The following is a 72,089-nucleotide window of genomic DNA, read 5'->3' on the forward strand; positions in this document are numbered from 1 at the left end:
ACCATATAATAATATCAGAGATTCAGGTAAGGGGGAGGGTGAACATGTGGAGCACAGGGGATTTATAGGCCAGTGAAACTATTCTATGTGATACTGTAATGGTGGATACATGATATTATACATTTGTCAAAATCTATAGTACTGTGTGTAGAACACAAAGAGAGAATCCTACTGTAAACTATGGACTTTAGTTAAAAATAATATATCAATATTAATAATATATCAATACCGGTTTATCAGTTGCAACAACTGTGCTTCACTAATGTAAGATATTAATAACAGGGAAAACTGAATGGTGAAGAAGTGGTATTATAAGAATTCTCTGTACCATCTGCTTATTTTTCTGTAAACCTAAAACTGCTAAGAAAATAAATTCTATTACATTTTTAAAGCTGATGTTAGGTACAGAATAAAAAATAATTTCATTCCATCTTTTCTATTTGGTATTAGATAATGAAATCTAGTGTTGAAAATTATTGTCACCAGTCACTGTGTAGAAATACTAACATGCCTTGTGAATTTGTATAAAATAATTAATTGGGATAAGGGTTGACTGCAGTGGCCCTTAAGTGGCTAGAAGGTATTTTAAGTAGTTCAGAGGAAGAGAGCAATCAGTGATTCCAGGAGGGAAAACTGCGTGTGTTGAGTCATGGAGATGGTAGTAACTATGTCGTGGGACAATTATACTGGAGGCAGCAGCATATGTTAGAGGTAAAAAGTAGTTTAAGTCAGGATTATGGAGAACTTTTACTGTCAAGGGGAGCTATTTACCCAATCAAGTGGGCTCAGCAGTTATCTGAACAAAGTAGTGTTAAGGATTAAATAAACACTATTATGGGAATGCTCATAGCCCAGCGCTCAGCATATGCCATAGTGTATGGACTCTATAAATATTAAATTTCCTTTCCTTTCATATAATTATTATCATGGTTAAATTTACTCTCAATCAACTTTCAACTTATTAACTAATAGGATTTAGCTAAGGTTAGTTAATAACTCATAATCACCAACCATTGGGGATCAAAACACATTTAGTACCCTCAAGTAAATTATTTAAAAACATATTTTTCCCTCCTTCAGTTATAATGCTAATTTATCAATGCATATGATATATTTTTGTTTGAATTACAAGCTTCTAAAGGGCATACCTTTGTAGTTTTATCATTTAAAGTAAACCTATTTATATACTTAGTGATCATTAACTGAATAGTGATTATGTATTAAATAAATCATTGAGACACAATTGATAAGATATGATTAGAACCCAAATTTATGAACTAAAATGTTCTGTAAGTTGGAAGTTCCATGCTGCCTTTCACTTTTTGGTCACATAATAACTAAATTCTTTTCTTTTTCCAAGAGGGTGAGGGTATGACTATTTTTAGAAATATCTATTACTTGAAAAAAAAACATTTAGCAGGCATATGTAGAGAATTTTCTTGTATAAATCAAAATTTACTCAGTTGGTCCTTTTTAAAAATACAATTTAATTTTCATATATCCTCGTGACATTCAAATGTTATTTGAATGTTTAATGAATATTAGTAGAGATTCATCTAAAAAAACTAGCCCAACTGATTTACAATGATGCAGAGCCCCAGAGATGAGGAAATGAGGAGGCCTCATGTAATGAGGCAAGGGTGCTATGATGACTGCACAGTTGCACGATCAGGAAAATGTAATTAATGGAAGAACAACACTTCTGTGGGTGCCTAGTTGCTAATTAACCTATTCACAGTTAAATCAAGAAGAAACAAAACTTTGGGGGAAAGAGGCTTGCCTATATTCAAAGGAAATTTTAAGACTGCCATTTCTATTTTTCATTTCTGTGAGATTTCATTGTTTAGCGTAAAATCTGAAATTACTACTTTCAGTGTACAAAATTCACTATTCAAACTTTGAACTTCCAAACTTCTTCAAGATTGTCCCAAGTTAATTTCAGCATGGTGTTTGTTTTTCAGTATATTAATGGATTTTTTGCCTAAAAAATAACTTCAGGATATTCTACTCACCATCCCTCCACAGCCTTCACTATTAGTATGAGATTTAATTACTTAATAGAACTCATTAGAGATTTAATATTTAATTCTAAAACTCAATGAAAGTATAACACACAGTTATCATTTATTAATATATTTGTCTTATGCAAGTTATGAATATATGTTAAGAAATTAGCTTATATTTTATACCTTCACTAAACACTTGACTGTGTAATCTTGGTAATCTCCCTTCTTGATTCTCTCTCTGTCAGTGTAGTGTTGTCAGTGTAGTGGTAGCCCTGCCATCATATCTATTATTCAGCCTATGTTATGTAGCACAAAAGGGAAAATAACTTCAAACAGACTGCCTGACTCAAAGTACTGAAATAGTTTTAGTCCAATCTCCCTGACACAGACTATAGAAGCGTTGGCGAAAGCAAGAATTCACTACAAAGTTCCGATTTTCCCTCATAACATTACATCCATACCATTACAATCTAAAAAAAGCTAAATCCCCACATCACCATTATTTACCATCAGCATTGCCCAAGAGATGTGAAAGGGGTTGTGTGTTAACCTAACAAATCTTCTCATAAAAATGTAATATCTCATAAAATAAAAGGAGAGGGACTTCCCTGGTGGCACAGTGGTTAAGAATCCGCCTGCCAATGCAGGGAATATGGGTTCGAGACCTGGTCCGGGAAGATCCCACATGCCTCAGAGGCACTAAGCCCGTGTACCACAACTACTGAAGCCCACATGCCTAGAGCCCATGCTGCGCAACAAGAGAAACCACCGCAGTGAGAAGCCTGTGCACAGCAGCAAAGAGTAGCCCCCATTCGCTGCAACTAGAGAAAGCCCATGTGCAGCAGTGAAGACCCAAGGCAGCCGAAAATAAATAAGTAAATAAATTCATTAATAAAATAAAAGGAGAAAGATTTCAATCAATTATTGCTTGATTTGAACATTATATTTTACACAGCACTGGGTCTCATTTTATTGAATGGGTAACTGATAGAAATTGAAAAGTAAGGTTCTGAAATGCCATTCTAATATTGCATAATTCAGAGAAAGAGGTTGTGTCACATTTCCCCCCAAAATATGTCACTGAATGTCTTATTAAATTTTTGTATCTCCTCAACCACCCCCTCCCCCATCAAACTTGGAGGTATGTGTATGAAAGAGCTTACAATGTTCAAGCCTACCTTTAAGGTCTTGATTGTATTATGGAAGATAGGGAAAAAAGAGTGAGTTAACCAATTTTCCAGGAAATGTTTGTAATTGAATAGCAAGGTGAATATGGAGTTGATTGAGACATGAGATATTATGGGGATTTAGAGATGGTCTGACATATTTTTCAGAATGATTTGAATCAATTTAGAGACTTCTGAGGGAGTTGTTTCTTCAAGAGATTTTTTGTGTGTGTTCCTAAAATGAGCTGCAGTCCATAGTCTGTTGTAGAGCAGTTCTCAAATGTAAGGATGCATTAGCATTGCTTTGAGGGCTTGTAAAAACACAGATTGCTGGCCTCAGCCTCTCAGAGTTGTAGGTTCATTGGTTCTAGGATGGGGCCTAATTGCATTTCTAATAAGTCCCCAAGTGATGCTAATGTTGCTGGTCTGGGGACTGCACTTGAGGAACATTAACTGCTCTAGAGAAAGTACAGTCATTGAATAGCCACAGAATTGATCAAATAATTTGGAAGTCAAAAGAGTTACATCTTCTAAATACCTTTTTAGCAATACCTTTCTGAGAAGTTCTGGAATTTTAAATCAGCTCTCTGGCTTCTGTCTGTATCCCTTTGGAATACAAACCCAAATAACATGGTTGCTAAATTTCGTTCCTTTTTTATCATGTCCTATTCCACCCCCCCAAACCCCGTCCCCCAAGCCCTGTGTTGTTACGCCTTTGAAATTGTTCAGAAATATTCAGTGATTCAGTTCAGTGCTCTTGGGAACAACAGAAATGGAATATTATTAAAAATTACAGTTTTTAAAAAGTCAGAAATAAAGGCAATATTTTTCAGACTAAATTTTAGATAATTACTACTTCCACACCTTAAATTAATAATACTTCATGCTTATGTATGAAACGTATTCCAAATGAAAGATCTCATCTCTGTATTTGTGCTTGTTTCATATACAAACTTTCTTTTAAAATCTTAAGAATCTAACTAGATTATGTTAACATTTTTGAAAAATAACAGCAATTTACCTCCTCCAAAAAACTGATGAAATAGAGCAAAAATGCTGATGTTTCTCCTACTGATTCAAAACCATTTTAAATGTTTACTTTATTCAAATGAAAGACAGTGATGCATGGGCTGAGCTGAGTATTTAATTTGAGATATACAGTGTTGTTGTGCACATAGATTGACTTGTTTTTAAATAGGTTTTTGTTATCTCTACTTGAATTACTATCCCTTCCCATTTCCCAAATGTGTTTACCAAGTATACACCCAACATTCTTCCTTTATCTGTCCTTCTCTTTTTCATTATCCTACTTCCAGCCATTTAATCTTTGCAAAATAACAAGATACTTGAGTGTATTTTTGTTGAATATATATATATGCTTATGTTATCTTTCTCATGTAGTTCCAGAAGGTAAAAATCTCCGATGGTAAAAATATTGTCTTTCAATGCAACATGTACCACGTGACTCCTAGAACACTTTGGGCACTTAATGACCTTTAGAACACCATCCTTGATATCATTATCATCAATCATGGAACCTGTTCTCAGTTCTGATTCAATTAGACATAGCTTAAATAAGGATCTTCTCTTATGTTTCAAGTTGCCATTCAACCCTGACAGCTTCTCTCTTTCAAATACATCTGCTCTCTTTCAAATAAGTTTTGTGTGCATTTTATACCTCTAATGCGGTACCTCCAGATTAGTGACAGAGAAGTTAATTGAAATGAGCAAGCACTTAGTGATGAAAGTGTGTTGGGTTCAGAATGAGAATACTAACCTGTTTCCACATGACTAACCAGGATTGCACAAAAGTAAATCATCATTGAAATGTAGTCATTCTCTCAATCACCTAATGATTCTATTATTTATATGCAGACAGATGCACACAGGGCACTCCATTATCTTTAGAAACACCATAAACTTAGCTGCTTATATACATCCTATAATTATAGAGCAGAAATATAAGATACAAAATGAGTTTCATGGATAAATCATCTATAGTAGTGTATAACCTGAAACACCATTTGTCCCTTTGAAAAGCTGAAATGTTTTAGAACCTGAAAAATCTATTGAATTTATTTTCATGTATGGTGTGCTTTGTTCAGATGGAATTTTATGTGGCAACATTTTATGTAAAAGATAAAAGCAAATGTTGTAAATTAAACCAGGTTGGGGAGGTTGGCTGACTGAATTGCCTTTCACTCCAGCAGTTCCAAAAGGATCTCCATGCTAAGTCCAAAGATCTCAAAGCAGCATGAAAACCACTGTATTTGAAGGTTAATTCATGGACTGTTTTTCTTCAGAGCATTTTTACCATAGAACATATTATATACAATATTTTATTTTCTTACTAATTAATGAGGTAATTAATTAACTTACATTGGGATTTAAGTTGTATGAAGGGAGGGACTTTTTTTTTTTTTTGTGGTACGCGGGCCTCTCACTGTTGTGGCCTCTCCCGTTGTGGAGCACAGGCTCAGGATGCCCAGGCTCAGCGGCCATGGCTCACGGGCCCAGCCGCTCTGCGGCATGTGGGATCTTCCCGGACCGGGGCATGAACCCGTGTCCCCTGCATCGGCAGGCGGACTCTCAACCACTGTGCCACCAGGGAAGCCCAGGGAGGGACTTTTTTATTGGCTTGATACATAGTGAGTACTCAGTAAATACTTTTGTTGAATGAGTGAGTAAGTGTATCCATGAATGAATACGTTTACTAAATTACTAATACATGAAGATGATAGGTCCCCAGGATTTAAAAAAAAAAAAAGGTAAGACACAATCACTGACCCAAAAGAACACATAAAGTAGTTGAAGTAGATAACATGTCTACAAGAAAACATCTAATAACATAAGCCAGTACATAATGGATACCTCTCCAATGGTACAGGAACTGTGTTCTAATGTAATTTGGACAAGGGGAAACTGAATTAAGTAGATCAGGAGAAGATTCACTGGGGAAATGACTAGATGTGTGACCTTACATAATTTGCTTAAACTTTCTGGGCCTCAGCTTCCTCATATAAAATCAGGTTTTTCTAGCCAAGTGAACACTTAGATCCCTTGGATTTTTAGGCAAAAAAATAGATTTTGAATGCATAGTAAAAATCTGAACTAGAGAGGCAACAATCTCTCTGCAAATATGCCTTGAGAACTTAATCAAAAGATAAGCTGTTTTGAGCTCTATACTACACTATACTCTGACATGGCTGCAGTTTGAATTTGATGAAGTTAAACTGAAGTTTAAAGAAAATTTAATAGAAGTAGAAGTAATTTTTAAAATGTTTTTTTCTGACTCAGTGTGCATAGAAATTCATAAGTGGCGTACTGAAGCAATACCTCAGGTGACATCACACAACTTTGTCCTACACAGAGGTACAGCTGTGGGCAAGTCTTAGATGCAGTAAACCAAGTAACAGTTACCTTCTATTTTCTTTAAATGAACTATTTTATGTATGAATAATAAAGATACAGAAAAGTAAATACAACTAATTTCGTAGCTTAATGCAATTTTACACAATGAACATACCTATATAAACCACCACCAGGAATAAGGAAATTGAATATCACCAGCATTATAGACACTCCATATAGCTCTCTGCTAGTTGTTACCCACCCCAAAGGCAGTAGCTATTCTGACTTCCACACAGTATATTTGTTGTTTTTATTTCCCTAAGTGGAATCATACACTAGATACTGTTTTCTTCTTTCACTTAAACTTACATTTATGGGATTTATAACACTTACACTGTAATGACTAACATATTTAGAATTAAAGAATCTTACTATTCTCTACACATTTTTTTGTTCTTTTTTTCTGTTTTCCTTCTCATTGAGTGATCACGTATTTTTAAACTTATTGTTATTCCTTTTTATGATCTTTTGTTATTTTTCTTTTATGTTCATTTAGTGATTTAAGTCTAAATCTTAGTCTTAAACACGTTTCAGGAACCCTTTACATTCTTAAAAATTACTGAGGATCCCAAAGATCTTTTGATAATGTGGGCTATATATATATATATATATATATATATATATATATATATTTTGTTGTGGTACGCGGGCCTCTCACTGTTGTGGCCTCTCCCGTTGCGGAGCACAGGCTCCGGATGCGCAGGCTCCACGGCCATGGCTCATGGGCCCAGCTGCTCCACGGCATGTGGGATCTTCCTGGACCGGGGCACGAACCTGTGTCCCCTGCATCGGCAGGCGGACTCTCAACCACTGCGCCACCAGGGAAGCCCGGGCTATATATTTGATTATTACCATATTATAAGTTAAAATTGAGAAAGTTTTAAACACCAGAATACGCACATATACATTAGTCATCAGGGCGAGGATGATATCACATATCATGTCACCTTGGAAAAGTCCACTATATACTTGTGTAAAAATGAGAGCAAAAAGTCAAATAATATGTTAGTGTTTGTTTGAAAATAATTGTCACTGAATGGACCCCTGAAAGGTTCTCCTTTGAGAACTGCTGCTTTAGAGATTCAACATGAATACATATCTTCCTCAATTTACGACGGGGTTTTATCCTGATAAACCCTCATAAGCTGAAAACATCATAAGTTGAAAGCGCATTTCAAACATCTAATCTACCGAACATCTGAGTTTAGCCTAGCCTACTTAAATGTGCTTGGAGAACTTACGTTAGACTACAGTTGGGCAAAATCATCTAACACAAAGCCTACATTTTAAATAAAGTGTTGAAAATCTCATGTAATTTATGAAATGCTATACTGAAAGTGGAAAACAGAATGGTTGTGTGGGTACAGGATGGTTGTAAGTGGCTCAGTTGTTTACCCTCATGAATGCATAGCCATTTGCCTTTTCTCACAAGTTAAATTGTTTTTATTGTATCTGGATATTGTGTATGAAAGAACTGTAGAGGTTTCAGATGATGAAATCTTCCACTGGAGACAATTGACTTTCTCCTCCACTAAAAATACAGAGTTGTGACCTTGGGTGGAGTCTGAGAGGACACCACTTCAATCCAGGAGGAACTGAGTTAGGTAAAGCTGGTTTAAATTTTAATGACTGAATTGATTTGTGATTTTCACTTGTCCCTAGGTTGATTTATACTCAAATTTAGAAGACTTTAGAAAACGTAATTCTGCCCTTCAGAAGATTTTGGATTATCTGTTTAGCCTCCTGTCTTTCACAATTTCAAAACCTGGCACTGTATAGAGGGGGAGATAGGCCACATGTTTGAGGACCCTCACATTCCAGTTTTGTCACTCCAGTCCAATGAAATGACTAAAATCTCCTATTATTTGCCCTTTGCCTTAGCTAAGATTCCGTCCTCAGACCCCAGCCTGTGTCTATCATCAGTAAATGTCCCTAGGGGAAGAGATTAACTGTTCCACAGCCTACTTCTAGATTTTTCTCTACTCTCTGAAACTTTAATCAATTTAGTCTTCATTGTTTCCAAGTTCTTTAAGGCCTTGAGTTGTTTGTAGGAATAACAGCTGTTGCAATGATTACATTCTACCAGGAGAAGCTGCCAATATCCATTCAAATATTGATTCTGTTCATTCCCTATTTTGTCCTCTCTTTCCAGGACGCCAGTATAATATAGTTCTGAATTTCTCACTACACGTCCAAGTATTGTATGTTTTTCTCTGTGTTTTCTTTCTTCTCTTCTCTCTGATCTTTAGTCTAGTTATGTGATATACTGTTGTACTCTGAAGTTCTCCAGACTATGAATCCACTTTTCTGCTGTTTAATTTAGTGTTAAATTTTAACATGTATTAAATGTTTATTTCAGTTATTATTAGAAATTGGAAGGAAGGGGTAAAGCTTATGGGCTATGATACTTTCACTCCTTTACTGGGGGAATACCTATGAAGAAAGGAAGAAAAGCAGATAAGGTAACATAGTTTAACCTTGGAGACTAGATATGCATGTAAAATGACTAATGATGTTTACTAGATAGAAGAGACTTTGTCTCTATCTGCCTCTCTCTAGCTAAGGATAACCCATATAAAATGGAATCCAAATATGAAAAATGGCTTCCTGGAGAATGTCACATAAGTTATACAACTCCCTGGGGATACTAAATGAAAATGTGTCTGATTTGAAATGCTCTCTATTGTATGAGGAAGCCCATGAACATCATTTAGAGGCTCCATCTATTCTGAGCTGGAGGTTCATGTTTGATAAAGGAATAAAGGACCTGTGAGAGTCATCACTGATGTCCCAGAAGCTTCTTTCTCTTTTGCCTTTTGATTGCTTGTATCCTTGACACTATTTAGTAAAGTTTGATACTGGGTAAGATCTCTGATTCACATGATTCTCAGTTAATAATCTGATTCTGTGTATTATAGATCTGGGTTTCCATTTGCTTATTTTTGGTGAAGTTATCTACTTTATCATATATTTCTTGGTCATATTAATCACAATTATTTTATTTTAAAGCAATATCTTTAACCATCCACTAAGGGGTGGTTTCTATTATCTATTTCTTTGTACTCTTTGAATTTTGGTAATTATTTTGTCCCTGGCATGCCTGGTAGTTCAGGATTGTATGGTAGACATTACGTATAAAAATTGCAGAGGCTGTGGATGATGTTATATTCTTAAATTTGCTTCCAAATGAAGTTATAGTAGGACAGATGACCTTGTTCCATTCAGAAATTGAGCTGATTTATGGCTAAGGCTGTTTTTAGTGTTTGTGAACACTGAAATTTGCCCTTATCCCACAGCATGGCCTTACAAGAGTCTCAACTGAAAGCCTAGGGCATTTCTGAGACCATTTCTCCTTGGGACCATACTATAATTTCTAGCCCGTAAGCTTGTGAGACTGCCATGAGCTCTACTTTGTTTTTGAGCCTGATTTCTTGATCTTTTACCCAGCTCAGGTGGGAAATCAACCAATGCCTTGTGGGAAAAATCAACAGAAATGTTGGTCTTGCCTCAGTGCATTTCCCTCTTTTCAGGACATTGACCTCATAAGTTTTGGGTTGGTTGTTTCCTGATGCCTCTAAATAGTAGATATTAAAAGTTTAACACATATTAATAGTTGTTCCAAGATGAAGAGTTTTTCCATTACTGGCTGTGCAATTGTAGCCACAAGTAGACGTATAGATGGTCTCTTTTGAGTAAGGATTGACTCTCCAACTATGTTAGACATATTACTTAACACAAAGAAATGGAGGTAAAAAGCTTGTCTTTTTATAGAACAGAAGAAAAACTTGTTGCAGGCTTTTCATAATTTGAGCATATTTTCCTTGTGGTTGAACAATAAAATTGCCTTTGAAAATGTTTTTCCTGTACTTTTGATAGTAAGAACATTAAAGTCAAAGATGTTTAAGCATAAGCAGGTAGGCCCATTATGCTTTGGGGTTGTCATATAGAATATGTCTGTCCGGGGTAGAATGAGAGGTAGAGTTGCTAGGAAATATAAGTTGATGTGTATTTGTAGGAATTAACGACTGTCCTTCCAAGTAGTTGGGATTTTATTCCACATGAAATGAGGAGTTATGTGAGTCATATAAATTACATTAAGATCACAAACCATAAGCATATTGTAGTTTAGAAAGAAACAACTTTTATAAAATACAAATAAAGGAAGAGTGATATTAAAATTAAAGGAATTATTGAAGAGACCATTGAAGGAGTGCAAGTGAGTGAAATTTGACATGGACCTGAGCGAAAGCAGTGTCACTAGGAATAGAAAAGATGAAATGGACTTACATGATATTTCAGGAGACTAGGCACTTGGACTTGATTATGTATTGGATTTGGAGAGGAAAGATATGAAAGATGAGTAAGACACTAACATTAAGCTATTTAGTAAGATCTTTTAATTTGTATGTTTTTAGAAATTTACTTATCAAGGAAGGTTGTGATCAATGCTACAGCCTCAAGTTCTCTTTGCCTTCCTGAAAGTAGCAAGTCACTCTTGAAGAAGACTGGATTCCTTATATGAAGTTAGAGGAGGGGTGGGAGTTCTTTTATAGAAGAAACATATTTGAATAAAAGACCAGAGTTTTTGTACTGAATCATGGATAGCACAGGAGAACCAGAGAAGCGCTACTAGCACAGTGAAAACCTCAAGTACTTAGAGAGTGGACTCTGATGAAAGTTATTCATCACTTCTCTCCCTACTTAATGACTCAGCCCCTAGTACAAAGCCAGCTAGCACTGGAGATTTACCAGCTAGCAACTATGGCTGAAGAAAAAGACAGATAAAAACTAAGAAAAGGGCAATGATAAAAATTTGTGCACTCTCAGGTGCACTCGGATGTCTATTTAATGTGCTGATTCTGACAAAGCAGCTAACATATCAAACTTGACCTGAGGATTAGAGTGACTTTAACTGCTTTATGTTTTATGAAGAAACATAATAATTGCTAAGGAGTCCTAAAAACTTAGAGTTTATGGGGAAATACTTTAAAAATATTTTTGTTGGTATTAAAAGTAATATGTTGTTGGAGAAAATTTGGAAAATACACAAGAAAAAGAAAGCAAAAAATTATCCATAATCTTGCCATACAGAGATAAGATTTTGGATGTAATCTTCCAAATTTTTTCCAAAATTATCCAGAACAGGCTCAAATTTATTTAGGATTAGAAATATAATCTCTGGAACAATATACAACTTTTATAAAATGAGAGAGTAGTTATGTATTTAGTCATTGAAATGAATGCACTAAAAATATGTCTAATTAGAAGTACCTTCTTGTTGCTACCTTAAGTAAAAAAAAAAAAGTATCCTTGTAATATAAAAACATGTACTGCTCTTTGAAATTTGGAAGCATACATTCCTTACTGTAAGGGGAAAAATTGACTGAAACTCTTTCATATACCATTAACTCTATACAGAATTTTAAGGAACTGTTTTCTGCACAATATAAACTATAGCAATCATTTCAACTATCTATACTGTCTGTAGTCCAATTCTAAATTAGAAAAGTTTATAAAACTAATGAGTAAATATGGTTGAAAATGATAAACATCACAAGCTGCAATCTGACACAAGTTCATGGCAAATCACTAGACATTACAGGGAAAATATATTTAAAAAAATTTTATACTTCTATAACTGCATTAAAAGCTAGGAAAATCAGGAGCCACTGTGCTTGGAAGAGTAGAGCCTTTCCTGGAATCATTTCCATGCTCTCCCACAATCACAAGACACCTGTACCATTCACAGAGCAGTTACAGGTCATCTCACATATAAAGGTAAATACTCAATCAAGATTCACCTAAAATTTGAATAATGCTAACACCATAATACAGAGGCAGCAAGCTCAACAAGCAGAAGAACACAAATCCAAAGAGTGATTTAACAGACCAAGAAAAATATGATTAAAATAAATATAAACTATCTTCTCAGATTTTAAATATTTCAGCATTCAAAATAAGGAATCAGTGGGGAATCATAAAGATAAAAATGTGATTTTTGAAATACAAATTTCAATCACTTGGCTGAATAACAAAATGATCACAGATGAAAAGAAAATTGGTAAATTAAAAGATGAAGCTAAGAGAATCTCTCAGAGTATAGCTGAAAAAGACAAAAAGAAAGTTAAATAAGAAATTCTGATCTTTCAATTTCCACTTAGCAAATGACCAAGAAGAAAAAAAAATGATTGATAGGTTAAAAAAATATACAAAACAGTCATAGAAGTAGAAAATTCAGACCTGAACTAAATTTCTTTCCCATACTGAAAAGATAATTTGTTGAACAGAATGAATGAAAAAGACTACATCCAGATACATATGATGAAATATTAACATTCATTGATTAAAAGGAAATTATAAATGGTTCTAGACAAGAAAAAATAAACAGAAAAAAATGAGAATTCAATTCATATCATACTTTTCTTTTGCTTAAAAGGGGGTACAAGAAGACAATACAGTAAAATTTGTAAAGATGGAAGGAAAATAATTTTTATCTTAAAATTATTCATAGAATTATACAGTCATATGTAATAGTGAAATATTGATAATTATATTTGCAAAGGCTCAGAAATTTTATTACCCACAAACTCACTTGGAATGAATTACAGAAGGATACAATTTAGCAAAACATAAACAAACAAACAAAAAACCGTGGAACCCAAGAAGCAATGGCAATCTACAAAACCAGTAAATCTTTCGGTTATAATAACTGTTTACTGTTTAAGAAAAGTGTGTGTGCATAATAAAACAATGGAATCAAAATAATACTGGTTGAGATCAGCATAAGAGGAAATATAACTATAAAACTGTAGCTGGTAGGACTATGGTACTGGGTGGGATATAAACATTCAGACCATAGAGGTCTTCATAAGTAACAATAACGAGAAAATATTTGCATCATCTTCACTTCACCAAGTGATTAAACCCATCACTTTGACTCTCTACCTTCTCTTTCCTCAAACTCATATATGCTTACTTGCTAAAATGTGTATATTAACTGACATCTCAGCTGTAGACACTAATAAATATTTTAGCAAATAACATGAAAGAGAAATTTAAAGAGTAAAATAGTTTTATTAGTAAAATCTTGTTATTCTCCAAAATCACCATTTTACTTGAGACACAATGTATATTTTAGGTATGCCACAACTCAATATATGTTCTGGGTTGTCATAGTATGACTTGATTTTTTTTGTTTTTTTTCCAAGTGGTAAAAGTTTATCTGAGCAGAGATGTCCTCATGAATACCTTGGGATTAAACACAATGTAAGCATACCTTTTAATGATGATTCTGTGTGAGAGTATATCCAAAGGAGATTATTTTAATGGGTGCTGTGAGCACAATGCTGGTCACGAAGCCAATTTTTAAATATGACTTGATTAAAAAATATTTTTCCTTTTCTCTGCTTTTATATTTACATTTTGGAAAATTAAACCAGTTTTTATAGTTTATAAGATATATTTTTTCATGCATCTTAAAAAAATGACTACATCTGATTTTAGCTGATTCTAAGAAGTAAGTTTCCAACCACTAAAACCAGGTAGAGAGTCAAAGGAATGATCCATGTGAATGACTAACCCAAGTTGAGGTTTTGCCACTAGAATTAGGTTTATTTTCTAGATCCTCAGAAAGTCTTATGTATTTAGTTGATTTATTAAGGAATTACAGCAGTAAACACAACAGAACCACTATTATCCATCTCAAGGACATAGTGTATGGGTAAAACCATGTAAATGGATTGGATATTGTACCTGTCCAGGCTATTGTTGAATTACTATTTCTCTTGCATACTCACCTGTAACCTCCCTGAGAGCAGGAAACAAGCCTTATTTTGCTTTCTACTGTGTCTCTAGTGATGGGCACAGACAGGCTAGGCTCTCAATAAGTATTTGCTGAATTAATGAAATAAAGTGCGTGCTGAATTAGTGAACTGAATTTTTGTTCAAAATTGTGAAATCAATTATTTGGTGATCATTATGATGACAAAAAATAATATTCTGGCCAAACCCTAGGATGCTATATCTCTCATATTCTCCTTTATTTCTATTAGTATTTAACACTTATCATATATTCACCTGCTTATAGTCTGTTTCCCCAATCGGAATTGTAATTGTTAGGGACAGTCTTATGAAGACAAACGTTATGAAGCCAGAGACTTTGCCTTTCTATTCTCTATTGCATCCAGCTACAACATTCTGACATGAAAAAAATATTATGAATGGATGAATACATGAGGAGTTGAAGGTACCATCAGCCACAGTATGGCAAATAACTCTGATCTATATAAAAATTTCTTCATCTCTAGCTTGTTTGTTTACTAACCAAAAGTTCATGGCTAGATGTAATTGAAAGGGATAATTAATTATTCCATATTGATAGATAGATGGATGGATAGATAGATAGATGGATAAATAGACAGATAGATTGACTGATTGACTATTCATTCAGCACAGGACCTGGCAGTAGAATAGCAAATATTTTGGACATGGTTCCTGATCTCCTAGAATTGTTCTGTTAAACATTCATGTTTCAGAATCAGGTTTTTAGAAATTGGAACCACTGAATAAACCAAAATATTTAAGCTGCCAAATAAACCAGTCAAGTGGATTAATGGTTTAATATTTTTCTCTCTGGAGTAACAGAACATTTTGACTACAGTTTGTATTTGGACCAACTAAATACTGCAGAGAAATATGATAAAAATTAATCATATTTAATTTCCCTCTACTCATTCTACCTCATGTAAAACCACAAGTGATCAATTATGGTTCAAACCGTTCAGGGATGGGTTTTGCTGTCAATGTGTTCCTGAGAAACTGTATATACACACAAATATACAGTTTCTTTAGGGAAGTGATCCATCATATAGGCTACTGTAAGCTGGACCTTATGGTATTTTTTTCTTTTTGTATTTTTTTCCTGATATGGAAAAGAGATAAAAACTAAACTTTTCAGACATTAATAAAATTGGAAATGTATCAAAACTTGATATTGTCTCCATTTTGACCACAGATTTCATTTGAACCAACTAGATACCACTAACATGATAAGAATGAATGATACTTAGTTTTGCTTCTGTCTGTGCAACCACATATAGAACCAACATTTTACCAAGTGCAGTGCCATTTAAGCAGCAGTATATGAAGATTTGAAAGCATAGTTTGAAAAGATTTTGAAAAAAGATTTTAAGACATGTACCAAAACACGTAGAAGTAAACAGCTGTAAATTACTGTGAATGAAATCTGAGAGTTAAAAAATTACACTAATTTTGGTATTTTAGTATAACAGCAGAACAAAATGAAAATGTCATTTGAGGACTGGATGTCACAATGTAAGAGGATGTTGAGGAAGATTTTCCTTTTTTCCAGAATTGGTGACTAGTACGCCAGTCTGAGGACAAAGCATTGAGTAGCTTCTTTACTAAAGAGAAATTAATGCAATTGAAGGCCTGTCTGGCTCTGCTTCCCCATCCCCAGCATCACTCTTTACCTCCTATGGCCACTGTCTATGTAACAGAAGATAAAGGAGTAGGGAAGGAGCTCTCCAAGGCAAAATGGTTGCTCCCCTCTCCAAGAAATTACACATAGAGTTCAGTCATGACACTGTCTTCTCATTCTGCATTTATAGATTTGTTTATGTGTGGAATTTCTGAGCAGCTCTCCATGCCTATTGGAGAAGAATGGAAAGAGTCAGTCAAAGATGGCAGGTGGAGAGAAAGTATCAGTGGAAAAGCCTGCATTCCTACATTCAACATGACATAACAAATGGGTTTCATCTAAATCACATGGTCACCAAAGAAGGTAGCCGGATTTGTGTCATACCCAAGTGAATGGGGCTTTAACGGGGACATCACAGCAGCAAAAGGTTGTGGGCTGTACCAGCTAGTTTAAGAGCTGAAAGGTACTGGAAGTGCTGAATAGAAGCCAGAAGAAAACCATGCATGCCTTCTAAGAGGGGATCCACAGAGCATGAGTCCACAGTTTATCCCCAGGAGCAAAAGCTAAAGTGGGATGCTGAAGAGTTTGCAGGTCTCCTACATCAAAGATCTGTAGGATGGGAAGACCCCCACCAGGGCCTTTAAATGAATTACACATGGGTCCAAATATATAGTAAATTTTTAGATGCTGGTCTCACAAAAGGCAACAGAAGCCACTCAGTTTAACCAGGTGAGGGGCTACAGAAGCAGCTAGTTAAATGAGAGAGTTACTCATTCTTCTTCCCTCCATCGTGACTGAAAGCATCAGAGGAGGAAAGGAAGAAGTAAAAAGCAGAACCCCTGCACAGGCTGTCCCCACCAAGGTATAAGCCTGAACTGGGAGATGTGAGGGGGTACAATTGGAGTTTTTCATTAGACTAAATAGAACTTTTTAATAATAGACAGTGACCTGATCTCCATAGAATCTTCCTGAGTTATTTTTGAAGAATGAGAAGAGAGGAGCTGGGGATGGTAATATGAGAAAAAAAATAAAACCTTTCCACTCTTGTATTCCCACTGATCTGCAACTATATCTGAGACTGTCAATAAACTACTATAGTATATTTCTAAGTTTAGGCAGACTTCTGAGTTATTCATCCATTCAATCAGTAAACACAATAAAAAACTATGACCCCAAAGCAAAAACTTATTTTATTTCAAATATATTCCCCTCCCCACCAACACACACTTCTCATCTCTCCACTTCAAGGTCAAGTTTTAATCCATTTATCCCTCCTCATGATGCTTTGCTTTTCTGCTCCCTCCCACAGTGGTCTCACTCTGCCTAGAACTCTTACAGTTCTCAGTGTTTATTCAATTATTTCAAAATCAGAATGTCAGTGTTACTCAACTATTGCATGAATATGTAGCTGTCTCTTCATATAAGACAATAAACTCTCGGACAGTTAGACTCTATGATGTATTTCTTCTCTATCCCCCACTACCAAGAACAGCTCATAATGCAACAGATACTGATCTAATGCTTTGTATTTTTAGTACTTTGGTTCTTATTTTGAGAAGACAGGAAGGCTCAGGCATGTTTTTCTACCCATCTAAAAGTCTTTGTTCTTTACATTTCAGTGCTTCATTATCCACACATAAAGGTGTAAAAATTTTCTTTTATTTTGTACTGTCTCCTCCTTAAAAAAAAACCAAAAAAACAAAACAACAACAAAAAAACTTGTACTCCATACAATGTTTTTTGCCACATATTCAGGTATTTTTAAAATTTTAATATATTGACCATTATCTCTCTAGCATATCATGGCTAATACTTATTTTTAAAAACACTTCCTGTATCACCTGGCATTAGTGAGTATTTCATAAAAGTATGTAGTCCAATGTTATTTGTTAATCCAAACTGAAAAGCCTTCTCTTTAAATGAAGGACTTAAATGTATTATTAATTATTATTATATATTTTCCCCATCTTCCTTCTATAATCTAAGTCTACATTTATATATATATATATTTTTTTGCAGTATGCGGGCCTCTCACTGTTGTGGCCTCTCCCGTCGCGGAGTACAGGCTCCAGACGCGCAGGCCCAGTGGCCATGGCCCACGGGCCCAGCCGCTCTGCGGCATATGGGATCCCCCCGGACCAGGGCACGAACCCATATCCCCTGCATCGGCAGGCGGACTCCAAACCACTGCGCCACCAGGGAGGCCCTACATTTATATTTTTAATATTAGCTTGTATCCCTGTTTTATATTTATAAGACTACATTTTCTTTTCTAGCAATTTGGAAAGTTTAAGATTAGGTATAAACCCAAGAAGAGTAGGATATGGATTTTGTAATGAATTTTTATGCATGGAAAAGGAAAGAATTGCCTGAAAAAGAAATGTTTAAAGGAACAGTGATAGATAAAAATTAAGTTGTTTTGTGATAGTATTTTATGAGTCTTGTTTATTCAATGTGTTGAACACACACATGTATAATCGCTAACACTCACTTGCTAGTAAGCTGGGAACTGATTTTAGATGGTTTAGCTCCCAGGCATGTGCTCTAATCTAAGCTCTATTTATAAATATTTCTGGAAGTCTAATGTCCTATGCAGAAAAATGGCCTTCCTGGATTTCAGAGGGAAGTATTATTTACCAGAGCACCAAATCAGACTGAAATAAACCTGGCAAAGACAATATTCCTCAAAATGTCTGTCTGTTCTGCCTCATCTAGATGCCAAAAACTTGGTTCTATTACTACATGGAGTCTACCCCGTCTTAGAAATAACATAGGAACTTCTAAAAACATTCTTTAATTCAGGACTTTTGTGAAGATGCTGTTTTAATTATTTAATGCTGTGCTTGATCCATCCCAACTACTTAGTGGCTTAAAACAATACATTATTATTTCTCAGAATTCTTATTGTTTCTTCTGCTGTTTTTTCCTGGGCTCATTCATGCAGCTCCATTTGGCTAAAAGGTGGGCTGAGTTGTGTTGGAAGGTAAGATGGCATCACTCACATGTCTGGCAGATGTGCCTGGCACGCTGTCAGCTAAAGCCCTTTGTTCTCCTTCACATGGTCTAATCCTCTAGTAGGCTTCCTTGACTTCTATTCATGATAGTCTCAGGACATCCTTGTAACAAAGAAAGAGCAGAGTGCTGCAAGTCTTCTTAAGATCTAGTATTGGAAGCATTATACCTCACTTTTGCTTCATTCTGTCAGAAAAATGCCAGTTGGATTCAAAGGTTGGGAAATAGACTCCCTTTCTAATGGGATAGGCAAAATCACATAGCATAGAGGATGCATACTGAATTGGCAGAAACGTGTGGTCATATTTTGGAATCACTGTAGATGACAAAAAGTAGTTGAGAACAACAAACATGGACATACTTTTAATCAACATTGTAAAAGAGGCACAAAGTAGAGTATGGATATTGATTTCCAGTTGCTTATCACTGCAGCCCTGATAAAATCTCTTGACCCACTATGACTAAGGAAAACATCTTTGTGATGATGAGACCTGTATTTCTCTTCTTGCACTGTCCAGGTTCTGCTCATTCTCTAGTATGGAAATAGGTTCAGTAGGCAACCTTCCTTTAATCCTTAGTAAATGTCATATTCCATTGTAAATGCTTTACATTTAATCCTTACAACAACCCAAATAGGTAGGTATTATTAGCCCCCAATTAAAGATGAGGAATCAAATATTCAAGTCAAAGTAACTTGTGAGGCCACATAGCTAGTGGAATCTGAACCCAGACTATCTGGCTCCAAGTCCATGTGCTTAACCTCCATGGCTGTTGCTTCTGTGATCATTCCTGTGGTTTTATTTTCACCGTCCTCAGAAATTGGATACCACTTGCTTATATAAGGGCTTTTATTTTCAACCTATGCTAATGCATTTGTTCAAAATACATACCTGAAATAACATCTTAATCAGTGTGAATCAGTCAGCACTTAGGATAACTAATCTGCTTGGGCCATTAGTGTCCTGAGTCTGGTCTGTGTTATACAGACTGGTTATTGTGTTTCTAGACCAATCAGACTTCCAGGGCTATCAGTGGGTTGAGGCTAATCAGGCAATAGGAGGTAGCATTGCATGGTGGTTAAGAATTACTCAGCCATAAAAATAAATGAAATTGAGCTATTTGTAATGAGGTGGATAGACCTAGAGTCTGTCATACAGAGTGAAGTAAGTCAGAAAGAGAAATAAATACCGTATGCTAACACATATATATGGAATTTAAGGGAAAAAATGTCATGAAGAACCTAGGGGTAAGACAGGAATAAAGACACAGACCTACTAGAGAATGGACTTGAGGATATGGGGGGGGGAAGGGTAAGCTGTGACAAAGCAAGAGAGTGGCATGGACATATATACACTACCAAACGTAAGGTAGATAGCTAGTGGGAAGCAGCCACATAGCACAGGGAGATCAGCTCGGTGCTTTGTGACCACCTAGAGGGGTGGGTTAGGGAGGGTGGGAGGGAGGGAGATGCAAGAGGGAAGAGATATGGGAACATATGTATATGTATAACTGATTCACTTTGTTATAAAGCAGAAACTAACACACCATTGTAAAGCAATTATACTCCAATAAAGATGTAAAAAAAAAAAAAAAAAAGAATACAGGTTGAAACGAGACTCCAAGGATTAGAATTCTTGCTCTGCCACTTACTAGCTCAGAAACTTTGGGGATGCTACTTAATTAGTGGGGATAATAATACTTTCTCCTTGATAGGATGATTATGAAGATTAAAATACATGACTTAGTTTTTGTAGAAGTCCTTGGAACTCTATTACAAATAACTCTGTTATTTGTTTTATTTGTTTATTTGAAGTACCTCTACTTCAACCTATTGGAAATACTGGTCTTGCAGGTGAGAGTTGTCTTTAGTACGGCTTAGCTAGAGATGGGGTCAGGGGTAGTTTTAGTCTCCAGTTTAATTCCCACAGAGCCATTGACTGCCCTGTGGAAGAGGGACTTTTTGTCTTCATTCCCGAACAGAATTATCCACAGGAGCTTTCAGGAAAGAGAGAGAGAACTTCTTTGACCTGGTCCCAGCCTGGGCTCTGAATGAATGACCTCGGTGGCATTAACACTTAGGCTCATCAAATCATACCAGCCTCTCATATCTAAAAGTTCTACTATGGATGACAGACCACCAACCCAATAGCCGTGGTAGTCCAATCAGTCACTCTTTTTTGCTCCACTTGGGTCTTTTCGCAGTGAGCACCAGACTGAGGTAGGTCATGTGATCTGAGCTCCAGAATTAGAAAATGTCATTCTCTGGCATTTACTGACTTTTTAAATTTGAAGTTACTTAACCAAACTGAATCTCTCTCTCCTCAACTGTAAAACAGGGATGATGATAAGACAGTACCTATTTAGAAGATTTTTATCTTATCACAGTACCTAGTATGTAGTTAACTCTTTCTAAATGGTAGCTAATGTGATCTCTTGGATATAGGAATTGATTCAATATTTCTCTAAAATTCAGAGGGACCGGTTTTCACAGGATATATGCCTATTTATTGGCAGGAATAACCTTGTATAAACAATATTGTGTTATACTTTAGGGAAAGTGTGTGGGGAAAGAAAAATTTATGCCCATTTGAACTTTGGAAAAACATACTTCAATATTTCATATGGAAAGAATTTCATATCTTTGAAAGGGTGACTTAATTTTGAATTTCTTATTTCAAAGCTGAGATATTAACCAAGCATAAAATGTATACCATATTGTAAGCTGAATGGACTGTTCTAAAGCCTCTATTTTAACTCATAGTCAAAGTTGGTATTTTTATTGCCATTCTAACTTATTACAGGGATGCTTGCTTTCTTTACCCAGTAGTGGGTCTCAGATAACTTCCTAAGCCTCAGCCTCCCAGTTCGTTAAAAAAAATTCTATCTGACTTACAGATTGTTAAAATAGTCCATTAAAAAAATAAAAATAAAAAGGCTTTGATCTGAGCTGCCTGGAAATAAATGTTATAACACTACATTATTATTATCACATTGTGAACCCAATACAGAACTATCAATTTTGCAGCATTTAAGTGGGCTGTTTAATGTCAAATACAGAATTCATGACACTGGCAATTTATCTCACTCTCTCCCTCTTTCTTTTTATTTTAAATAGATCAAAATCAAGAGCAGGAGCCTGAGAGAAATGTATTGTTTTTATTCACTAGAGTCCAATACAAGTAGAATTTAATTCTTAAAATATGGATTAAAATTTTTTTGAAATGATTGTTCTACAGTCTGAGATAAACCTTCATAATAACTTTGAATTTGGCTCTAAAATGAGGATATATGCCTGCTAGAATTTTGTATTGATTGTTTAGAGAAGTTTCAAATATTTGAGGATAGGATTAGACAATCCATCATTTTAAAATTGAGAGCTTAACAGCTTAAGAGCTTGTGAGCATCATAGCTAAAATATTCATGGTTTTAGATCAATTTAGTATTCTCTTAGTTAATATTCCCTTCAAAATATATAATTAGCATTGATTGTGCATATTTATTAAAAGCAAAAGTTATAAAAAATGTAATTTATCCATGTCATCAACACTTGGCGAGTTAAAAATAGAAAACAGAATACAAATGAAATAATCTCACAATGTTCAAGTTAGTTTTTTGTTTGTTTGTTTTTTGGTTTTTTTATTTTTATTTTTATTTTTTATTTTTTTAATTTTTTAAATTTTTTGCTTTATAACAAATTTAATCAGTTATACATATACATATGTTTCCATATCCCCTCCCTTTTGCGTCTCCCTCCCACCCTCCCTATCCCACCCCTCCAGGCGGTCACAAAGCACCGAGCTGATCTCCCTGTGCTATGTGGCTGCTTCCCACTAGCTATCTACCTTACGTTTGGTAGTGTATATATGTCCATGCCGCTCTTTCACTTTGTCACAGCTTACCCTTCCCCCTCCCCATATCCTCAAGTCCATTCTCTAGTAGGTCTCTGTCTTTATTCCTGTCTTACCCCTATGTTCTTCATGACATTTTTTTTTCTTAAATTCCATATATATGTGTTAGCATACAGTATTTGTCTTTCTCTTTCTGACTTACTTCACTCTGTATGACAGACTCTAGGTCTATCCACCTCATTACAAATAGCTCAGTTTCATTTATTTTATGGCTGAGTAATATTCCATTGTATATATGTGCCACATCTTCTTTATCCATTCATCCGATGATGGACACTTAGGTTGTTTCCATCTCCGGGCTATTGTAAATAGGGCTGCTATGAACATTTTGGTACATGTCTCTTTTTGAATTATGGTTTTCTCAGGGTATATGCCCAGTAGTGGGATTGCGGGGTCATATGGTAGTTCTATTTGTAGTTTTTTAAGGAACCTCCATACCGTTCTCCATAGCGGCTGTACCAATTCACATTCCCACCAGCAGTGCAAGAGTGTTCCCTTTTTTCCACACCCTCTCCAGCATTTATTGTTTCTAGATTTTTTGATGATGGCCATTCTGACTGGTGTGAGATGATATCTCATTGTAGTTTTGATTTGCATTTCTCTAATGAGTAAAGATGTTGAGCATCCTTTCATGTGTTTGTTGGCAGTCTGTATATCTTCTGTGGAGAAATGTCTATTTAGGTCTTCTGCCCATTTTTGGATTGGGTTGTTTGTTTTTTTGCTATTGAGCTGCATGAGCTGCTTATAAATTTTGGAGATTAATCCTTTGTCAGTTGCTTCATTTGCAAATATTTTCTCCCATTCTGAGGGTTGTCTTTTGGTCTTGCTTATGGTTTCCTTTGCTGTGCAAAAGCTTTTAAGTTTCATTAGGTCCCATGTGTTTATTTTTGTCTTTATTTCCATTTCTCTAGGAGGTGGGTCAAAAAGGATCTTGCTGTGATTTATGTTATAGAGTGTTCTGCCTATGTTTTCCTCTAAGAGTTTGATAGTGTCTGGCTTTACATTTAGGTCTTTAATCCATTTTGAGCTTATTTTTGTGTATGGTGTTAGGGAGTGACCTAATCTCATACTTTTACATGTCCCTATCCAGTTTCCCCAGCACCACTTATTGAAGAGACTGTCCTTTCTCCAATGTACATTCCTGCCTCCTTTATCAAAGATAAGGTGACCATATGTCCGTGGGTTTAACTCTGGGCTTTCTATCCTGTTCCATTGATCTATCTTTCTGTTTTTGTGCCAGTACCATACTGTCTTGATTGCTGCAGCTTTGTAGTATAGTCTGAAGTCAGGGAGCCTGATTCCTCCAGCTCCATTTTTCGATCTCAAGATTGCTTTGGCTATTTGGGGTCTTTTGTGTTTCCATACAAATTGTGAAATTTTTTGTTCTAGTTCTGTGAAAAATGCCAGTGGTAGTTTGATAGGGATTGCATTGAATCTGTAGATTGCTTTGGGTAGTAGAGTCATTTTCACAATGTTGATTCTTCCAATCCAAGAACATGGTACATCTCTCCATCTATTTGTATCACCTTTAATTTCTTTCATCAGTGTCTTATAATTTTCTGTATACAGGTCTTTTGTCTCCTTAGGTAGGTTTATTCCTAGATATTTTATTCTTTTTGTTGCAATGGTAAATGGGAGTGTTTCCTTGATTTCACTTTCAGATTTTTCATCATTAGTATATAGGAATGCCAGAGATTTCTGTGCATTAATTTTGTATCCTGCAACTTTACCAAATTCATTGATTAACTCTAGTAGTTTTCTGGTAGCATCTTTAGGATTCTCTGTGTATAGTATCATGTCATCTGCAAACAGTGACAGCTTTACTTCTTTTCCAATTTGGATTCCTTTTATTTCCTTTTCTTCTCTGATTGCTGTGGCTAAAACTTCCAAAACTATGTTGAATAAGAGTGGTGAGAGTGGGCAACCTTGTCTTGTTCCTGATCTTAGTGGAAATGGTTTCAGTTTTTCACCATTGAGGACGATGCTGGCTGTGGGTTTGTCATATATGGCCTTTATTATGTTGAGGAAAGTTCCCTCTATGCCTACTTTCTGCAGGGTTTTTATCATAAATGAGTGTTGAATTTTGTCGAAAGCTTTCTCTGCATCTATTGAGATGATCATATGGTTTTTCTCCTTCAATTTGTTAATATGGTGTATCACGTTGATTGATTTGCGTATATTGAAGAATCCTTGCATTCCTGGAATAAACCCCACTTGATCATGGTGTATGATCCTTTTAATGTGCTGTTGGATTCTGTTTGCTAGTATTTTGTTGAGGATTTTTGCATCTATGTTCATCAGTGATATTGGCCTGTAGTTTTCTTTCTTTGTGACATCCTTGTCTGGTTTTGGTATCAAGGTGATGGTGGCCTCGTAGAATGAGTTTGGGAGTGTTCCTCCCTCTGCTATATTTTGGAAGAGTTTCAGAAGGATAGGTGTTAGCTCTTCTCTAAATGCTTGATAGAATTCGCCTGTGAAGCCATCTGGTCCTGGGCTTTTGTTTGTTGGAAGATTTTTTATCACAGTTTCAATTTCAGTGCTTGTGATTGGTCTGTTCATATTTTCTATTTCTTCCTGATTCAGTCTTGGCAGGTTGTGCATTTCTAAGAATTTGTCCATTTCTTCCAGGTTGTCCATTTTATTGGCATAGAGTTGCTTATAGTAATCTCTCATGATCTTTTGTATTTCTGCAGTGTCAGTTGTTACTTCTCCTTTTTCATTTCTAATTCTATTGATTTGAGTCTTCTCCCTTCTTTTCTTGATGAGTCTGGCTAATGGTTTATCAATTTTGTTTATCTTCTCAAAGAACCAGCTTTTAGTTTTATTGATCTTTGCTATCGTTTCCTTCATTTCTTTTTCATTTATTTCTGATCTGATTTTTATGATTTCTTTCCTTCTGCTAACTTTGGGATGTTTTTGTTCTTCTTTCTCTAATTGCTTTAGGTGCAAGGTTAGGTTGTTTATTCGAGATGTTTCCTGTTTCTTAAGGTGGGATTGTATTGCTATAAACTTCCCTCTTAGAACTGCTTTTGCTGCATCCCATAGGTTTTGGGTCGTCGTGTCTCCATTGTCATTTGTTTCTAGGTATTTTTAAATTTCCTCTTTGATTTCTTCAGTGATCACTTCGTTATTAAGAAGTGTATTGTTTAGCCTCCATGTGTTTGTATTTTTTACCGCTCTTTTCCTGTAATTGATATCTAGTCTCATAGCATTGTGGTCGGAAAAGATACTTGATACAATTTCAATTTTCTTAAATTTACCAAGGCTTGATTTGTGACCCAAGATATGATCTATCCTGGAGAATATTCCATGAGCACTTGAGAAAAATGTGTATTCTGTTGTTTATGGATGGAATGTCCTATAAATATCAATTAAGTCCATCTTGTTTAATGTATCATTTAAAGCTTGTGTTTCCTTATTTATTTTCATTTTGGATGATCTGTCCATTGGTGAAAGTGGGGTGTTAAAGTCCCCTACTATGAGTGTGTTACTGTTGATTTCCCCTTTTATGGCTGTTAGTATTTGCCTTATGTATTGAGGTGCTCCTATGTTTGGTGCATAAATATTTACAATTGTTATATCTTCTTCTTGGATCGATCCCTTTATCGTTATGTAGTGTCCTTCTTTGTCTCTTCTAGTAGTCTTTATTTTAAAGTCTATTTTGTCTGATATGAGAATTGCTACTCCAGCTTTCTTTTGGTTTCCATTTGCATGGAATATCTTTTTCCATCCCCTTACTTTCAGTCTGTATGTGTCTCTAGGTCTGAAGTGGGTCTCTTGTAGACAGCATATATATGGGTCTTGTTTTTGTATCCATTCAACCAATCTGTATCTTTTGGTGGGAGCATTTAGTCCATTTACATTTAAGGTAATTATCGATATGTATGTTCCTGTTCCCATTTTCTTAATTGTTTTGGGTTCGTTATTGTAGGTCTTTTACTTCTGTTGTGTTTCTTGCCTAGAGAAGTTCCTTTAGCATTTGTTGTAAAGCTGGTTTGGTGGTGCTGAACTCTCTCAGCTTTTGCTTGTCTGTAAACGTTTTAATTTCTCCATCAAATCTGAATGAGATCCTTGCTGGGTAGAGTAATCTTGGTTGCAGGTTTTTCTCCTTCATCACTTTAATTATGTCCTGCCACTCCCTTCTGGCTTGTAGAGTTTCTGCTGAGAGATCAGCTGTTATCCTGATGGGAATTCCCTTGTGTGTTATTTGTTGTTTTTGCCTTGCTGCTTTTAATATGATTTCTTTGTGTTTAATTTTTGACAGTTTGATTAATATGTGTCTTGGCGTATTTCTCCTTGGATTTATTCTGTATGGGACTCTCTGTGCCTCCTGGACTTGATTAACTAGTTCCTTTCCCATATTAGGGAAGTGTTCAACTATAATCTCTTCAAATATTTTCTCAGTCCCTTTCTTTTTCTCTTCTTCTTCTGGAACCCCTATAATTCGAATGTTGGTGCGTTTAATGTTGTCCCAGAGGTCTCTGAGACTGTCCTCTGTTCTTTTCATTCTTTTTTCTTTATTTTGCTCTGCAGCAGTTATTTCCACTATTTTATCTTCCACCTCACTTATCCATTCTTCTGCCTCAGTTATTCTGCTATTGATCCCATCTAGAGTATTTTTTATTTCATGTATTGTGTTTTTAATCGATGCTTGATTCATCTTTAGTTCTTCTAGGTCCTTGTTAACTGTTTCTTGCATTTTGTCTACTCTATTTCCAAGATTTTGGATCTGGGAAATAGAATCTTGGAGCATCTTTACCATCATTATTCTGAATTCTTTTTCAGGTAGACTGCCTATTACCTCTTCATTTGTTAGATCTGGTGGGTTTTTATCTTGCTCCTTCTCCTGCTGTGTGTTTTTCTGTCTTCTCATTTTGCTTATGTTACTGTGTTTGGGGTCTCCTTTTTGCAGGCTACAGGTTCGTAGTTCCCGTTGTTTTTGGTGTCTGTCCCCAGTGGCTAAGGTTGGTTTAGTGGGTTGTGTAAGCTTCCTGTTGGAGGGGACTAGTGCCTGTGTTCTGGTGGATGAGGCTGGATCTTGTCTTTCTGGTGCAGGTCCACGTCTGGTGGTGTGTTTTGGGGTGTCTGCGGACTTTTTATGATTTTAGGCCACCTCTCTGCTAATGGGTGGCGTTGTGTTCCTGTCTTGCTAGTTGTTTGGCTTAGGGTGTCCAGCACTGTAGCTTGCTGGTCGTTGAGTGAAGCTGGGTGCTGGTGTTGAGATGGAGATCTCTGGAAGATTTTTGCCGTTTGATATTATGTGGAGCTGGGAGGTCTCTTGTGGACCAGTGTCCTGAAGTTGGCTCTCCCACCTCAGAGGCACAGCACTGACTCCGGGCTCCTCAATTTGGGATGATGTGTTGTCTATTCATGTATTCCACAGATGCAGGGTACATCAAGTTGATTGTGGAGCTTTAATCCGCTGCTTCTGAGGCTGCTGGGAGAGGTTTCCCTTTCTCTTCTTTGTTCTCACAGCTCCTGGGTCTCAGCTTTGGATTTGGCCTCGCCTCTGCGTGTAGGTCGCCGGAGGGCGTCTGTTCTTCGCTCAGACAGGACAGGGTTAAAGGAGCAGCCTCTTCGGGGACTCTGGCTCACTCAGGCCGGGCGGGAGGGAGGGGCACGGAGTGCGGGGCGAGCCTGCAGCGGCAGAGGTCGGCGTGACGTTGCACCAGCCCGAGGCGCGCCGTGCGTTCTCCCAGGGAAGCCGCCCCTGGATCCTGGGACCCCGGCAGTGGCGGGCTGCACAGGCTCCCGGAAGGGCGGTGTGGGCAGTGACCTGCGCTCGCACACAGGCTTCTTGGCGGCGGCAGCAGCAGCCCCAGCGTCCCCCGCCCGTCACTGGGCTCCGCGCTTTCAGTCGCGACTCGCGCCCGTCTGTGGAGCCCCTTTAAGCAGCGCTCTTAATCCCGTCTCCTCGCGCACCAGGAAACCAAGAGGGAAGAAAAAGTCTCTTGCCTCTTCGGCAGCTCCAGAGTTTTCCCGGACTCCCTCCCGGCTAGCTGTGGCACATTAGCCCCGTTCAGGCTGAGTTCTCGCCGCCAGCCCCAGTCATCTCCCTGCGCTCTGACCGAAGCCCGAGCCTCAGCTTCCAGCGCTGCGCGCCCCGGCGGGCGAGCAGACAAGCCTCTCGGGCTGGTGAGTGCCGCTCGGCACCGATCCTCTGTGTGGGGATCTCTCCGCTTTGCCCTACCCAGGTATGTGGGGGGTTTCTTGCCTTTGGGAGGTCTGGGGTCTTCTGCCAGCGTTCAGTAGGTGTTCTGTAGGAGTTGTTCCACGTGTAGCTGTATTTCTGGTGTATCCGTGGGGAGGAAGGTGATCTCCGCGTCTTACTCTTCCGCCATCTTACCCGGAAGTCTCCAGTTAGTTTTTAACAGCATATTTAGCTTTGATTTTTTTCATGAAACAAATATTTTTTGAGAATCTACTTTGTGAAACTTAGGAGAATTTTTGAGATCCTCCAATTTTATTTTTCTTGAGTTTTGTTAGATAGAATACCACTACTGTTATATTAAAAGGTGTTCAAAAAAACAAGATCAAGGGTAAAAATATTTGGTAAATCCTAGATTAAAGGAAGCAAAAACATTTTTTTTTTAACTGCAACATTTTTAGTTCTTTTATAGAACTCCCTAAGAAGGGATTCTGGGTGTTAAAAAATTTTCCAAATATAAATGCCATAGACTCTTACCCCCTACCGCAGGAATATTTATTAACATATTAAAGAACCTTAGAGTGCTGTAAAAAGCTGTTCCTAAAAAGTCATCTCTTCTTATCTACTCTTGTTATGGAATGTGTGACTGTAGATCAGTGAGTTTGAGTTTTTCCCAAAGAATATATTGGAGTTACTTTGGAATGTAATAGAATTTTTTACTTCAAACAGTTTTTCTTTTCCTAAAATATTATTTTTCCACCCAAGTAATGTATTTTTTCTAGGATCCTACCATCTAGGGGATGGATAACTTGGTAATATCTAATTATATTAATTGGTTGATATTGCTTAAGATATGGTATATTTTCCCTGACTCTCAAAGGGCAAGAGAAACTCCTAAACAAAAGCTTAATAATGCCCTCAAGTGAAAATCCCTTATGACATGTCATGAATAATTAAAATAATATGTATATGTACTTTTTGTTCTTCCTCAAATGGTCATGAACTCTTCTGTATTTGTATACTTGTAGTTTCAAAAATTGACATTAAGGTATGTCAACCCTTGTTCTTTTTTTTGTTTTTGTTTTTATTGATATTATACTGTAAACTTACCATAATGTGCTCAATGTTGAAGTAATTCATTATTAATTCATACTCTCAATCATGGAACTAAAATTAAATGTTAAGTATAGTTTTGGAAAAGAAATATTTTCTTCTTGGCCGTAAAATGGCATTTCAGGATTACCATATTAACAAAGGCCTCTAGATTCTCTCCCATGTAAACAAAGGATAATGAGAGGGACTTCCCTGGTGGCACAGTGATTAAGAATCCGCCTGCCAAGGATGTCACAAAGAAAGAAAACTACAGGCCAATATCACTGATGAACATAGATGCAAAAATCCTCAACAAAATACTAGCAAACAGAATCCAAGAGCACATTAAAAGGATCATACACCATGATCAAGTGGGGTTTATCCCAGGAATGCAAGGATTCTTCAATATACGCAAATCAATCAATGTAATACACCATATTAACAAGTTGAAGGAGAAAAACCATATGATCATCTCAATAGATGCAGAGAAAGCTTTCGACAAAATTCAACACCCATTTATGATAAAAACCCTGCAGAAAGTAGGTATAGAGGGATCTTTCCTCAACATAATAAAGGCCATATATGACAAACCCACAGCCAACATTGTCCTCAATGGTGAAAAACTGAAACCATTTCCACTAAGATCAGGAACAAGACAAGGCTGCCCACTCTCACCACTCTTATTCAACATAGTTTTGGAAGTTTTAGCCACAGCAATCAGAGAAGAAAAGGAAATAAAAGGAATCCAAATTGGAAAAGAAGAAGTAAAGCTGTCACTGTTTGCAGATGACATGATACTATACATAGAGAATCCTAAAGATGCTACCGAAAAACTACTAGAGCTAATCAATGAATTTGGTAAAGTAGCAGGATATAAAATTAATGTACAGAAATCTCTGGCATTCCTATACACTAATGATGAAAAATCTGAAAATGAAATCAAGAAAACACTCCCATTTACCATCGCAACAAAAAGAATAAAATATCTAGGAATAAACCTACCTAAGGAGACAAAAGACCTGTATGCAGAAAACTATAAGACACTGATGAAAGAAATTAAAGATGATACAAATAGATGGAGAGATATACCATGCTCCTGGATTGGAAGAATCAATATTGTGAAAATGACTCTACTACCGAAAGCAATCTACAGATTCAATGCAATCCCTATCAAACTACCAATGGCATTTTTCACAGAACTAGAACAAAAAATTTCAAAATTTGTTTGGAAAAACAAAAGGCCCCGAATAGCTAAAGCAATCTTGAGAACGAAAAACGGAGCTGGAGGAATCAGGCTCCCTGACTTCAGACTATACTACAAAGCTACAGTAATTAAGACAGTCTGGTACTGGCATAAAAACAGAAAGATAGATCAGTGGATCAGGATAGAAAGCCCAGAGATAAACCCACGCACATATGGCCAACTTATCTTTGATAAAGGAGGCAGGAATGTACAGTGGAGAAAGGACAGCCTCTTCAATAAGTGGTGCTGGGAAAACTGGACAGGGACATGTAAAAGTTTGAGATTAGATCATTCCCTAGCACCATACACAAAAATAAGCTCAAAATGGATTAAAGACTTAAATGTAAGGCCAGAAACTATCAAACTCTTAGAGGAAAACATAGGTAGAACACTCTATGACATAAATCACAGCAAGATCCTTTTGGACCCACCTCCTAGAGAAATGGAAATAAAAACAAAGATAAACAAATGGGACCTAATGAAACTTCAAAGCTTTTGCACAGCAAAGGAAACCATAAACAAGACCAAAAGACAACCCTCAGAATGGGAGAAAATATTTGCAAATGAAGCAACTGACAAAGGATTAATCTCCAAAATTTATAAACAGCTCATGCAGCTCAATAGCAAAAAAACAGACAACCCAATCCAAAAATGGGCAGAAGACTTAAATAGGCATTTCTCCAAAGAAGATATACAGACTGCCAACAAACACATGAAAGAATGCTCAACATCATTAATCATTAGAGAAATGCAAATCAAAACTACAATGAGATATCATCTCACACCAGTCAGAATGGCCATCATCAAGGAATCTAGAAACAATAAATGCTGGAGAGGGTGTGGAGAAAAGGGAACACTCTTGCACTGCTGGTGGGAATGTGAATTGGTACAGCCACTATGGAGAACGGTATGGAGGTTCCTTAAAAAACTACAAATAGAACTACCATATGACCCCGCAATCCCACTACTGGGCATATACCCTGAGAAAACCATAATTCCAAAAGAGACATGTACCAAAATGTTCATTGCAGCTCTATTCACAATAGCCCGGAGCTGGAAACAACCTAAGTGTCCATCATCGGATGAATGGATAAAGAAGATGTGGCACATATATACAATGGAATATTACTCAGCCATAAAAAGAAACGAAACTGAGCTATTTGTAATGAGGTGGATAGACCTAGAGTCTGTCATACAGAGTGAAGTTAGTCAGAAAGAGAAAGACAAATACCGTATGCTAACACATATATACGGAATTAAAAAAAAAAATGTCATGAAGAACCTAGGGGCAAAACGGGAATGAAGACGCAGACCTACTTGAGAATGGACTTGAGGATATGGGGAGGGGGAAGGGTGGGCTGTGACAAGGCGAAAGAGAGGCATGGACGTGTATACACTACCAAACGTAAGGTAGATAGATAGTGGGAAGCAGCCGCAGAGCACAGGGAGATCAGCTCGGTGCTTTGTGACCGCCTGGAGGGGTGGGATGGGGAGGGTGGGAGGGAGGGAGATGCATGAGGGAAGGGATGTGGGAACAGATGTATATGTATGACTGATTCACTTTGTTATAAAGCAGAAACTAATTAAAAAAATAAATAAATAAACTTAAAAAAAATGGAAAAAAAAAAAAAAAAAGAATCCGCCTGCCAATGAAGGGGACACAGGTTCGATCCCTTGTCTGGGAAGTTGCTGCGGAGCAACTAAGCCCATGCACCACAACTACTGAGCCTGTGCCACAACTACTGAGCCTGTGCTCTAGAGCCTGCGAGCCACAACTACTGAAGCCCGTGTGCCTAGAGCCCGTGCTCCGCAACAAGAGAAGCCACTGCAATGAGAAGCCCATGCACTGCAACGAAGAGTAGCCCCTGCTTGCCATAAATAGAGAAAGCATGTGTGCAACAATGAAGACAATGCAGCCAAAGCAAACAAAAAAAATAGAATAATAAGAAACTCCAGAAAATGAAATAAATAGAAGAACTACTTTCTTTGCAATTCTCTTTTGTACATAAGTCAAAGTTTTGTTTCAATATGATTTAAAATACCACTAAATATGAGACAAACTCTTAGTCTTAAAATATAGGTTCATCATCTACATATTTTACCCCACATGTTAAAATTGCTGTTTTATTTAAGTCAGCAAATATGTGAATTCCGAAGGTATTTTGATATTAGATAGGTTTCTTTCTTTCTTTTTAATGACTGGTGGTAAGAAATGTATTCCTATGAAACAGGAAGAAACCTTGATTGATAAGTATTAAAAATACCTTGAAATTGACGCTCTATAAAAGTGAAGTCCCTACTGATCTAGCATAGACTCTTTTTTTTTTTTTTTTTTGCGGTACGCGGGCCTCTCACTGTTGTGGCCTCTCCCGTGGTGGAGCACAGGCTCCAGACACGCAGGCTCAGCGGTCATGGCTCATGGGCCTAGCCGCTCCGCGGCATGTGGCATCTTCCCGGACCGGGGCACGAACCTATGTCCCCTGCATCTGCAGGCGGACTCTCAACCACTGCACCACCAGGGAAACCCTAGCATAGACTCTTTAAATTGGCTGGACCTTTGACAAAAAAGTGTACTTCACTCTAGTCAACCCCAGTAAAGAGTTCATAAGTTAAAATGAAACTCTTGAACTATCTCCATATCAGCAGGAGAGGATCCAGGTTTTGTGCAACCTCATACAATTTGCAGAAGTACTCTAATAAAATTTTACAAATTCACTAATTTAAAATTGTTAAGCCTCTCTCAGTTCTTTCGAGGGAGGCCTATTCCAGTGAGAGAACTTACAGCTTGAGTTCCAGTATGTTTATGGTATACATGCTTTCATATGTCATAGTCAGATATCACAAATGAAGTATACTAGAAAAGCATCACAGTAGACTCCAGGAGAGCTTTACCAGCACTGAGATTAATCTGCCTGGATTTCTTTCCTCATTACAACATAGGCAAGTGTGCACTAGAAAAAATTATCTCTAAGGTTCTTTCCAGCTGAACAGTTTCTATTTTTTAATTGGAGAAGTCATCACTTCTGGAATGAGGAGAACTCCATGATAATGTGGATGAAGCAAATAAACCTTGTGTATTGATTTGGGTACCCTAATTTACATGATTATTTCCTGGCATCCAGGTCTATATACTTTTTCACGTGGCAATATAGTTGTTGATTATTTTCAGAGGTCTCAATTGGAAAAGATCTGTTTTTGCTTTGTAGTAATATTCACAAATAATTTCCAAGTCAAAGTTGCGAGTATTAGTGCCAGATCATGGGTGAGGGAGCAGGGATCTTATAGATGATCTTGGAGAAGAAAAATAAGGAAGAACAGGAAACCATCCCATATTTGCCTTCTCATCTGTAATTCTTGGAATTGAAGATCTGACCTACTTACTTAATCTTATGAACATGTTGTCTTTGAAAGTGGAAGTAAGTTATCTAGCTTAGCAGGGTTTTTCCCTTTTAATGCTAGACTGGTAAGTGTAGAAGTTATACAAATATCATTGATATGTTGTGAAGATCTTTTGGGAATTTTCTTTCCACAATCAGTATAAAGATCAAGCTCTTTGTATCATCTGTTTACATATGTGAATATACACAAAAATATTCTTCAGAGGTGTTCTAAAATCTTTATCTTTGGTGCCAAGTTCTAATGGTTTTAAATGCCTTTTAAAAACCATAAGACAGCCTTTATATAAAGTCTTCATCAAAAAAAATATTATGCTAATCCTAATAGAGTGTAGTTTATTGGAGGTTGAAGGTATGTCTTATTTCTCACTGTGTTCTCAAGCCTGTATAAGTAGATGATATCAAGGAGCCATATTATTTAAATGTTGACTGAAAAAATAAATAATTTCTAACAAATAATTTCAAACTATAGAGCATTACCATTGTTCAAAATGTACGTTGGTAGCAATAAACCTTTATCTTCTTCTATGATTAACATAAAAATAAAATAAATGTGATTATATTAAGCATGGCTCATAGGTAGAGAAGTGGAATATTATTTATAATTCTGCCACCTGTTAAAGCAATAGCTATTAACATTTGGGGTTCAATTAATTTGTCAAAAGCAGTCCACTCCGTAAGCATCTATGTCTTTGTATTTCCATTTAATATACTATATATGAATATAGATCTTTTAAAAGTTCATTAAAACAGGAAAGACTGAAATAAAATATCTTTAATCTGCAGTAGTTCTCCATTTTGTTAAAAACAGAAGAGTTAATTTCCAAGATTAACAATAACAAAACATTAAAAACTGTCTCATTGTTTCAATAAAGCAAGTATGCAGAGCAAAATAATAGTCTCAAAGGAAGAAAACTCAAGTATCTTACTGAAATAGACTTCCAATTTCAGTACAATGCATTTTTGTGGGATAGATTGGACTGTTGCACATAGATTAAATTTGACAGGATACCAGACTGTTGCCATATTTTTACTTTTAATTCAGTACCCTTTTTTGATAAATGTGGAGGAGAAAAATATATTTTTTTGGTTTTTCCTGATGGGGAAAACCAATTGAATTTGTTTTCAATATTTCAAAACTCTGCCATGACTGTGTACCTAGCTTACATTATTTTATAGATAGCTGGAGGGTATTTTAGCCTTGACATTTTAGTTGTCCTGAAAATAGTGATGATATATGGACTGGCACTGCTTAGAGCTCCTGTTTTTCTTTCCAAAATGCTGTGTGATTAGCCTTTTTATCCATCCAAGACTACTGCTCAGGGAGCCTTACATGTCAAGGCCAGTGCAGCTTTGATGAAGCAGCATCTCAAGGTATTATGATTTAAATTCTGGGCAGCAGTTGGAGGCAGATTGTTTCCTGGTCTTGTTGTTCATTCATATTTGTCCCTTTCTTAGATAGGGATTGAGAAAGATCTTTTAACTGCACTCTACATAGTTTTTAATGCCCTTTGGGGACAGAAGAAATCCAAAGAGGGTATATGCACATATGGTTGAACAGGGACAATGAGCAGAGCTGGAAGAGACACAAAACTTTGTTTCTACCCTGGCATTGCCAAAGCTCCAGGGCACATATGCTACTGTGTCAAGTAACAAATATAACTTCTGACCAAAATTGAGAAAGGTTTTTAGAATAAAACTCCAAGTTATGCAAAACTCTGCAAGGACAGAGCCAACAAAATAGGTCTAAGAATAAGCAGAATGTTAGTTAAGAACAATTTTTCTGTGAACAACAGAAAGAAAACAATTTTTCTGTGAACAACAGCTGGAGCACTTGATAGAGAAGTGATTCTCAGTGTTAACATCCAAATATCCTTATTGATTTATAACTTGCCTTAGTCCATCTGAATCCAAACACCTGCCTTGACTGTGATAACCTGGCCTTTATTATTAAGCACTGCCTAGAGTGGAACAGCTCATCCCAACCCCTAGCAGGATGGCACATTCACCTTTGGGGAGCAGTCTCCCATACCACTATTTAGGATAACAGAAGAGATCACCACACTTTAACAGATTACCCTAAAGACTTCTATCCCCTTGAGCTTCTTCATATTGGAAGACTCTAACAGGAGTAGAGTTCTCAAACAGGCAGGCAACAAAATAAACACACGAGTCAATCTGAAGCATGCTAAGAGCTCTACCGGTCCGAATAATAAGATATAAAAAGTCTTGTTATGTGAACAAGAGATTAATTTAACTCATCTATTTTTTTCATTTGTATCATATCTGAGGAAAGTTAAATGATTCACACTTTATTTTTAATTTTTAAAAATTAAATCAAAATGGAGCTGAGAGCTACCTTATGAAATGGGAAAGTGGTGATCAAAGAAGCAGTAGTTGTAATCAGCGATGACTTGAAGGGCTTTCGCTTTTCCATAATACCCATTAACCACCACCCCCGACAAAAACAACCAAGTAAATTTATCATCTAGGTTAAAGCAGTGTTTTGCCATGCATTGTTCTAAAACATGTATTCTAGTATCTTCTGTTGATACTAGATTGACACAAAAAGCCTCTCCTCCCAGGAGAAATGAAGCCACCAGGGGATAACGGGAGACCTGGAAGAAGATATAAGACTCTACTCACCTTAGTGGTCACTGCATCCAATCCCCTTGGCTCCTTCTTTCTCCTTTTATTGAAAGGTTTTATTTATAGACTAGGACATGTATAATGTAAGACATTTTCTATGAATACCTCGGGATTTCTTATATCATCATAGAATCACCTTTCAGATATCTAGGAACAGATCTAGTTTGCATATTTACCATGGTTATACAACTACATAATACATGGTAAAATAATTTTAAAACTCTATAGGTGACGTGTATTAGTTGAAGTTACACAACAAATATTTTAATAGGAAAATACTTCTTCCCACCACACTCATACAAGCTTTCTTTCTGCTGGTAACCCCTCCAAGCGATGGAAAGTTGCAAACTGAAGGCTAAGATTTCTGCAAGCAGCTATGATTCTTAACACTATGGAATCAACTGTGGGATGGAGTGACAAATGTGGGAAAATATGGAAAGGGAGGGAGGGTTTCTCTGCCTGACTACAACTTCTCATATATTTAAGGGGGGAAAAGCCACATAAGTAACACATCTAAACATTGGGTGTAGTTTAAGACAGTCTGTGCCTCATATTGATTATTTATTATGTTATTTTCCTTTCTCTTCATCCTTTAACTGAAAAATCTTTACTTGGATATATAATTCTTGCCTTTGGGAGGTCTGAGGTCTTCTGCCAGCATTCAGTGGGTTTTCTGAGGAGTTGTTCCACGTGTAGATGAATATCTGATGTATCTGTGGGGAGGAAGGTGATCTCCGTGTCTTACTCTTCCACCATCTTCCTCAACTCCTTCTATGATTCTTTTCTTCACAGAATTTTGAGAACTGCAGCATGAATAGTTTATATTGTGTCTACCTATGGAGGAATTTTTAAGTTGTCAGTGGGTTATGTCACATCTCATAAAAAAAAGCAAGTCACACCTCCAGGGAAAAAACTTACCATTATCAAGGATGTTGTTCCCATGGCACCACTGACTTTATCCAATGGCAGCAGCCTAAAATTTCCATAGAAACTGGATCTGAAACTGCTAAACTGGATAGAAACTGCTAAAAGTGCAGTTCCCCATGGCAATATCAGTTGAATTAAAAGGAAGCATAAATTGCCTTATTAGAATCGTTTCCCAAAGAGTCCGTGTTCTCACAATAATTGCATTTCCTTGTCATAAGCAATTTTATTACACAGTAACCTGCTGCCCAAAAAAGAAACTTTATAAGAAGACTTGAGATCATCATCATCATCATCCAAGGGATTCATCCATAAAATTAAAAATTATAGTGCTTACTTTATTTGATTTTTAAGAGTAAATGTCTATAAATATTCCAACAGAAACATTTTAAAAAGGTTTAGCTTTTCCTTCCTTCCTTTTTTCCTTCATTTCTTCCTCCCTCTTTCCTTCCCCTCATTCCTTAATTCTTTTTGCTTTCTTTCTTCCTTCTTACTCTTTCTCTTTCCCTTCTTCTTTTCCTTGCTTCCTTCTTTTTTTTTTTTTTTTTTTTTTTTTTACTTTTTATTTTATATTGGAGTATAGCCGATTAACAATGTTGTGATAGTTTCAGATGCACAGCAAAGGGACTCGGCTATACATATGAATGTACCCATTCTCCCCCAAACTCCCCTCCCATCCAGGCTGCCACATAACATTGAGCAGAGTCCCCTGTGCTATATAGTAGGTCCACTGGTTATCCATTTTTTTTTTAAGTTTATTTATTTATTTTTTTAATTAGTTTCTGCTTTATAACAAAGTGAATCAGTCATACATATACATCTGTTCCCACATCCCTTCCCTCATGCATCTCCCTCCCTCCCACCCTCCCCATCCCACCCCTCCAGGCGGTCACAAAGCACCGAGCTGATCTCCCTGTGCTCTGCGGCTGCTTCCCACTATCTATCTACCTTACGTTTGGTAGTGTATACACGTCTATGCCTCTCTTTCGCCTTGTCACAGCCCACCCTTCCCCCTCCCCATATCCTCAAGTCCATTCTCAAGTAGGTCTGCGTCTTCATTCCCGTTTTGCCCCTAGGTTCTTCATGACATTTTTTTTTTTAAATTCCGTATATATGTGTTAGCATACGGTATTTGTCTTTCTCTTTCTGACTAACTTCACTCTGTATGACAGACTCTAGGTCTACCCACCTCATTACAAATAGCTCAGTTTCGTTTCTTTTTATGGCTGAGTAATATTCCATTGTATATATGTGCCACATCTTCTTTATCCATTCATCCGATGATGGACACTTAGGTTGTTTCCAGCTCCGGGCTATTGTGAATAGAGCTGCAATGAACATTTTGGTACATGTCTCTTTTGGAATTATGGTTTTCTCAGGGTATATGCCCAGTAGTGGGATTGCTGGGTCATATGGTAGTTCTATTTGTAGTTTTTTAAGGAACCTCCATACCGTTCTCCATAGCGGCTGTACCAATTCACATTCCCACCAGCAGTGCAAGAGTGTTCCCTTTTCTCCACACCCTCTCCAGCATTTATTGTTTCTAGATTTCTTGATGATGGCCATTCTGACTGGTGTGAGATGATATCTCATTGTAGTTTTGATTTGCATTTCTCTAATGATTAATGATGTTGAGCATTCTTTCATGTGTTTGTTGGCAGTCTGTATATCTTCTTTGGAGAAATGCCTATTTAAGTCTTCTGCCCATTTTTGGATTGGGTTGTCTGTTTTTTTGCTATTGAGCTGCATGAGCTGTTTATAAATTTTGGAGATTAATCCTTTGTCAGTTGCTTCATTTGCAAATATTTTCTCCCATTCTGAGGGTTGTCTTTTGGTCTTGTTTATGGTTTCCTTTGCTGTGCAAAAGCTTTGAAGTTTCATTAGGTCCCATTTGTTTATCTTTGTTTTTATTTCCATTTCTCTAGGAGGTGGGTCCAAAAGGATCTTGCTGTGATTTATGTCATGGAGTGTTCTACCTATGTTTTCCTCTAAGAGTTTGATAGTTTCTGGCCTTACATTTAAGTCTTTAATCCATTTTGAGCTTATTTTTGTGTATGGTGCTAGGGAATGATCTAATCTCAAACTTTTACATGTCCCTGTCCAGTTTTCCCAGCACCACTTATTGAAGAGGCTGTCCTTTCTCCACTGTACATTCCTGCCTCCTTTATCAAAGATAAGTTGGCCATATGTGCGTGGGTTTATCTCTGGGCTTTCTATCCTGATCCACTGATCTATCTTTCTGTTTTTATGCCAGTACCAGACTGTCTTAATTACTGTAGCTTTGTAGTATAGTCTGAAGTCAGGGAGCCTGATTCCTCCAGCTCCGTTTTTCGTTCTCAAGATTGCTTTAGCTATTCGGGGCCTTTTGTTTTTCCAAACAAATTTTGAAATTTTTTGTTCTAGTTCTGTGAAAAATGCCATTGGTAGTTTGATAGGGATTGCATTGAATCTGTAGATTGCTTTCGGTAGTAGAGTCATTTTCACAATATTGATTCTTCCAATCCAGGAGCATGGTATATCTCTCCATCTATTTGTATCATCTTTAATTTCTTTCATCAGTGTCTTATAGTTTTCTGCATACAGGTCTTTTGTCTCCTTAGGTAGGTTTATTCCTAGATATTTTATTCTTTTTGTTGCGATGGTAAATGGGAGTGTTTTCTTGATTTCATTTTCAGATTTTTCATCATTAGTGTATAGGAATGCCAGAGATTTCTGTACATTAATTTTATATCCTGCTACTTTACCAAATTCATTGATTAGCTCTAGTAGTTTTTCGGTAGCATCTTTAGGATTCTCTATGTATAGTATCATGTCATCTGCAAACAGTGACAGCTTTACTTCTTCTTTTCCAATTTGGATTCCTTTTATTTCCTTTTCTTCTCTGATTGCTGTGGCTAAAACTTCCAAAACTATGTTGAATAAGAGTGGTGAGAGTGGGCAGCCTTGTCTTGTTCCTGATCTTAGTGGAAATGGTTTCAGTTTTTCACCATTGAGGACAATGTTGGCTGTGGGTTTGTCATATATGGCCTTTATTATGTTGAGGAAAGATCCCTCTATACCTACTTTCTGCAGGGTTTTTATCATAAATGGGTGTTGAATTTTGTCGAAAGCTTTCTCTGCATCTATTGAGATGATCATATGGTTTTTCTCCTTCAACTTGTTAATATGGTGTATTACATTGATTGATTTGCGTATATTGAAGAATCCTTGCATTCCTGGAATAAACCCCACTTGATCATGGTGTATGATCCTTTTAATGTGCTCTTGGATTCTGTTTGCTAGTATTTTGTTGAGGATTTTTGCATCTATGTTCATCAGTGATATTGGCCTGTAGTTTTCTTTCTTTGTGACATCCTTGCCTGGTTTTGGTATCAAGGTGATGTCGGCCTCGTAGAATGAGTTTGGGAGTGTTCCTCCCTCTGCTATATTTTGGAAGAGTTTGAGAAGGATAGGTGTTAGCTCTTCTCTAAATGTTTGATAGAATTCACCTGTGAAGCCATCTGGTCCTGGGCTTTTGTTTGATGGAAGATTTTTAATCACAGTTTCAATTTCAGTGCTTGTGATTGGTCTATTCATATTTTCTATTTCTTCCTGAGTCAGTCTTGGCAGGTTGTGCATTTCTAAGAATGTGTCCATTTCTTCCAGGTTGTCCATTTTATTGGAATAGAGTTGCTTACAGTAATCTCTCATAATCTTTTGTATTTCTGCAGTGTCAGTTGTTACTTCTCCTTTTTCATTTCTAATTCTATTGATTTGAGTCTTCTCCCTTTTTTTCTTGATAAGTCTGGCTAATGGTTTGTCAATTTTGTTTATCTTCTCAAAGAACCAGCTTTTAGTTTGGTTGATCTTTGCTATCGTTTCCTTCATTTCTTTTTCATTTATTTCTGATCTGATCTTTATGATTTCTTTCCTTCTGCTAGCTTTGGGGTATTTTTGTTCTTCTTTCTCTAATTGCTTTAGGTGCAGGGTCAGGTTGTTTACTCGAAATGCTTCCTGTTTCTTAAGGTGGGATTGTATTGCTATAAACTTCCCCCTTAGAACTGCTTTTGCTGCGTCCCATAGGTTTTGGGTCGTCGTGTCTCCATTGTCATTTGTTTCTAGGTATTTTTTAATTTCCTCTTTGATTTCTTCAGTGATCACTTCGTTATTGAGTAGTGTATTGTTTAGCCTCCGTGTGTTTGTATTTTTTACACATCTTTTCCTGTAATTGATGTCTAGTCTCATAGCATTGTGGTCGGAGAAGATACTTGATACAATTTCAATTTTCTTAAAATTACCGAGGCTTGATTTGTGACCCAAGATATGATCTATCCTGGAGAATGTTCCATGAGCACTTGAGAAAAATGTGTATTCTGTTGTTTTTGGATGGAATGTCCTATAAATATCAACTAAGTCCATCTCGTTTAATGTATCATTTAAAGCTTGTGTTTCCTTATTTATTTTCATTTTGGATGATCTGTCCATTGGTGAAAGTGGGGTGTTAAAGTCCCCTACTATGATTGTGTTACTGTCGATTTCCCCTTTTATGGCTGTTAGTATTTGCCTTATGTATTGAGGTGCTCCTATGTTGGGTGCATAAATATTTACAATTGTTATATCTTCTTCTTGGATCAATCCCTTTATCGTTATGTAGTGTCCTTCCTTGTCTCTTCTAATAGTCTTTATTTTAAAGTCTATTTTGTCTGATATAAGAATTGCTACTCCAGCTTTCTTTTGATTTCCATTTGCATGGAATATCTTTTTCCATCCCTTTACTTTCAATCTGTATGTGTCTCTAGGTCTGAAGTGGGTCTCTTGTAGACAGCATATATATGGGTCTTGTTTTTGTATCCATTCAGCCACTCTGTGTCTTTTGGTGGGAGCATTTAGTCCATTTACATTTAAGGTAATTATTGATATGTATGTTCCTATTCCCATTTCCTTAATTGCTTTGGGTTCGTTATTGTAGGTATATTCCTTCTGTTGTGTTTCTTGCCTAGAGAAGTTCCTTTAGCATTTGTTGTAAAGCTGGTTTGGTGGTGCTGAACTCTCTCAGCTTTTGCTTGTCTGTAAAGGTTTTAATTTCTCCATCAAATCTGAATGAGATCCTTGCTGGGTAGAGTAATCTAGGTTGCAGGTTTCTCTCCTTCATCACTTTAATTATGTCCTGCCACTCCCTTCTGGCTTGTAGGGTTTCTGCTGAGAGATCAGCTGTTAACCTGATGGGGATTCCCTTGTGTGTTATTTGTTGTTTTTGCCTTGCTGCTTTTAATATGATTTCTTTGTGTTTAATTTTTGACAGTTTGATTAATATGTGTCTTGGTGTATTTCTCCTTGGATTTATTCTGTATGGGACTCTCTGTGCCTCCTGGACTTGATTAACTATTTCCTTTCCCATATTGGGGAAGTTTTCAACTATAATCTCTTCAAATATTTTCTCAGTCCCTTTCTTTTTCTCTTCTTCTTCTGGAACCCCTATAATTCGAATGTTGGTGCGTTTAATGTTGTCCCAGAGATCTCTGAGACTCTCCTCTGTTCTTTTCATTCTTTTTTCTTTATTTTGCTCTGCATCAGTTATTTCCACTATTTTATCTTCCACCTCACTTATCCGTTCTTCTGCCTCAGTTATTCTGCTATTGATCCCATCTAGAGTATTTTTCATTTCATTTATTGTGTTTTTAATCGATGCTTGATTCATCTTTAGTTCTTCTAGGTCCTTGTTAACTGTTTCTTGCATGTTGTCTATTCTATTTCCAAGATTATGGATCATGGAAATAGAATCTTGGATCAGCTTTACTATCATTATTCTGAATTCTTTTTCAGGTAGACTGCCTATTACCTCTTCATTTGTTAGGTCTGGTAGGTGTTTATCTTGCTCCTTCACCTGCTGTGTGTTTTTCTGCCTTCTCATTTTGCTTATGTTACTGTGTTTGGGGTCTCCTTTTTGCCGGCTGCAGATTCGTAGTTCCCGTTGTTTTTGGTGTCTGACCCCAGTGGCTAAGGTTGTTTCAGTAGGTTGTGTAGGCTTCCTGGTGGGGGGGACTAATTCCTGTGCTCTGGTGGTTGAGGCTCGATCTTGTCTTTCTGGTGGACAGGTCCACGTCTGGTGGTGTGTTTTGGGGTGCCTATGGCCTTATTATGTTTTTAGGTAGCCTCTCTGCTAATGGGTGGGGTTGTGTTCCTGCCTTGCTAGTTGCTTGGCATAGGGTGACCCGCACTGTAGCTTGCTGGTCGTTGACTGAAGCTGGGTGCTGGTGTTGGGATGGAGATCTCTGGGAGATTTTCGCTGCTTGATATTATGTGGAGCTGGGAGGTCTCTTGTGGACCCGTGTCCTGAAGTTGGCTCTCCCACTTCAGAGGCACAGCACTGGCTCCTGGCTGCAGCACCAAGAGCCTTTCATCCACCCGGCTCAGAGTAACAGGGAGAAAAAGTAGAAAGAAAGAATTAGTAGAAGAAAGAAAGAGGGAAAGAAAGGAAGAAGGGAAGAAAGGAAGGAAGGAAGGAAGGAAGAAAGAAAGGAGGGAGGGAGGGAGGAAGGATGGAAAGAAAGAAGGAAAGAAAGGAGGGAGGGAGGGAGGAAGGAAAGGAAGAAAGACAGGAGGGAGGGAGGAAGGAAAGAAAAAGAAAGTGGAAAGAAGAAGGGTGGGAGGGAGGAAAGAAAAAGAAAGAAGGAAAGGAGGAGCGGAGGGAGGGAGGGAGGAAGGGAGAGTAGGAAAAAAAGAAAGAGCAGGTAAAGTAAAATAGAATAAAGTATGAAATATAGTAGCGTTATTAAAATTAGAAAGTAATTATTGAAAAAAAAAAAAAAACCGGACCGATAGAACCCTGAGACATATGGTGGAAGCAAAGCTATACAGAGAGAATCTTACACAGAAGATTACACATACACATTCACAAAAAGAGAGCAGGGGGAAAAATCAAAAATCTTGCTCTCCAATTCCACCTCCTCAATTTGGGATAATTCGTTGTAAAAAGAGGAAAAGGGCGAGAAGTCTGAAATCTTGCTCTCTAAGTCCACCTCCTTAATTTGGAATAATTCGTTGTAAAAAGAGGAAAAGGGGGGAAAGTCTTAAATCTTGTCCTCAAAGTCCACTTCCTCAATTTGGGATGATTCGCTGTCCATTCATGCACTCCACAGACGCAGGGCACATCAAATGGACCGTGGAGCTTTAATCCGCTGCCTCCGAGGCTGCACAGAGAGATTTCCCTGCCTCTGCTCTCACAGCTCCCGGGTCTCAGCCTTGGACCTGGCCCCGCCTCTGCGCGTAGGTCGCCGGAGGGCGTCCGTTCTTCGCTCAGACAGGACGGGTTTAAAGGAGCCGCTGATTCGGGGGCTCTGGCTCACTCAGGCAGAGGGGAGGGAGGGGCGCGCAGTGTGGGGCGGGCCTGCGGCGGCAGAGGCCGGCGTGACGTTGCAGCAGCCCGTGGCGCTCCGTGCGCTTTCCCGGGAAAGCCGTCCCCGGGTCTCGGGGACCCCGGCAGTGGCGGGGTGCACAGGCCCCCCGGAAGGCGGGGCGGACAGTGACCCGCGCTCGCACACAGGCCCCGCGGCGGCGGCAGCAGCGGCGGCGGCGGGCCGCGGCGGCGGGCGGCGGCGGCGGCGGCGGCCCACGCCCGTCTCCGAGGTCCGTGCCTTACCCGCGGCTCGTGCCTGTCTCCGGCGCTTCCCCAAGCAGCCCTCTTAATGCCCTCTCCTCGCGCACCAGGAAACAAAAGGGAAAAAAGTCTCTTGCCTCTTCAGCAGCTCCAGACCCTTTCCCCGGACTCCCTCCGGGCTAGCCGTGGTGCACTAACCCCTTCAGGCTCTCTTCCTGCCGCCAGCCCCAGTCCTCTCCCTGCGCTCCGACTGAAAGCCGATACCCGAGCCTCAGCTCCCAGCCCCGCCCGCCACGGCGGCCGAGCAGACAAGCCCCTCGGGCTGGTGTGTGCCTGAGGGCACCGGTCCTCTGTGCCAGAATCTCTCCGCTTTGCCCTCCGCACCCCTGTTGCTGTGCTCTCCTCCGCTACTCCGAAGCTTTCCCCCTCCGCCACCTACAGTCTCCGCCCGCGAAGGGGCTTGTAGTGTGTAGAAACCTTCCCCCCTTCACGGCTCCCTCCCACTGGTGCAGGTCCCGTCCCTATCCTATTGTCTCTGTTTATTCTTTTTTTCTTTTGCCCTACCCAGGTATGTGGGGAGCTTCTTGCCTTTTGGGGGGTCTGAGGTCTTCTGTCAGCGTTCAGTAGGTGTTCTGTAGGAGTTGTTCCACGTGTAGATGAATTTCTGATGTATCTGTGGGGAGGAAGGTGATCTCCGCGTCTTACTCTTCCGCCATCTTCCTCCGGGGTCCTGAAGCATGTCCTTGCCTCCTATCACACTGGAATCCCATCAAGCCTTCAGGCTTCCTACCAGCTTACAGGATGGAATCTGCTGGCGTCTCCCCGCTTTTCCCCTCCATTAATGGCAGGGTCCCAATGTGTACTTGCGACCCATGCTTTTCTCAAACCAGTGCTTCTCCCGTTTAGCGCGCGCCAACCCCCCTCGCGGGCTCCTTGCAAAAGACTGGGTGGTCCCTTGCTTCCTTCTTTACATCCTTTTCTTCCTCTCTTTCACCCTCAGACATGTTTACCCAGTCATATATGAAGAACACCCAGCATTAAATCCTGTAGTCAAAGAGGAATCAGAGTATCATCTCTCCTTTCCTCCCATTTCCTTATTGGGTCTGACATATCTATCTAGTCATTAGTAGTCTGTGGCTGCAAGAAAAATAATTAGACCAAATACCTTCTAAGGTAACTAAGAATTTACTGTATTCACACCTACGAAGCTGCAGCCCTTCTGCAGTGCACTCTAGCCTTGCTCCCCTGGCTAGAGAAACTACCAGAAAGAGCAGAAACTTAGGAGGAAAGCCAAGCTCTTTCCTTCCCTTTATAATAACAGGCTGTTGGTTCTGCCTTTCTTTAGTGGTGTCAGGCAGGGAGGATGAACGCTATGCAGACTTGTCTAATAACTTGAGCCAGGAATAGGAAAACATTTCTTTCTTGCTTCCATCTGTCTGGCTTCCTTCATTCATTTAATCATCTACTCATACAACAGATACTTACTGATTCCTTATTATTTCCTTATACCTCCACATGATGCCATTTATCTATTCCCTTCCATTCTCCATGTAATAATTCGATGATTGGACTTCTCCAAAAGCTTCTTACTTGTTCTTTTTACCTCAACTTTTTCCTCCAGCCCATCCTACAAGCCTGTTGGCTTGCTAAGGGGCTATTCTCCTGAACTTTTACAGCCTTCCCAGCTCATAACATGAAGTCCAATCTCTTTAGCCTTGAATTCAGAGTGCTCTAATCTGGGCTCAATGATTCCACTTTTCAAATACCATATTCCTAAACCAGATTGAACTATTTGTGCTTCCCACTCCCCATCCTCCTTTTTTCTTCCTGTCTCTATGTTATATTCTCCACCTGGAATGCTTTTAGGCTCACAAATCCTCTTGAAGATCCTCTTAGTTCACTTCAATGCCAGACCTCCCTTGATCTTCCCCTTCCTGTTTTTCAGCTGAAGGTCATCTCTGGCTCTTCTAAATCCTATGGCACTTTATTTCTCTCATAACCTTTTGCACTTCCTATCTAATTTTGTAGTTTTATGTATTTATATACATGACTTATTTGCCCTTGTAGAATATAAGCTCCTTGAAAGCAGAGGGCATCAGTGAATTGGCTTTATAATCGAACAGTGTGCTTTATTCATAGTCTTTAACTGCATAAGTGGATGCCTGTACTGCAATATCATTGGTTATTTTTAAGAAGACACGTTATATAATGAGCCTATTGTTAATTTCAACTATAATGAATAATATTGTGGTCCAGTAAAAGCCTTTGACATCTTTTCTTGATAAGTACACACTGACAGGTGCATCAGTTTTAGCTAGATTAGAACCTCTGCAGAATCATAAACTTTCCTTCACAAACTATTGTTCATCAGCATCTTTAGTGACCGTAATGACTATTGCCAATCAGAATAAGGAGTGTTCTCATCACCCAGAGCAAGCACATCTTTTTCTCTTCACTATCTAACAGTCTTGAAATCCTTTATGTTTTAAATAAAATTCACGTTTCAAACTTCAAAGAGGATAAAAAGCCACACATTGCAAAATCTCCCTCCAACACTATTTCTCTTTGTCCAGTTCCCAGTAAACCCTTAAACAGATATTACTTAGTTAAATTCTTGTGTGTCTTTCCAGACAGGTTTTTATGTATGTAAAAGCAAATATGAATACATTATTTTCCTGTGTTTTACACCAATGATGCCATACTATACACATTCTTCTACTTTTGTGGTTTTTACTTAAAAAGTGTGTCTTGAACATCTTCCTAGATCAATGTGTACAGTGTATCCTATTACACTGTGTGGATATACTGTAATGTATTTAAGAGTATAGCTTAAATACATGGATTTATGGATGGATTAGCTTCTTTATAAACTTTGCTATTACAATCTAGGCCACAATTAATAACTTTGTGTATACATCATTTTCTATGTATATGAAAGTATGTGTAAGAAACAATCCTAGAAGTGGAATTGGTTGCTCACGGGGTGTATGCCTTATAATTTTTGGTAGATACTTCAAAATTGCCCTCCATAGAGAATGTACCAATTTATACTTTCATGAGCAATGAACGAGAGTTTTAAACATTTTAAAACAAGTGTGTTTTAAAACTCTGGCAGTTTTGTCAAACTGATGCTTACAAATAGCATCTCTGTTTGTTTTAATATGGGATGCTTCATGCATTTGCATGTCATCCTTGCACAGGAACTATGATAATTTTCCTGGATCACTTCAATTCTTGATGTATGTGCTACAGAAGTAAGCACTCTGTTTACTTGTATTTTGACTGTTATTGTGAATGAAATCAATGTGTTTTCATATGTTTAAGAGCCATTTGCAGATTTTAAATTTTCTCATAAAAACTCTATTCATTTCCTTTTCTATTTTCCTGTTTATTTTTTTGGAATTCTTTATAACTTACGGAAATCAGTTGTGATGTGACTTGTACATGTTTTTCCCAGTTTATCATTTATCCTTTGATGTTCAGTATGCTGTTTTTTGCCATGTAGAGGTGTTTTTGTTGTTGATAATTTCTTTTATGGATTCTAAATTTTGAATCACAGAAAGACCTTTTCCCCATTGAGATTGTAAAATAATTCTCCCTCTCTTTCTCTTTTTTTCTCCTAGTAGCTTTTATAAAATCATTTCTTTACATTTAAATGTTTGAACCATTAGAAATTGATCCTGGTGTGTACCTGACTCTATTTTTGCACCAAAACCATTTATTTAATAGGCAATTTTATCACTACTGGTATAAGTTTATTGAGTTTATTAGTATTTAGTACTTTTTCATGCTGCTAGAAGGTTTGTCTTTTCTTCAATCATAACTTCTAAGCAGTTGTTTGTATATATGAAAGCATTTACTTTAATTATATTAATTGTTTATCTTGCTAACTTGATGAATTCTCTTATTTATTGTACTGATATTTGTGAGTATACTGGGCTCCCCACAATCTATTATTCTCCAGTCATATCATTTGCAAATAGGAATGGTTTTAAGTCCTACTTTCAAAGTTCATAGCTCCTATTTTTTATCTATTTTCTGATTATGTTGGTTATAAAATTGTTAAATATTGATAGTGGACTTCCTTTTCACGTTCTTGACTTAAAAGAATATCATGTATCCTCAGAAAGCAGCATACTGGGTGTTTGCTTAGATGGCTCTTGGACAGAAATAAATATATTTTCCATTTTTAAGAAAGTATATACCTTTCCCTAGCATATTAATTATATTCTATCAAAGAAGATATTTAATTTTGTGAAATGCCTTATTAGGATCTTTGGTGATGATTATAATTGTTCTCCAATATAGTTTAATATTATGAACTTTGATAATAATTTTCCTAATATTGGATCACCTTTGCATTATAAGAATAAAGATCAAAACAATCATAATATATTTCTCTGGATCCTGTTTGATAATATTTTATGTGAAAGTTTTTAATTAACATTCACATCTGAAATTTATCTCTAATTTCCTTTTTGGTATATTTTATTATGAGTTTTGGTGCCATTGTTGTCCTTATTTTTTAGAACTTCGAAGGTTTCCTCTTTGTTTTATGTTCTGTAACATTTTAAATAGAACTGGAATTCTGTTCTTTTTGGTTTTGTAGACCTTCCTGTGGAAAATAATCTTAGACTAGTAGTTTTTTGTGACAGATGCTTGACAAAAGTTTTTATTTCTTTTATGGTTTGGTCTTTTTAAATGATGTTCTCTTCAAGAGTTGGTTTTGGTAAATTATTTTTTTTTCTGGAAAATTGCTTATTTTTCTAGGTTTAAAAATTTTTTTGAACAGAGGTAAGCAAAATAATTTCTTATGAATCTATAAATGTTCTTTTTTTTTAAATTGTATTAACTCCTGCTTAACATTTCTGCTTTTCAGTAATTATGTTTTCCTCTTTTTTTTTCCCCTAGATTTGTTCAATAAGAAGCATTTTATTGCTTTGTTCTGGTTCTTCTTGGCTTCTCTTATTTTCCCCTAGTTTTTCTCTTCTGTCTCTGGTCATTATTTATCAGGTTTCTTTGCCAGTTTCTCTTTGTATATCTAAACTGTAAGTACTGAAATTCCATAGGCTCTTAGTTTAGCCCTTTTCTCTCAGAATATCCTTTCTTGAGATAAGCTGTCCCATCCATCACATAGTTTAATTGACCATTCACATGCTGATGACTCCCATACATATATCACTTCTTGAAACTCCAATTCTTAGTTCTAGATACATATCATTCTTTTGCTTTTTAATTAAATATTAAATTTAAATTTAAATATTAAATTTAACAATTAAATATATCTAAAACTTTGTTCTCTTCCATCACAGCCAGTGTCACCAGCATCTACCTTGTTTGACAATCTCAGAATTCTAAAAGGTATCCCCAATACTTTGTTCTCTTACTCTTTATATTCATTAAAGTGATGAATCCTTTTAATTCCCTCTCTTAAGTATCTCCTTAACCTATCTTCTTCTCTCCTTACTGTCTAGACTCTATTCTAAGCCACCATCATCTCTTGCTTTACCATAGCAATAGTCTCTTTTTTTTTTATTAGTTTCTGTTTTATAACAAAGTGAATCAGTCATACACATACATCTGTTCCCACATCCCTTCCCTCTTGCGTCTCCCTCCCTCCCACACTCCCTATCCCACCCCTCCAGGCAGCCACAAAGCACCGAGCTGATCTCCCTGTGCTATGCGGCTGCTTCCCACTATCTATCTACCTTACGTTCGGTACTGTATATATGTCCATGCCTCTCTTTCACTTTGTCACAACTTACCCTTTCCCCTCCCCTTATCCTCAGGTCCATTCTCAAGTAGGTCTGTGTCTTTATTCCCGTTTTACCCCTAGGTTCTTCATGACATTTTTTCCCTTAAATTCCATATATATGTGTTAGCATACGGTACTTGTCTTTCTCTTCCTGACTTACTTCACTCTGTATGACAGACTCTAGGTCTATCCACCTCATTACAAATAGCTCAGTTTTGTTTCTTTTTATGGCTGAGTAATATTCCATTGTATATACATGCCACATCTTCTTTATCCATTCATCCGATGATGGACAATTAGGTTGTTTCCATCTCCGGGCTATTGTGAATAGAGCTGCAATGAACATTTTGGTACACGTCTCTTTTTGAATTATGGTTTTCTCAGGGTATATGCCTAATAGTGGGATTGCTGGGTCATATGGTAGTTCTATTTTTAGTTTTTTAAGGAACCTCCATACTGTTCTCCATAGTGGCTGTACCAATTCACATTCCCACCAGCAGTGCAAGAGTGTTCCCTTTTCTCCACACCCTCTCCAGCATTTATTGTTTCTAGATTTCTTGATGATGGCCATTCTGACTGGTGTGAGATGATATCTCATTGTAGTTTTGATTTGCATTTCTCTAATGCTTAATGATGTTGAGCATTCATTCTTTCATGTGTTTGTTGGCAGTCTGTATATCTTCTTTGGAGAAATGCCTATTTAAGTCTTCTGCCCATTTTTGGATTGGGTTGTTTGTTTTTTTGCTATTGAGCTGCATGAGCTGCTTATAAATTTTGGAGATTAATCCTTTGTCAGTTGCTTCATTTGCAAATATTTTCTCCCATTCTGAGGGTTGTCTTTTGGTCTTGTTTATGGTTTCCTTTGCTGTGCAAAAGCTTTGAAGTTTCATTAGGTCCCATTTGTTTATCTTTGTTTTTATTTCCATTTCTCTAGGAGGTGGGTCCAAAAGGATCTTGCTGTGATTTATGTCATAGAGTGTTCTGCCTATGTTTTCCTCTAAGAGTTTGATAGTGTCTGGCCTTACATTTAGGTCTTTAATCCATTTTGAGCTTATTTTTGTGTATGGTGTTACGGAATGATCTAATCTCATACTTTTACATGTCCCTGTCCAGTTTTCCCAGCACCACTTATTGAAGAGGCTGTCCTTTCTCCACTGTACATTCCTGCCTCCTTTATCAAAGATAAGTTGACCATATGTGCGTGGGTTTATCTCTGGGCTTTCTATCCTGTTCCATTGATTTATCTTTCTGTTTTTGTGCCAGTACCACACTGTCTTGATTACTGTAACTTTGTAGTATAGTCTGAAGTCAGGGAACTTGATTCCTCCAGCTCTGTTTTTCGTTCTCAAGATTGAACCATTGCAATAGTCTCATAACCAGTCCCACTATAACCATTCTTGCTCCTTCCCCATTCTTTCTTCATATTGAAGCTGGACATAACATTTCTCTCTTGTTTAAGTCCACTCAATATCTGCATTGTTCAGAAAAATATTTAGAATTTCACATGGCCTTTAAGGTTCTGAGAGATGTGGTCCCTGAACACTATTCTCAACCTGAGACACTCACACCTTTGTTTTCTCTACTACAGCCAACCCAGTAGTCTTTGTATTCCTCAAATGCACCATTCTTCTTTTATCATCTTATGACACTTGCACATGTTTGTTACCTTTGTTTGAACAATTTACTGCTACTGTTTCTTTAATTAATAATACCTTTTTATCCTTTGGAGTTTGTCTTCAAAATCTATTTCTCAAATAAGCTTTATTATAGTCAAAATTTCTAGATCCTTTTGGTAACTCTCTTTGTTCCATCTACTAGTTGAGTTTACAATTAAATAAGTAATGGGTAATTAGTTGTTTAGTGAGTATTTCTCATACTAAAATGTAGCCTCAATGTGAATATCTGATTGACTACTTCATCCCCAGTACCTAGTAAGATGACTGTCCACTAAATAGTTCAAAACACTGAAAAAAAAATCAAGAAAAATATAATAATTACTGGACCATATGGCAGTTTTATTTTTAATTTTTTGAGGAACCTTCATACTGTTTTCCATAGTGGCTACACCAAATTACATTCCCACCCACAGTACATGAGGGTACTCTTTTCTACACATTCTTGCCAACACTTGTTATTTCTTGTCTTTTGATGATAGCAGTTGATGACACATGAGGTAATAACTCATTGGAGTTTTGATTTGCATTTCTCTGGTAATTAGTGATGTTGACCCTCTTTTAATGGGCTTGTTGACCATCTTTATGTCTTCTTTGGAAAAATTCCTATTCAGGTCCTCTGTTCATTTTTATTTTTATTTTTTTTATTATTATTTTTTTTTTGCAGTATGCGGGCCTCTCACTGTTGTGGCCTCTCCCGTTGTGGAGCACAGGCTCCGGACGCGCAGGCTCAGTGGCCATGGCTCACGGGCCCAGCTGCACCGCGGCATGCAGGATCTTCCCGGACCGGGGCACGAACCCATGTCCCTTGCATCAGCAGGCGGACTCTCAACCACTGCGCCACCAAGGAAGCCCCTCTGTTCATTTTTAAATTTGATTTTTTTAATATTGATTTGTATGAATTCTTTTTATAAATTGAAAATTAACCCTTTATTGGATAAATCCTTTGAAAATATATTCTCCCATCCAGTAGATTGCATTTTCATTTGGTTGATGGTTTCCTTTGCTGTGAAAAGCTTTTCAGCTTGATGCAGTCCCATTTGTTTATTTTTGCTTTTGTTTTTCTTGTCCAAGAAAACATATAAAAAAATTTTGCTGAGACTGATGTCAAAGAGAGTACTACCTATTTTTTTTCTAGGAGTTTTATGGTTTCAGGTTTTACATCTAAGTCTTTAATCCATTTTGAGTTTATTTTTGTATATGGTGTGAGAAAGTAGTTTAGTTTCATTTATTTACATGTAGCTGTCAAATTTTCCCAGCACCACTTATTGAAGGGACTATCTTTCCCCATTGTATATTCTTGCCTCCTTTGGCATAGATTAATTGACCATATGTGTGTGGGCTTATTTGTATGCTCTCTGTTCTGTTCCACTGATCTATGTGTCTTTTTTTGTGCCAGTACCATACTATTATGATTACTGTAGCTTTGTAGTATAGTCTGAAGTAGGGTGCATGATACCTTCAGCTTTGTTTTTCTTTTGCAAGATTGCTTTGGCTACTCCAGGTCTTGTTTTTCTCCATACAAATTTTAAGATTTGTTCTAGTTCTGTGAAAAGAATCTTTGGTGTTTTGATAGGGATTGCATTGAATCTGTAGATTTACTTTGGGTAGAATGGACATTTTAAAAATATTAAATCTTTTGATTGATGAGCACAGTATATCTTTCTATTTATTTACGTTGTCTTAAATTTCTTTCATCAGTGTCTTACAGTCTTCAGAGTATAGGTTCTTTACTTCCTAGGTTAAATTTATTCCTAAGTATTTTTTTTGATGCGATTATAAATGGGATTGTTTTATTGCTTCCTCTTTCTGATAGCTTGTTATTAGTGTATAGAAACACAACAGATTTCTGTATAATAATTTTGTATCCTGCAACTTTACTGACTCGTTTATTCTAATAGTTTTTTGGTGGAGTCTTTAAGTCAGACAGAGAAAGACAAATACTGTATGTTTTCACTGATCTGTGGAATCCAAAAAACAAAACAAATGAACAAATATAACAAAACAGAAACAGACTCAAAGGTACAGAGAACTAACTAGTGGTTGCCTGAGGGGAGGAAGTTGGGGAAATGGATGAAATAGGTGAAGGAGATGAAGAAGTACAAACTACCAATTATGAAATAAATAAGTAAAAGGGATGTAACAGACAGAACAGGGAATGTACAGTCATTAATATTTTAATAACTTTGGTGCATAATCTATAAAAAAACTGAATCACTAAATTAGACACCTGAAACTAATATAATACTGTAAGTAAACCGTACTTCAGTAAAAAATATTTTTTTAAAGAAAAACATGATAAAATTTTAAAAAATTTCTCACTCTCTAAAAATTAAAACAAACTCCAGCATCATTATAATATTATCAGTCAACCAGGATGAACAGTTTAAAACTGAATTATAGATTTAACATATATCTTGGTTAAGAAATGAATGATTAATGTATTAGTACAATAGTATAACCATCTTGAAACATAAAGTAAAATTCCCAGATTACATTTTATGCCAAAATAAATTATGCATGAATGTATATGAAAGAAAATATTTACCTGATGTTGGTCTGAATAAATATAACCCATAAAATTTGACAAGGGCAGTAATGACATGAGAAATGATTAGTGCATTAAACCAAATAAAAAATAAAACATTATAAGTAGATAAAAATTTGTTTAAAAAGGTGTCTACAACACAGAAAAAAAGTATTCTAACACATGTGACAGAAAATAGGTTATTATCCTTACATATCATACAATATCCTTATTAGTTAAAGAATCTCTATACATCACTAAGAAAATGACAAACACCTCAGTTAAAGAAAAAAGTAATGGTTTCAAAGAGGCAAGTCACAAAATATTTTATGACTACTTTTGGCTGCTTAATAACCATGGAAATGAAAATAAAATGGAATATCATTTAATTAGGATTGCACTTGTTATAAGTATGATACTATGCAGAATTAACTAACATGGAAAAGTGGACATTCTCATAGGGTGATGGCAGGATTATGAATTAAATAACCTTTGCAGAGGGCAACTTGTCATTATGGGTCAAAAGCCTTCAGAATGATTATATCTTTTCTCAGTCATTCCTCATCTAGAAATTTAACCTAAGGAAATATTTTGATAAATGCAAATGGATGTGTTTGACTTGTTGCCATTTAGTGTCCTACCTGCAGAAGGGAAGAGGACTTTATGGCATTACTATTTATATTATCCATATCCATAATTACACTTAATTTTCCCTCTTTGCACTTTTGTCTGTTTTTTATTCATTGTGATAGTTGTGTGTTTCTTCTCAATCCTTATATGAAAGTACAAATGCTTTCTGAAACAAGGTGTAATACTAATATACACACACACATCATTGATATATATAGTTGTGGGGTTTTTTTTGTTTTGTTTTGTTTTTTTGCGGTATGCAGGCCTCTCACTGTTGTGGCCTCTCCCGTTGTGGAGCACAAGTTCCAGACACACAGGCTCAGCGGCCATGGCTCACAGGCCCAGCCACTCCACAGCATGTGGGATCTTCCCGGACCGGGGCACGAACCCGTGTCCCCTGCATCGGCAGGCGGATTCTCAACCACTGTGCCACCAGGGAAGCCCATATAGTTGTGGTTTTTAACAGTCTGCCTAATATGTAAAAACTATTCAATAATTTCTATTTGAATCAAACATAAGTTAGTATTTCATTATAGGAATTATATGGGCAGAACCTGTATGATCCACTTGTCAGGGATATTTGTCTTCTTCTGAAACAAAATACATTTTTCAGTGTTCTCCAGAGTTCTCCAGAGGCCATGTCCATGATATCCTCACTTAATTGACTTTGATATGCACTCACACTTTATATATAGATTTGTTTCATTTTGTAGAAGCTCTGTGTCTATTAGAGAATCTGAAATAGATCTGGAAGAAGTTGCTCTTTATGTAGTCCCTGGATAAGTCGACTCTACCTGTCTGGAAAACAACCAGTACACAGTATGGGGTTGTTTTTTGTTTGTTTGTTTGTTTTTGTTTTTTCAGAGGCAGATACATAGTAACATGCAAGTTAGCAAAATGTTTCATCTTATCACATCATATCCAAAACCTTAATTTTCAGCTAAAGCAAGTCCAGAGTTAGATGCCTCATCACTGCTATTAGGCATTAACCCAACAGGCTGTGAGATGCCAATGCTTTTGTTACATTTTTCAAATAAGATCCTAAAGTGGCTGTGACAAGACAATAGGAAAATTTTATGTAAAAAGCATGTTTGACTTGATTAGTAGAAATTATAATTCCTGGGATGAATTAACATGTATTAACTCACAAATGTTAAAAAAAACACAAACAAAATTTAATATAAAATTAGTGTTACACAAATTGTATGTAAAACATTGTATGCAGTGTTTCAGTTTTGCACTAGGTTAGGTTTTAAATAAATATGATGTTTCATTACTTTGCTTTGAAAACTGATTTACTACTTTATCTATCAAACATACAGTTTGGGGCTTCCCTGGTGGTGCAGTGGTTGAGAGTCCGCCTGCTGATGCAGGGGACACGGATTCGTGCCCCGGACTGGGAAGATCCTGCATGCCGCGGTGCGGCTGGGCCCGTGAGCCATGGCCACTGAGCCTGCGCATCTAGAGCCTGTGCTCCGCAATGGGAGAGGCCACAGCAGTGAGAGGCCCGCGTACCGCAAAACAAAACAAAACAAAACAAAACAAAAAAAACATACAGTTTGGTAATTGAGCAGACATTTTTCAGAAGGAAAATATTGCAAATACGTGTAATTGAAAATTAAAACCAAGGCTATTACTGCTGCATAGGTCTGAAGAGACTTGTTCACCAGAAACAAAATCTTTTTCTGGGGATTTTACCATGAATGAAAAAGAAATATCCTGGTGTCCTGAGCCCAAATCACCAATAGGTGAACAAATTTTGGGTTAGAAGACATTTTTACATCCATTTGAGATTTTTCATACCTTAGTTTGAGTATCTTTTTTTTTTTTTTTTTTTTTTTGCGGTACGCGGGCCTCTCACTGTTGTGGCCTCTCCCGTTGCAGAGCACAGGCTCCGGACGCGCAGGCTCAGCGGCCAGGGCTCACGGGCCCAGCCGCTCCGTGGCATGTGGGATCTTCCCAGACCGGGGCACGAACCCATGTCCCCTGCATCGGCAGGCAGACTCTCAACCACTGCACCACCAGGGAAGCCCGAGTATCTTTTAGAATAATTTCAAAAATGGTTATTGACCATTTGTGAATTTCTTGGTCAAAATTTGACAACTTTTAATTCAGTCTAATATTTGACAAGCTAAGTCTAAAATTCACATGTAAGATTAAAGGACTAAGAACAGCTAACTAAGGTAACTTTAAAGAAGAATAAAGATGGGAAATTTATTATGAAACTATAGTAACTAAAAGTTTGTTACTAGTCCTGGAAAAGACCATAGTTAGACCAATAGGCAGAAGGGAGCACAGTCCGGTGAGCATAGGGGTGGGGTGTGTGTGACTCAGAGTGTGTAGACCACCAGGGGGAAAATATGGGGGCTCTTTTGCTGAGAACAGGGGGTTCATTCAGACCCCTCTTGTTGGAAGCCATTGGCTGGAAGTACTTGCCAGTACTGCCAAAGCACTGCTGTGAAACACCTTTAAATGATTGTCTTTTCATCGTTAATATATATTTTTTTGTTCCTTTATTGTTATTTGCATGGTTCGGCATGTCTTAAGTTGGTATCCAAGTCAAAATGGGATATGTGTCAGGAGCAGCATAAGGAGGGAAAGGTATGACCTATTCAATGAGTGCTAGTGGGGAAAGCAACTATTCACAAGCAGGGGGGCTGGCGGCAATGGGGGGAGATGAGATTTCTGTTACACTCATACAGAAAAAGAAACTCCCAATAGACTAAAGATCTAAATGTGCAAAGTAAAATCACAAGGTCCTTAACAAAATAAAGGAATGTATATTTAGAACCTTAGGATTTGTAAGGATTTCTTGCACAAGACAAAATTTTAAAAAATGATAGATTTTATAACAAGAAAATTAATAAATAAACTTTTACACATCAATGACACCATAAAACAAAGTGAAATGACAAACTAACAACAGACAAGAAGTTATTTCCAACCAAACACCTGGCAAAGGATTAGAATCTAGAATCTACAGGAAATGGTATGAATTACTAAGTAAGAGAAACAATCTAATGGGTAAAATTATCAAAGGATATGAACAGATAAAGGTTAACGAACATATGGAAATATCCTCACTTGCAAAAAAAAGAGTTGCAAATTTAAAAATTCATGAGATGTTGTTCTCAGTATACTGTCATTTTCATTGTATTGTATGGTCACACATTGTAAAATATGACAACTCTAAGTGTTTTTGAGGATGTGGGACTCCTCATGTATTTCTGGTGGTAGTGAAAATTGGTACTACTTTGCATAGCAAAAGTGGGAACGTTTAGTAAAACCAAAGATGCACACATACAGACACACACCCACACACATTCTACAACCCGTAATTTCCACTTCTAGATAGATTCTTCTCTATAGACTAGAGGAATTATACCACATGTTTGTAAGAGGATGTGTACAAGGAAATTTACTGAAGCTTTCTCTATGACAGCAAAATTTTGAAATTAACATTACTGCCCATAAACAGAAGATGGATTGCAGATCTAAGGTAGATTCATGTAATGGAAAGCTATTTACTAGATAAAACTAATGAAATAGAGCCACATAAATACATGTAGATAAATCTTTTTAATTTAAATTTTTTTAATTGAGGTATAGTTGATTTACAATAATTCAGGTATATAGCAAGGTAATTCAGTTAAAAAAAAATATAATATATATATATAATATGTATATTTTATATATATATATATATATATATATAGAGAGAGAGAGAGAGAGAGAGAGAGAGAAAGAAAGCAGGGCACCTTGCTTTTACATTTGTTATGGTAAATATAACTTGCTTAGTTATGGTAAACACTAAAAATTTATCAATACCATAAATTGATGAAAACACATAGGTGTAGTGAATGTATAAAAACATGGGTAGAAAGAGGAATCTAAACACCCTAAGTGCAGTTGTTACTTCTTGAAAAGGAAGTGGGGAACTGAATCAATAAGGGTAAAATATACTTAAAACTTCATAATTAATGAGTTTTTAAATGAAAAGATCTAAAACAAATATGTCAAAACATGAACATTTATTAAATCTGATGTAAATCTTTGATTAAGTGTATTTAAAACATTTCACAAGTAAAATGGATTTAAATATGTAGAAAAGATATGTTTTATTTTTAAAAACTACATATATTAAGTAAATGATAAATTATAATGTAATTTCACTCTAGGCAACACTTCTCATAAGGTACTCTAAATACAATTTAAAAGAGATTTTTTAATTAGACAAAATGTTTCTTTTAACAAATGTTGATAGTTATGCTTGACTTATGTTTGCTCTCTTCCCTTTATCCAAAATCTGCTTTTAGAAAGGATCTGATCAGTTAATTCACATTGTAGTATAAAAAGATTGAATATAATTTGTTGCCTCTTCTAGGATGATTTTTTCCTTCCCACAACAGAAATCACAAATTTGATTTCCATCAAAGGAATGGCAAGCACAAGTAGGATTTTTTGGTGGTATCATTAATGCTGTTAAACTGTTTCACATTTGAGATATTCCACAGTAGTTACAAATTATATACTCAGCATTCTGCAGGGAGAAAAAAGTAGTACCTCAAATACCTTAGCAATCTGGCCAAAATGCACAAATCATGTTTTTCTTAGTTAGGAGTTCCATCACGTTCTTAAAAAATAATATTGATATTTGATGGTTGCAGTTCAAAGACAAATCAGCTTACATTCAAACAAAATAAGTTATTACTGAACATATGGTCACATGGTTGGGTAGGCTTAGAAGAGATCTGCTGAGAACAGAATATCTATAGGATTAAACCCATTTGTTTAACAGTAGAAATAGCCGTTCTTTCTAGAATGAGGCACCAAATTGGTTTCTTTTCTATCAATCATGTTCTAAAGCTATTTAGGACCACAATGGCAACCTTAGAATTATATATACATACATATTATATATATATATTTATTCTCATGAAAATGCACATTTTGACTTAATTTACTTATTATGAATGCATCCTTAATTTTTATTCCTGCCTTTATGATTAAGTTTATGATTATCATTTTTTCTAAGTTTGAATTTGAACATTTTTAAACATAAGAAAAAAGTTAAAAGAAGAAATTCATATTTGAAAATATTTTGACTAAATTACTCTTTTTCTCTCACTTTTTTGGTCTCTACCCACTCCTACCCTTTCACATTTTGTTTAACCATTTGATGTGACACTTCAACCTGAAAAATGTTAACATTTACCTCATAAGAATATGTATATAATCGCACCTAAAAATATTTTATATTCAGCAATTGAGTTTATAAACCTAAAGCAATTTTTCTTATTACATCAAAATATTTTATCCATATAATATATTCCCAAATATTGCTGAGAATATGAATTTAAATTTTTTTTTAAGTTTTCTGCTATTAGTTAAGGTAAATCTAGTTTACAGAGGCACATTTGCTCAAATTCCTTGGAATGGTCTTTTGCTTTCTAACTACAGAATGCCATTCATATTCTAGTGATTTTAATGTGCTGCCTCCTAGTTTAGAAAGGGACTTCTCAGTTATTTAATATTGATGATTCAGATTCCATCTGTCAGAGTCTATGTGGTCTCTGATCAATGCTTTTAGTCCAAAAGAAAGGGAAAAGAGAAAGAGAGATTTTCTCCAGCTTTGTCTCCATTTCTTTCTCTCTCGCTGGTTCTCTTTCTCTCTCTCTCTCTGTAGTTTGGCATTGATTCTGGTTCCAGTTAGCCATGAGAAGGAGGGGGCAGGTCGCTTGAAAGGCGGTATCTGAGTGGGAATGTTCACTGCTTAGTCAAGCACTTTCCTTTTACTCTGTGTGAAGGCACTTTCTTGCCTATACTTTGCTGAAGCAGCTGCTAGAGAGGCCTTCTTCAGAATAGAGCTAAAAGTATTTTTCATCAGTAAGAGAGACAGTCCTGTGGGCATTAGGTCAATTAGAGGGCTACCATATGACAGAGAATTTTGCTGTTGTGAAAAACTGTACATCTTTCCTTGTCTTTATCTCTACCAGAAATCTGAAATCAATGAGGGCATTGCATTACTGCCCTAAATCTGTCTCCATATTAACAGCCTACTGTAGTAATGATCCCACTTTACTTAGGGGGTATTGATATTCAGGCAGGATGACCCAGGATGTCTGTATCGGTTACTACAATATTTAAATACTTTCACATTGATAGCTCTACCTCTTACCTTCACTCAACCCATCAATAAAATGGTGATGCAGGCCAGCAAGCTACACTGCTGGACACCCTATGCCAAACAACTAGCAAGACAGGAACACAACCCCACCCATTAGCAAAGAGGCTGCCTAAAATCATAATAAGGTCACAGAAACCCCAAAACACACCACCAGAGGTGGTCCTGCACACCAGAAAGACAAGATCCAGTCTCAACCACGACAGCACAGACACCAGTCCACTCCACCAGAAGCCTACACAAACCACTGAACCAACCTTAGCCACTGGGGGCAGACACCAAAAACAACGGGAACTATGAACATGCAGCCTATGAAAAGGAGACTCCAAAGACAGTAAGTTAAGCAAAATGAGAAGACAGAGAAACACACAGCAGATGAAGGAGCAAAGTAAAAACCCACCAGACCAAACAAATGAAGAGGAAATAGCAGTCTACCTGAAAAAGAATTCAGGGTAATGATAGTAAAGATGATCCAAAATCTTGGAAATAGAATGGAGAAAATACAAGAAATGTTTAACAAGGACCTAGAAGAACTAATGAGCAAATGAACAATGATGAACAACACAATAAATGAAATTAAAAATTCTCTAGAAGGAATCAATAGCAGAATAACTGAGGCAGAAGAACGGATAAGAGACTTGAAGATAAAGTGGTGGAAATAACTACCACAGAGCAAAATAAAGAAAAAAAGAATGAAAAGAATTGAGGACAGTCTCACAGTCCTCTGGGAAAACATTAAATGCACTGACATTCAAATTATAGGGGTCCCAGAAGAAGAAGAGAAAAAGAAATGGATTGAGAAAATATTTGAAGAGATTATAGTTGAAAACTTCTCTAATATGGGAAAGGAAACAGTCAATGAAGTCCAGGAAGCACAGCGAGTCCCATACAGGATAAATCCAAGGAGAAACACACCAAGACACATATTAATCAAACTATCAAAAATTAATAAAAAGAAAAAAATATTAAAAGTAGCAAGGGAAAAACCACAAGTAACACCAGGAAATCCCCATAAGGTTAGAAGCTGATCTTTCAGCAGAAACTCTGCAAGCCAGAAGGGAGTGGCAGGACATATTTAAAGTGATGACAGGGGAAAACCTACAAGCAAGATTACTCTGCCGAGCAAGGGTCTCATTCAGATTTGATGGAGAATTGAAAATCTTTACAGAGAAGCAGAAACTAAGAGATTTCAGCACCACCAAACCAGCTTTACAACAAATGCTAAAAGTACTTCTCTAGGCAGGAAACACATGAGAAGGAAAAGATGTACAATAACAAACCCAAAACAATTAAGCAAATGATAATAGGAATATACATATCTATAACTACCTTAAATGTAAATGGATAAAATGCTCCAACCAAAAGACATACACTGGCTGAATGGATACAAAAACAAGACCCATATATATGCTGTCTACAAGAGACCCACTTCAGACCTAGGGACACATACAGACTGAAAGTGAGGGGATGGAAAAAGACATTCCATGCAAATGGAAATCAAAAGAAAGTTGGAGTAACAATTTTCATATCAGACAAAATAGACTTTAAAATAAAGACTATTATAAGAGACAAAGAAGGACACTACATAATGATCAATCCAAGAAGAAGTTATAGCAATTATAAATATTTATGCACCAAACACAGGAGAACCTCAATAGATAAGGCAAATGCTAGCAGCCATAAAAGGGGAAAACGACATTAATACAATCTTAGTAAGGGACTTTAACACCCCTCTTTCACCGATGGATAGATCATCCAAAATGAAAATAATTAAGGAAACACAAGCTTTAAATGATACATTAAACAAGATGGACTTAATTGATATTTATAGGACATTCCACCCAAAAACAACAGAATACACTTTCTTCTCAAGTGCTCATGGAACATTCCCCAGGATAGATCATATCCTGGGTCACAAATCAAGCCTTGGTAAATTTAAGAAAATTGAAATTGTATCAAGTATATTTTCCAACCACAACGCTATGAGACTAGATATCAATTACAGGAAAAAATCTGTAAAAACCACAAACACATGGAGGCTAAACAATACACTACTAAATAACCAAGAGATAACTGAAAAAATCAAAGAGGAAATCAGAAACTACCTGGAACAAAATGACAATGAAAACACGATGACCCAAAACCTATGAGATGCAGCAAAAGCAGTTCTAAGAGGGAAGTTTATAGCAATACAATCCTACTTCAAGAAACAAGAAACATCTCAAATAAACAACCTAACCTTACAACTAGAGCAATTAGAGAAAGAAGAACAAAGAAACTCCAAAGTTAGCAGAAGGAAAGAAATCATAAATGTTAGATCAGAAATAAATAAATAAGGAAACAATAGCAAAGATCAATAAAATTAAAGCTGGTTCTTTGAGAAGATAAACCAAATTGATTAACGATTAGCCAGACTCATCAAGAAAGAAAGGGGGAAGATTCAAATCAGTAGAATTAGAAATGAAAAAGGAGAAGTAACAACTGACACTGCAGAAATACAAAGGATCATGAGAGATTACTACAAGCAACTATATGCCAATAAAATGGACAACCTGGAAGAAATGGACAAATTCTTAGAAAAGCACAACCCTCTGAGCCTGAACCAGGAAGAAACAGAAAATATAAAGAGAACAATCACAAGCACTGAAATTGAGATTGTGATTAGAAATCTACCAACAAACAAAAGCCCAGGACCAGATGGCTTCACAGGAGAATTTTATCAGACATTTAAAGAAGAGCTAACAGCTATCTTTCTCAAACTCTTCCAAAATATAGCAGAGGGGGGAACACTCCCAAACTCATTCCACAAGGCCATCATCACCCTGATACCAAAGCCAGACAAACATGTCACAAAGAAAGAAAACGACAGGCCAATATCATTGATGAACATAGATGCAAAAATCCTCAACAAAATACTAGCAAACAGAATCCAACAGCACATTAAAAGGATCGTACACCATGATCAAGTGGGGTTTATCCCAGGAATGCAAGGATTCTTCAATATACGCAAATCAATCAATCTGATAAACCATATTAACAAATTGAAGGAGAAAAACCATATGATCATCTCAATAGATGCAGAAAAAACTTTCGAGAAAATTCAACACTGATTCATGATAAAAACCCTCCAGAAAGTAGGCATAGAGGGAACTTTCCTCAACATAATAAAGGCCATATATGACAAACCCACAACCAACATCGTTCTCAATGTGAAAAACTGAAGCCATTTCCTCTAAGATCAGGAACAAGACAAGGTCGTCCACTCTCACCACTATTATTCAACATAGTTTTAGATGTTTTAGCCACAGCAATCAAAGAAGAAAAAGAAATAAAAAGAATTCAAATCAGAAAAGAAAAAGTAAAGCTGTCACTGTTTGCAGATGACATGATACTATACATAGAGAATCCTAAAGATGCCACCAGAAAACCACTAGAGCTAATCAATGAATTTGGTAAAGTACCAGGATAAAAAATTAATGCACAGAAATCTTTTTCACTCTTATACACTAATGATGAAAAATCTGAAAGAGAAATGAAGGAAACACTCCCAGTTACCATTGCAACAAAAAGAATAAAATACCTAGTAATAAACCTACCTAAGGAGACAAAAGACGAGACAAAAGACCTGTTTGCAGAAAACTATAAGACACTGATGAAAGAAATTAAAGATGATACAAACAAATGGAGAGATATACCATGTTCTTGGATTGGAAGAATCAACATTGTGAAAATGACTATACTACCCAAAGCAACCTACAGATTCAATGCCATCCCTATCCAACTCCCAATGGTATTTTTCACAGAACTAGAGCAAAAAATTGCATAATTTGTATGGAAACACAAAAGACCCTGAATAACCAAAGCAATCTTGAGAAAGAAAAATGGAGCTGGAGGAATTAGGCTCCAAGACTTCCAACTACACTATAAAACTACAATAATCAAGACAGTATGGTACTGGCACAAAAACAGAAATATAGATCAATGGAACAGGATAAACAGCCCAGATATCAACGCACACACATATGATCACCTTATCTTTGATAAAGGAGGCAAGAATATACAATGGGGAAAAGATAGCCTCTTCAGTAAGTGGTGCTGAGAAAACTGGACAACTACATGTAAAAGAATGAAATTAAAATACTCTCTAACACTATACACAAAAATAAACTCCAAATGGATTAAAGACCTAAATGTAAGGCCAGACACTATAAACCTCTTAATTAAAACATAGCCAGAACACTCTGACATAAATCACAGCAAGATCCTTTTTGACCCACCTCTTAGAGAAATGGAAATAACAACAAAAATAAACAAATGGAACCTAGTGAAACTTAAAAGTTTTGCACTGCAAAGGAAAAGATAAACGAGACAAAAAGACAACCCTCAGAATGGGAGAAAATATTTGCAAATGAAGCAACTGACAAAGGATTAATCTCCAAAATTTACAAGCAACTCATGCAGCTCAATATCAAAAAAACAAATAACCAAATCCAAACATGGGCAGAAGATCTAAATAGACATTTCTCCAAAGAAGATATACAGATTGCCAACAATCACATGAAAGAATGCTCAACAGCACTAGTCATTAGAGAAATGCAAATCAAAGCTACAATGAGGTATCACCTCACACCAGTCAGAAAGGCCATCATCCAGAAATCTACAAACAATAAATACTGGAGAGGGTGGGGAGAAAAGGGAACCCTCTTGCACTGTTGGTGGGGATGTAAATTGATACAGCCACTATGGAAAACAGTATGGAGGTTCCTTAAAAAACTAAAAATAGAACTACCAAAAGACCCAGCAATCCCACTACTGGGCATATGCCCTGAGAAAACCATAATTCAAAAAGAGTCATGTACCAAAATGTTCATAGCAGCCCTATTTACAATAGCCTGGAGATGGAAACAACCTAAGTGTCCATCATCAGATGAATAGATAAAGAAGATGTGGCACATATATACAAAGGAATATTACTCAGCCATAAAAAGAAATGAAATTGAGCTATTTGTAATGAGGTGGATAGACCTAGAGTCTGTCATACAGAGTGAAATAAGTCAGAAAGAGAAAGACAAATACCATATGCTAACACATATATATGGAATTTAAGAAAAACAAAATGTCATGAAGAACCTAGGGGTAAGACAGGAATAAAGACACAGACCTACTAGAGAATGGACTTGAGGATATGGGGAGGGGGAAGGGTAAGCTGTGACAAAGCGAGAGAGAGGCATGGACATATATACACTACCAAACGTAAGGTGGATAGCTAGTGGGAAGCAGCTGCATAGCACAGGCAGATCAGCTTGGTGCTTTATGACCGCCTGGAGGGGTGGGATAGGGAGGGTGGGAGGGAGGGAGACGCAAGAGGGAAGAGATATGGGAACATATGTATATGTACAACTGATTCACTTTGTTATAAAGCAGAAACTAATACACCATTGTAAAGCAATTATCCTCCAATAAAGATGTAAAAAAATAATAATAATAATCATGTGCCACAATGTTCATTGCAGCTCTATTTACAATAACCAGGACATGGAAGCAACCTAAGTGTCCATTGACAGATGAATGGATAAAAAAGACGTGGCACATATATACAGTGGAATATTACTCAGCCGTAAAAAGCAATGAAATTGAGTTATTTGTAGTGAGGTGAAGGTACCTAGATTCTTTCATACAGAGGGAAGTAAGTCAGAAAGAGAAAAAAAATACCATCCACTCACCTATATATATGGAATCCAAAAAAAAAAAAAAAGATCTTGATGAACCTAGGGGCTGGACAGAAATAAAGACGCAGACGTAGAGAATGGACCTGAGGACATGGGGAGGGGGAAGGGTAAACTGGGATGAAGTGAGAGAGTGGCATGGACATATATACACTACCAAATGTAAAATAGATAGCTAGTGGGAAGCAGCCGCATAGTGCAGGGAGATCAGCTCTGTGCTTTGTGAACACCTAGAGGGATGGGATAAGGAGGATGGGAGGGAGATGCAAGAGGGAGGTGATTTAGGGATATACCTATGTGTATAGTTGATTCACTTTGTTATACAGCAGATACTAAAACAACACTGTAAACCAATTATACTCCATTAAAGATGTTAAAAAATATATCATTCTGTTTTTACACAAGTTAAAATCAAATGCTTAAGGTTTCATCCAATGATTACAATATTTTCAAACTGTCAAGGCAAGAGGCTTTTGTTTCTCATGCCTTTTAAAAGCAACCGTCATACATTCCATATGATGCAGAAGTATAAATAATAAAGGTAGAAATCATTGACTATGGCTCACTGTTAGAGGAAGAATTCAAGCAAAAAAAGAGCAACATATACACACCAAGATCTGAAATGGGAGGCCATAAACAGACCTTGGTGTTTTCCAAACACCATTAGCTCTATTATTATGCTTGTTTTGAAAACACAGCATGATTTTACATGAGGGAGGATTGTGAGCATGCCGCAAGTTTTGTCTTTGCTTATCTTCAGTTTCATCAGCAATAAACGGCTAGGTAAATGTTAAAAACTGCACCCAACTGAACCAAAAGCCTTAAGAATATGCAAAATGCTCATATGAACATACCAGAAACATCCACCAGGTACCTCCGCTCACAGGTGTGTGATGAGCCAGCCCATCCAACTTCTGGGGGCAAAACTTGTTGTCTGGTTTCAAATGACCCTCCTTCCACCACCTCACAGTAATGCACAAATCATAACGCACTTCCCTGAGCAAACTTCAGATCTTTGTCAAGGGAAGGTACCATATTCCTTGGAGTATTTATATATTACTTGACCATTTAAAACGTATAAAACTATGCTACTGTTCTTCTTAGGTTCCTTTTTTTGTTTTTCTGTTTTTATTGTTATTTTTTAATTGGAGTATAGCTGCTGTACAGCATTATGTAAGTTACAGGTATACAATATAGTAATTCACAATTTTTAAAGGTTATACTCCACTTATAGTTATAAAACATTTGCTGTATTCCCCGTGTTGTACAATAATATACCCTTGTAGCTTATTTTACACCTAATAGTTTGTACCTCTTAATCCCCTACCCTTATATTGCCCCAGCGCTTTCCCTCCCCCCAGTAGTAACCACTAGTCTGTTTTCTGTATCTGTGAGTCTGTTTCTTTTGTTATATTCACTAGTTTGTTGTATTTTTTGGATTCCACATGTAAGTGATATCACACAGTAAAAAAGAAAAAAACAATTTTTGAAATAGTTTTTTAATCCTTTGACATAGATTTGATTTTTTACCCTCAATAACAATTCTAGTTTCAAAATGTATTTTAGCAACCTCTCTTAAGACACAAACCTAGCATTTTCAGAACAGGTGTCTTATTAGGAAGTGTTTTTGGACTGATGAGGTTTTTGAGCTTTTGTAAGTTCTTGAGTTCTGTTTTCTTTCAAGATAAAGTCACCTCTGTTCATTACATGCCATGTTCCTTTTATTCACTTTCTCTTTTTGCTGCAGTAATTTTGTCTAAATGTTGCCTTTTCCTTTTGCTTCACCTTGTTCTTACATAACTTGGTAACGTGACAATTCTATTTAGACCCTTTATTTGCACTAAAACTGCAGAGTAAGTTCTACTTGATTCGTTCCTTATCCGAAATCTGTCTTTCCTCTGAAATCCATGCTGATAACTGAATTTCTGCAGCGCATGGACTAGGGGTGGAAGAGCCTGCAGAACCCCAGGAGGGTTCGGCAGGACTCTATGGTCTCTGCATCCGTTTGCATTGGAGCTTTGTTAAATGTCCTGGACGTGTACTCATCTCACTGTGTCTGGGAGGCACCCATATCCAGTGCAGGAATGGCCCCTGACTTTAAATAATTCCCCTAACTCAACTTGAAGAAGCTGACCCATTCACCATGACCAATTCAGTTGTTCTCTCATCTTTACAATCATTTCCACTTCCCAACAATAGAGGAGAGAAATATATGAATAATATGTGTTTTGGCACTTGCATTGAAAATCGGGGGGTGGACATGGAGGGGATAGCAGGGGAGGATCTCCGTAAGCAATGTCTATCTCCCATTTGCTCTCCCATCTTGCTTATTTCATCTTTCATCTTCTGTTTGATTAAATTGCAGTTAATTAGCTCTGAGTATTTCGTGGGACTGCTTAGCTTTCCCTTTACAGTTTTTTTTTTTTTTTTTTTGCGGTACGCGGGCCTCTCACGGTTGTGGCCTCTCCCGTTGCATAGCACAGGCTCCGGACGCGCAGGCTCAGCAGCCATGGCTCACGGGCCCAGCAGCTCCGTGGCATGTGGGATCTTCCCGGACCGGGGCACAAATCTGTGTTCCCTGCATCGGCAGGCGGACTCTCAACCACTGTGCCACCAGGGAAGCCCCCCTTTACAGTTTTATGTTCATTAGGGAATCACAAAAGTGGTGAACTACGGTGGTTTTCCTTGTCCTTTACAGGGACTCAGGAGAGGGCAAGTGGAAATGTCCACCTACTCTACCAGAATCCCTAATCTCATGCTATGCCTTCTATTACTCTCCTGAATGGAAGTATTAGTGATGTTTTGGGGGCACTGTTTTCTTATCTAATCCCCATCACTCTTCCCAGCACAAACTGAGCAGAATTCAGGCTGCTTGGACTGTCCCAAACCAAGGCATAGCAATATTTTGAAACTTCTATTAAGTTCTTTTCCTGCCCTCTAATCATTTTCCTTGATTGTGCTGGTATAATTTTGCTATGTTTTGTTTTCTTTAACTATTTGTTTCTCCCCCTTTTGGGGGGCAGAGATATTTTATTACCTTGACAGCAGTTTATTATCTTAAAATTCAAGTCTGGAAAAGATAACTTTTTAAATGACTAAAATATGAAAATATTCACAGAGACACTGTTATAATTAGTACTGATGGACAAAATATACCAAAAGAGTGAAAGCAATATTAATGCTCTTAATGTTTTCTTCCCATTCATTTTAGTCCTCATATCTCTGATTTATTGTTCTCACCCAGAATTGGAATAGTGAGAGAGAATATTTCCTTGTCTCAAGAAATGTCCCTCAATATGTCATATTGCTCTGAACATGTGAAGGGAAGGAAAAGCAGGCAGGCCATGTAACTGAGAAGTCCTCTCAAGGGAGAGTCTGTTTTCTCTTTCATTGTGCCCTTTGAGTAGTCACAGCATTCACTATGAAGTTTCTTAGAATGTGCTCAAATCTTAGTGTCTTTGTTATTCATGAAGAGGGCACTTGCTCTTGCCTCCATTCTTCACTGCAATACCCACACATTTGGCCATCACAGACTACAGTATTCCCCCAGGTGTGAAACTGGGAAAACAGTGTTTAGAGGTTCCTTTTGTGACTTGACTTCCCTCACTGGGATCACTTGTGTGCC

The sequence above is a fragment of the Mesoplodon bidens genome (genome assembly GCF_964165515.1).
Source record: "Mesoplodon bidens genome assembly, chromosome: 4".
Lineage (NCBI taxonomy): Eukaryota > Metazoa > Chordata > Mammalia > Artiodactyla > Ziphiidae > Mesoplodon > Mesoplodon bidens.